This window comes from Aotus nancymaae, unplaced genomic scaffold (assembly GCF_030222135.1).
Source record: "Aotus nancymaae isolate 86718 unplaced genomic scaffold, 86718_ANA_hifiasm-v0.15.2.pri h1tg000043l, whole genome shotgun sequence".
Classification (NCBI taxonomy): Eukaryota; Metazoa; Chordata; class Mammalia; order Primates; family Aotidae; genus Aotus; species Aotus nancymaae.
The window spans coordinates 3017858-3089946 of record NW_026988457.1 but is presented as its reverse complement, the minus strand read 5'-3'; the positions used below and the strand labels follow the sequence as shown (position 1 = coordinate 3089946).

The 72089-nt window shown below is 41.4% G+C and overlaps 2 protein-coding genes across 5 annotated transcripts in view; both read right to left on the bottom strand.

The window, feature by feature from the left end:
• Positions 1 to 23361: 23361 nt before the first annotated feature.
• TEX26 (testis expressed 26) lies at positions 23362 to 61414 on the bottom strand. 4 transcript variants are annotated; one of them, XM_064361792.1, is made up of 7 exons: positions 61294 to 61414; positions 54666 to 54750; positions 43883 to 44048; positions 39821 to 39977; positions 32890 to 33066; positions 29949 to 30110; positions 23362 to 24015 (listed from the first exon to the last, which is right to left on the bottom strand). In XM_064361792.1, exons 1-7 carry the CDS (start codon positions 61352 to 61354, stop codon positions 23954 to 23956), a joined length of 870 nt encoding a protein of 289 aa, XP_064217862.1. In that variant the 5' UTR covers positions 61355 to 61414; the 3' UTR covers positions 23362 to 23953. The 4 variants fall into 4 exon arrangements, with proteins under 4 accessions (XP_064217862.1, XP_064217864.1, XP_064217863.1 ...); XM_064361794.1 differs by lacking the exon at positions 43883 to 44048; XM_064361793.1 differs by lacking the exon at positions 54666 to 54750.
• A 7002-nt stretch (positions 61415 to 68416) lies between these two features.
• Positions 68417 to 72089, bottom strand: part of MEDAG (mesenteric estrogen dependent adipogenesis) — a 25567-nt gene continuing 21894 nt past the window's right edge. Inside the window, exon 5 of the mRNA XM_012474144.3 lies at positions 68417 to 69712. Coding sequence (XP_012329567.1) covers positions 69588 to 69712 — 125 coding nt within the window. The 3' untranslated portion in view covers positions 68417 to 69587. The remainder of the gene's footprint in view (positions 69713 to 72089) is intronic.

Here is a 72089-nt window from a genome sequence, read left to right as displayed (position 1 = left end):
GAAAAAAAAAAGGAGAAAGCAGAGTTTCACTCCTGCCTCAGAGGGGGCTTCTGGGTGGAGGTGCTGCAGAATCTTGCGAACAGGATGAATGTGAGGACTAAAGTCCATACAATAAGGATAGAATGAATATTCCACTTAAATTACATGTTGAATTACCCAACTTTGGAGAATTCTCTACCACCTAGTTTATGTTGTAAGTAATTAATTTTGTAAATATGTAGGCATTATGGGTCTTCTATGACTTTCAGTCAAAAGCATCTTAAATGGTACTTGTGGTTTCAAGTCAACCTGTTAACTTGATGGTTAACCCATAACGTAATGGTTTCTTTTACCTTATTTGGGGAAACAGCAATTACCCAATCTGTTAAGTATATGGCTTGTCAATTTTAACATTAACTTAATAGTATGTTTATAATTTGTTTCTTTCAACAGTCAAAAAACAAATTATTCTGCCAAGCAAGGAGCATGTTTTAGCTTAGTCATCAAAGAAGAAACAGATCACTTTTTATTATGACATTTCATCAACACTTGGCAAGTAAGAAAGATGGGTTGAAAGACTGCATTGGAAATAGTCTAGAGTTATTTTCCTGCTCACATGGAAATAAAAAGATTCAATGTGAGAAGAAAAAATAGATTCCTAATGGTCAAGAGAACAAGAAATTAGATAGAAACTTAAATATAAAGTACCCAGAAGTCACAATGTTTGAAGTGACACTTAGCACCTTAATTAATCAGATTTTAAGATAACGACAGTAGAGTCTGTATCTTCAATGGTTTGGGATGCCCTCACAGCTCTTCGAATAGTGTTCTCTTTATTCAGTTAATGCTGCTGAAAGAGCTTTAATTTTACATTAATCAAAAGCCCTCGTGATATTCTCAGGATGTACTCAAATTCAAGAGTTTTTTTAAAGTGCAATTAAGTTATCAAGGCAGAGGCTCTGATTACAGGGACAAAAATTCCATAGCAACAGCCCATTCAACACACTGAGCCTGATGCATTGCTGTACACCCTTGTTAGTGCTAGGCTGTGGGGGAAGTGGTCAGGTTTCCCAGTGAATGGGACCGACCTCCCTCTACCTTCTTCCTGGGAAGCCAAAGACTGCTTCTTTGACAACATAAGCAGTTACCTTACACTACCCATTTTTACAGCAAACAACTCTCTGCCTGCAATCCAAGCTAATGGAATTCTAACGAATTCTATGAGGTTTTTAAAAAGCAAGAACTGAAAATAGCTTTTTCTTACCTGTTAACATGAGAGGTTTCTAACATTCCCAAAGCAGAACTTCTTCCTCCCCAGTTCATGGTATCAGACAGCAAGAATTCCCAAGTTCTTCTTTACTGATTAGAATTGTGTCCACTCAGTCCCGTGGAGCAATCGCTAACGATCAGAAAGATGTCTTGGGAAGAAAACTGTGCTGTTTTATGCTAGGAGCAGCTGATGCTGATGAGATCTACTCACGGTGGAGGTTCAGCTTCCACTGTCCCTGCCAGGGTTTGTTACTGGAGTATTAGGGTAGGTTCTTCTTTTCTCCACTCCTCCCAGGTATGCGAATCCTATCACATGTGAAGGTAATTGGTGCTCCTGTGAAGTTGAGGGTGGGGGAGGAAATGTCAGGGAGTGAACAAAGAGGAAAATAACTCTGGTATTAAACATGCTCTCTTATCATCTTACCCAGCCAGAGTGCAATCAATAATAATTCTAACCTACATTTGGGTGCCACCTGCCATCCAAGACTGAACCCTTGTTATCCAATCCCATCTCTCCCCAGCCTTCCTTATCTCAGTTGCTAACTCCGTTCTTCCAATTGCTTAGGGCAAAAGTTTGGAGTCATCTCCCTCCCCTTTCTCTCCCAAACACACAATGAGTCCACCAGCAAGTCTCTTCAGCTCTGCTTCCATAGTATATCCATCCAAACCACCACACCTTACTTTCTTTCCCAGTCCCTCCCAGCACACCCACCCATGACTCTCACCTGGGCTTTGCAGTAGCCTCCTAAGTGGTCCCGTCTTTCCATTTCCACCTCCCGACAATATATCCTAGGTAGGGACTGATCTTTTTAAAACAAAAGTTGGATAGCGTCAGTTTCCTACTCAAAAGCCTGCCATATTTCTTCTCTCATTCGAAGTAAAGTCCGAACTCAGAGGCACACCGCGGTCTGTTCTGCCACCTGTAGCCCTCACCTACCACCAGTCTCCCTCAGTTCTCTGGAGCCACACTGACCTGCTCTTGGGACATGCAGGGTTCCTGTGCTTGTTCCCTCTGCCTGGAAGGCTCTTCCCTAAATGGTCCCAAGACGCTCCCCTCCTCCCACACGCCCCTAGGAATGAGCTCAGTGTCATTTTATGGGGGAGGTCTTCTCCTACCGCCCTCCCTAAAATAGCAGCTTCTCAGTCCCCTTGAGCCCCTTAGCCTGCTATAGTTTTCTTTATACTTCTGAACTCAACACTGCGATATTTACATGGCAGAGTTATATTAAATACATGTTTGTATTACATTCATTTTATGTTTTTCCTCATACTTCCATACTTGTAGTTAGAGCATATATTTGTTTATTAATTTATCAATTTTCTCCCTTCAGCATATTGGCTGCATAAATGTACATTTATCCTTTTTCCTGAGGAATCCTTAGAGCCTAGAACTCTGCCTAACACAGATAAAGAATGAACCGGCACTTCCCAGTTTGCCAATGACCTCCAAATACTTCATCTACTTCATCCTTGTAATAACTGCGGCAGGGTTGTAATCCTTACCTACATAGGAAGAAAAAAGTTCAGATAAGACGTGATGCATGTGAGATTTCATAATCAGTAAGCAACACAGCCTTTTTCTGTTTGGAGATGGGCCAGTCCTCAAGTGCGGGGTCCTTTGAACTTCACAACAATGACCTCTCCCAGCCTTTTAAAAAAAAAGGGTAGTGATGCTCTAGTTTTCAATACTACCTGTGAGATATCATCCAGTCCAGAACTTTGATATCAATTCCTCCAGGTAAAGTTCCCTGCGGTGGACATCTGTGTAGTTTTGTTTGGGTTTGTTTATTTGTTCTGCCCCAGTAGCTTTATTACCCTTGTTCGGCTCACAGGAACTCTCTCCTATCAAAAGCCCCTTCCATTCAGTTAGGTGGAGCCGACTCCGCTCCGTCTCACTCCTTCCCCAACTTACACTATCACCACTGTTAATCGGTTAGTTTGCTGAAAATCTTCTCGGCTCTACCTTTACGTAAAGATGTTCAATTTTACATAAATGAGATCATACCATCTTGTAACCTGGCTTTTTCACTTAGCAAGATATCTAGACTGTGTTTCTGTATCAATAAAAACAGACCTAAATGTGCGCATGACATTTCCTTCTGAATTTCCTTAACAGTACCCTGTCCATGAGCGTAACGGTTGTTGACATTTTCCCAGGGTTTTATATAGTGCTTTGCGTAGGGCCCTAAAAAGTTAAAAGAAAAAAACTAAAGAACGGGCTTAGCTGGGGTAAAAAGGAACAAATATTCTGAGAAATGGGGTCAAGTGCAAAAGGGGCACCAGCACTCAGGCATCCTGCAACATGCACTCAGCTCACAGCCCACCTGTGCCCCAGCATCCTGTCCACAAGCACCAGCTTCCCACACAACTCCCTCCAGGCCCTGCCTCTTGGCAGACACCCTTCCTTCTGCTGTCTTGCCCTTTGTATCCTTGCAACATACCTCCCCTTTGTGTAATAAACCTGCCTTTCTAGGCTGGGAGCGGTGGCTCACGCCTGTAATCCCAGCACTTTGAGAGGCCGAGACGGGTGGATCATGAGGTCAAGAGATCGAGACCATCCTGACCAACATGGTGAAACCCTGTCTCTAACAAAAATACAAAAAATTAGCCGGGTGTGGTGGTGTGTGCCTGTAATCCCAGCTACTCGGGAGGCTGAGGCAGGAGAATTGCTTGAAACAGGAAAATGGAAGTTGCAGTGAGCAGGGACCACTGCACTCCAGCCTGGCGTTAAACAGAGACTCAGTCTCAAATAAATAAATAAATAAATAAACCTACCTTTCGAAACTCATTCCTGTCTTGATAAATTATTTTACTCCCATGCACCAGCCTCAGACAATCACTGACCATGACATGTTGATGAATAATCACAACAAAAACCAGTATGTAACTTTTCCCCTTTGTGCAAAGATGTCATTAGTGTTTATTTATGAAAATGGAACTCTGAAACATATCGCCAAACTGTCCCTTGGAAATATTGTACCCAATTTACACTTTGTTATGAGTTGAATTGTGTTCCTCAAAAAGATATGTTGTGTTTCCAACCTCCAAAACCTGTGAATGCCACTTTATTTGGGAATAGGGTCTTCGCAGATGTAATCAAGTTAAGAGAAAGTCGTGAGGGATTACAGTGGGTTATAATCCAATATGAGTGGAGTGCTTATAAGAAGAAGAGACTTTGGACACAGACAGACACAGAAGGAAGATGGAGAATGCCATGTATCAATGGAGACAGAGATTAGAGTGATAAATCTACATACCAAGCAATGCCAGCACTACCAGAAGCCGGAAGAAGCAGGGGAGGATCTTTCCTTACAAGCTTTAGAGGGGCATCCCTGCCAAACAGCTTGGTTTCTGACTTCTAGCCCCTAGTATAATGAGATAATACATTTATGTTATTTTAAGCTACCTAGTTTGTGGTGCTTTGATACAGCGACTCTGGGAGATTCATACACACCCCATGCATGCATGAGCATGCCCTTTCCCACCCTTGCTGACACTGGGTCATCTTTGCCGATGTGGCAAACCATTGTCCATTTTTCAATTGAGGCATTTGTTATTTTGTTATTGATTTACAAGTACTACTATTAATATTTGCATAGATAATACTACTATCGCTGCTTTTTTTATATGATGCAAATACCTTTTCAGTTATTTGTCTCCTAAACATTTTTACAGTTACAGTTTTTTTTGGTGGGGAGGGGGATGTCTTTTTAGTTTGTTTTAGCCACACTTTAATTTTAAGTAGACAAATTTATTAGTCTATTTAAGTTTCTGATTCTTACAGCATGCTTAGAAAAGGCTTTCCTTAGCCACAGATTTTCTTTAAAAAAATTATTCTTTATAGTAGAATGATTTATAATCTTTTGGGCATATACCCAGTAATGAGATTGCTGGATCAAATGATATTTCTGGTTCTAGATCCTTGAGGAATCACCACACTGTCTTCCACAATGGTTGAACACGTATGTTTATTACAGCACTATTTACAATAGCAAAGACTCGGGAACAGCCCAAATGTCCATCAGTGATAGACTGGATAAAGAAAATGTGGCACATATACACCGTGGAATAATATGCAGTCATAAAAAACAATGAGTTCAGGCTGGAAGCCATCATTCTCAGCAAACCAACACAGGAACAGAAAACCAAACACCTCATGTTCTCACTCGTAAGTGGGAGTTGAATAATGAGAACACATGGACACAGGGAGAGGAACATCAAGCCTGTTGAGGGGCCTGTTGCGGGGTGGGGGGCAAGGGAAGGGAAACCATTAGGACAAATACCTAATGTGTGGAGGACTTTAAACCTAGATGACTAGTTGATAGGTGGAGCAAACCACCGTGGCACACGTACACCTATGTAACAAATCTGCACGTTCTGCACATGTATCCCAGAACTTAAAGTAAAAAAATAAATTAAATAAAAAATTCTTCTAGTAGTTGGAAAATTTTATTTTATATTTTATAGATACATTTATTTATTTCTTCCATCTGAAATTTATTTTTGTTGAGTAGTGGTTTGAAGATGCATCTTTTTTTCTCTGAAGGATTTTTTAAAAATAACATGTATTCAATGAACCATTTTTTTTTCCACTGGCACCTTTATCACATACTAAGTTCCCATCTATATTTTAGCCTTTTTCTTGATCCTATTTTTGTCCGATTAATCTGTTCATCTTTCCTGGTACCTGTAACATAGTACAGTGTGGCAATTTTGCAATACATGTTAATATTTGTAAGGGAAGTTTTCTCCTAATATCTCATCTTCTTAAACATTTCCTGGTTATTCTTGATATTTGTTCTTTCCCAAACTAACTTTAGAATTTTTTGTCAGGTTACATGCACAAAAAATACTGTTGGAAATTCTACTGGTATTAACTTTATGTCAATTTCGGAAGGAGTGGCATTTTTACAATATTGAATCTTCTTTTATAAGACTGCACTGGCTCTTCATTTACCCAAGCCTTACTTTATGTCCTTCAGTGAGTTTCATGGCTTTCATCATATGAGTCCTATATAATTCCAATTACCTGTTATCCAAAGTATTTTATGGGGGTTTATAGTTACTATAAAAATTAGACTAATAAACCTAAAAAAGATTAGTTAATAGCTGATTACTGATTGACCAGTTATATCCATAAACTGATTATAAACAGTTAGCAAATAAGAAAAGACCTGTGATATAAGATTTACACCTTTAATTTGGCTAAACAGGTCTAGACAATCCCCTGAACCCCGAACTGGCACAAATGGGTATATAGCAGGACCCTGGGAGCAGAGATCACATAGGTATCCCATCCAAGATGTGTTTTGACTTGCATATTTAAAAAATTTGAATTTTAAATTTAAAAATGTAAACTGTTAAAAGTCTTTTAAACTGGTAAAAGACAGAAAACTTCAAATAAAAACCACATTTTGGTTTCTGCTCAGGCCTAAAAAGTCAGAAATGACCTATTTCCCACCCTAATGAGATAACAGCAATAGAAAATTGGACAACCTGCAAGTTCATAACTTTTCTTATGCACATCAGAGAGCTGATGACACAGGGCAACCAAAATTAAGGAGACACAGGTACCTGCAGGGAGAGATTGGACACTATAATTTGCTTACCTGAGACATAAGTGGCTGGACACCAGAAAGAAGAATTCAGTGAGAATACTTAATAATTTGATAAAGGCTGAGGATAGGCTGGCAAGAGAGTGTGGTGCTTGATGGGGCTGCAGATATAGGGGAGCGCACACCCTCTTGCAGCCTTTTCTCCATGTACCCCACCAAGGACTCACCAAAGAGACTGGTGAACCTTGGGAGAAAGCATCCTTCTTGGTGCAAGCCTTGAGGACAACAGCTACTGCAGGAGAAGCATGAAATCTTACTGAGACCTTTCGCTTATTTCCCCGATGGAACAAAGACTTCATCTGTAAGGGGACTGGGTGACACTCACTGCTGCTGGGGGAAAGGAACAGAAAACATCCTCTACTCATTGGGGAGGGACAGGAATAAGTGCTGGGGGAAAGGAAGGAGCCCTGAGAAGGCCATGCCCTGAGACCCAGGAACACAGTGCCTGCTTAAGAAAAAGGCTTAACCAAAACAACAGAGAACACTCCCACCGCAAGGCGAACAAGCATTGAGGAATCAGTAACGGTAGAACACAGAGTTCTGCTGTTCCACAGGGGAGGTAAGAGAGAGGTCTGGGCCAGGCGCGGTGGCTCATGCCTGTAATCCCAGCACGTTGGAGGCTGAGGTGGGCATATCATCTGAGGTCAGGAGTTTGAGACCAGTCTGGCCAATATGGTGAAACCTCACCTCTACTAAAAACACAAAAATTAGCCGGACATGGTGGCAGGCGACTGCAATCCCAGCTACTCGGAAGGCTGAAGCAGGAAAATTGCTTGGACCCAGGAGGTGGAGCCAAGATTGCACTGTTGCACTCCAGCCTGGGCAGCAAGAGCGAAACTCTGTCTCAAAAAAAAAAGAAAGAAAGAAAGAAAAGAAAAAAGAAATTCAATTGCCCAAGGTGTTGGTATTGAGATAGGGTAGGAATGGGGCTTGGCTTTAGCTCACCCCTGCTAGAGCATTCTTTCATGTAGTCCCACTGACCACAAAACCCACACCACTACCTCACTAAAGCCATATTGTTAACCACACCTTTTACTTAAAGAATTCCAGGAAATGGACTTAAGAAATCCAAATATCACACCAAGGTTGCAGAGTGTCCCACCTCGGAAAGAATGCTGAGCAATTTATTTTTTACGTCCTTGTTGCCACCAACCAAACCACCAGGTGGCCCATTACTCAAGATAACCAAAGCAATCACATGTGCTGACCTGCATCTCCCTGCATACTCAACCCTGATGTCAATTCCCATGCTCTGCCTAATAAAAAAATCCCTACTGCCTTTTTTAAGGAGAGTCAGCAGGAGGATCCTTACATTTCCACTGTCTTCCTTGCACTCGAGCACAAGCCCTGAAATGAAAGCCTTGTCTGGGAAATCTGCCTTGTCCCATGCTAATTTTCATTGCATAGAGAAGCCAAAGAGCCTGTGGTCTATAACAGTATTAGGAGGTAGGGCCTTTGGATGGTGACTAAGTCAAGCGGGTTCCGCCTTCGTGAATGGGATTACTGTCCTTATAAAATAGGCCCAAGGGAGTTTTTACACCTCTTCCATCTGCAATGATGCAGCAAGAAGGTGGCATCTATGCACCAGGAAATGGGCCTTTACCAGACATTGAATCAGCTGGTGCCTTGATCTTGGACTTATTAGCCTCTAGGAATCTACGCACCAGGAAATGGGTCTTTACCAGACATTGAATCAGCTAGTACCTTGATCTTGGACTTATTAGCCTCTAGAACCATAAGAAATAAATTTCTGCTGTTTCTAAGCTACTCAGTTTATGGTATTTTGTTATAGCAGTCTGAATAAACTAAGACACATTGCCACAATAAACTTAAATTCAGCTCACCTTCTAACACTAACCCCCACATTGAATATCTACTAGAAGAAAAAGCATGCCCATTCTCAGGGCATGCTTTTATCCCAGTCTCTATCATCCTATAAAACATTTCCAGCTTGCAACAAAAGTTATATGGGACATGAAAAGGCAATGTAAAAAATTACCAGAATGCCAAGAGACAAAACAATGAACAGAAACAGACTCAGATGTATCACAGATGTTGAAACTGTCTGATGAAGAATTCTAAATAACTGTGATTAATATGTTAAAGACTATAATAAAATATAGATAATATGCAGTATTAGATGGGTGATTTCAATACAGAGAGGAAAACCACAAGAAAGAATTCAATGAAAATGCTGGAAATGAAAAATATAGCAACAGAGATGAAGAACCCTTTTGATGGGCTAAACAGCAGACCTGCCACAGTCGAGAAAAGAATCTGTGAGGTTGATGACAGGTTAATAGATGTTAGCCAAATGAAAACAAAGAGAAAAAATGATGAGAGAAAAACAGAACAAAGCATCCAAGAACTGTGTGATAATATTAAATGATGTCACATATGGATTATTGGAATCACAAAAAGATATGAAGAAAGAAAAGGGTAGAAGAAATATTTGAAGAAATAATGGCTGATAATTTTCCAAAATTAATGACAGCCACCAAATCATAGAGTTAAGAAGCTCAGAGAGCACCAAGCAGAATAGTTATCCCAAAACCAACCAAACAAAAGATATATCATTTCATATTTAAACTTCTGATAACAAGAGCAGAGAGAAAACTTGGAAGGCAGTGAGGGGGAAAAACACTTTACAGCAGAGGAACAAAGAATGACAGCATATTGGATGTTAGAAATGGTATAAGCAACAAGGCAACAGAATGTCACATTTTAAGGACTAAAAGGTTTTTTAAAATTCTGTCAAACAAGAATTCTATAACTAGCAAAAATATCTTTCATAAATGAGGGGAAAATAGACTTCTGAGACAAATACCAGCTGAGAGAAATTAGAAGCCTTGGGGCATTGAGGGCAACCCCAGCAATAACTAACCTCAAATCCAGCCCAGTTCCCACCAAGATTAACATTAACCCTCACATTAAAGGTCTACCAGCAGGAAAAACTTTAGAAATGTTAAATAAAATTCTTTAAAAAAAGAAATATGACACCAGACAGAAACTCAAATCTACATGAAGGAATGAAGAGTACTGGAAATACAATAAATGAAGGTGATATAAAATTTATTTACTTTTTACTCTTTTAAAAGATAACTATCTAAAAATAATAGCGATGTATTACATTCTTGTGGAATACATCAAAATAAAACGTGTGATAAAATAGTACAAAGAAAAGGAGAGAAGAATTAGGTATATACACTTATAAGGTCTTTAACTACATTTGAAGTGGTAAAATATTATTTGGTTGTGGAACCTGATGAATTCAAGATGCATGTACGAAAAGCTAGGAGAATCACTAAAAACTTTTAAAAAACTTAAAAAAAAAGTCAATAGTGAGATAATGATAGAATAATAGAAAACACTGACTTAACCAAAGAGAAGATAAAGAGGGAAAAGAGATCATGTTATAAACGGAAAATCGATATCAAGGTGATAGATTTTAGCTCACCTGTATCAGTGATCATACTAAATGTGAATGGCCAAAGCATACTAATTGAAAGACAGAGATTGTCAGATTGGCTAAAAAAGCAAGTCCAAGTCATATCCTTGTAAAAAAAGTCATTTTAAATTTAAAAACATGGATGGGTGAAAATGTTGGAAAAAGATGTACCATACTGAAACTAACCAAAAGAAAGCTGGATAGCTACATTAATATCAGACAAAGTAGACATCAGAACAGGGAATATAAGGCTGGGTATGGTGGCTCATGCCTGTAATCCCATCACCTTGGGAGGCAGAGGTGGGTGGATCCCCTGAGGTCAGGAGTTTGAGACCAGCCTGACCAAAATGGTGAAACGCTGTCTCTATCAAAAATACAAAAATTAGCTGGGCATGGTGGTGGGCACCTGTAATCCCAGCTACTCAGGAACCTGAGGCAGGAGAAACACTTGAACTCGGGATGTGGAGGTTGCAGTGAGCCGAGATTGTACCATTGCACTCCAGCCTCTGTGACAGAGCGAGACTCTGTCTTAAAAAAAAAAAAAAAGAACAAGGAATATTATCAGAGATAAAGAGGGCATCATGAAAAAGGAATCAACTTACCCAGAAGACATAACAATGTGTTTGCACCTAACAGAACTTCAAAATATATTAGCCAAAATTGATAGTACTAAAAAAAAGATAAATCAATTATAGTTGGAAACTTGAACACTCTTCTCTCAGTAATTGATAAATACACAGAAAATCAGTAAAGATACAGAAGATTTGCACTACAACATCAACAAACTTGACATAATTGACATTAATAGAATACCGAGTTAGTTTCTTAATCCTGAGTTCTAATTTGATTGCACTGTGGTCTAAGAGACTGTTATGATTTCCATTCTTCTGCATATGCTGAGGAGTGATTTACTTCCAATTACGTGGTCAGTTTTAGACTAAGTGTGATGTGGTGCTGAGAAAAAAAAATGTGGCACATGTACACCATGGAATACTACAAAGTCATAAAAAACGATGAGTTCGTGTCCTTTGTAGGGACATGGATGAATCTGGAAACCATCATTCTCAGCAAACTGACACAAGAACAGAAAATCAAACACCGTGTGTTCTCACTCATAGGTGGGTGTTGAACAATAGAACACATGGAAACAAGGAGGGGAGCATCACACACTGGGGTCTGTTGGGGGGACTCAGGGAGGGACAGTGGAGGGTAGTGAGGCTGGGGAGGGATAACATGGGGAGAAATGCCAGATGTAGGTGACGGGGGGATGGAGGCAGCAAACCACATTGCCATGTATGCACCTATGTAACAATCCTGCATGATCTGTACAAGTACCTCAGAACCTAAAGTGCAATAAAATATACATGAAAAATAAAATAAAATAAAATATTAAAAAAAAGAATACTGAAAAGCACATACATATTTTTTGCAAGTGCACGTGGGCCATTCACCAAGGTAAAATATATTCTGGGCCATCAAACAAACCTTAATAAATTTAAATGAATAGAAATCATATACAAAGTATGTCTTCAGACCACAACAGAATTAAACTAGGCTTCAATAATAGAAATATGTCTGGGAGAATCCCAAATATTTGGAAATTTAATTTCTCAGTTGCCCATAGGTCAAAGAGTAAATCTCAAAGAAAATTTTTAAAACACATTAATTTGAATTAAAATAAAAATACAAATAAAGCAAAATTCATTGAATGTAGCTAAAGCAGTGCATATGGGGAAATATATTGCACTATAGCATTAAGTAGTAGGAAAAACAAAAATTCTCAAAGTCAGTCACCTAAGCTTTTAGATTAAGAAACCAGGAAAGTGAAAAAAAATCTAGACCCTAAGCAAGAAGAAATAAAGAAATAATAAAGATAAGTACAGAAGTTAAGAATACTGTTCATTGCAGCACAGTTTACAATAGCAAAGACTTGGAACCAACCTGAATGCCCATCAGTGATAGATTGGACAGGGAAAATGTGGCACATATACAGCATGGAATGCTAGGCAGCTATAAAAAAGGATGAGTTTGTGTCCTTTGTAGGGACATGGATGAACCTGGAAACCATCATTCTCAGCAAACTGACACAAGAACAGAAAATCAAACACTGCATGTTCTCACTTATAGGCGGGTGTTGAACAATGAGAACACATGGACACAGGGAGGGGAGCATCACACAGTGGGGGCTGTGGGGGGGAACTAGGGGAGGGACAGCAGGGGGTGGGGAGTTGGGGAGAGATAGCATGGGGAGAAATGCCAGATATAGGTAAAGGGGAGGAAGGCAGCAAACCACACTGCCGTGTGTGTACCTATGCAACAATCTTACATGTTCTTCACATGTACCCCAAAACCTAAAATGTAATAAAAAATACATACATATAAAGAAGTTAAGAATATTAAAAAACAATAGAAAAAATCTATAAAACCAAGAGTTGGTGCTTTGAAAAGACAAACAAAATTGATAAACCTCTAACTAGGCTGACCGAGAAAAAAAAGAGAGAAGACAAACATTACCTGTATTAGCAATCAAAGAGGCACCATGACTATAATACCCATGTACACTGAGAAGGGGATGCTGTGAACAATTTTATATTTATAAGTTTGATAATCTAGGTAAACTGGGCAAATTCCTTGGAAGAAACAAACTACCAAGCTCATTAAAGAAGAAATGGGTAACAAGAACATCGGAAAATATCTATGGAGAAATTGAGCTGGGCGTGATGACTCATGCCTGTAATCCCAGTGCTTTTGGCCTTAAGCAATTCTCCCACCAAAAGGATTTTTCCAAGAAATGCAAGGCTGGTTCAACATTTAAAAATCAACCAATGAACCCTCATATTAATGGACTAAAGAAGAAAAACCACATGATCATCTTAGGAGGTTCAAAAAAAGCATTTGACAGTATTCAACATCCATTCATGATTAAACAAAACTCAGCAAACTAGGAGGAGAAAGGAATATCCTTCACCTGATCCATCTTTGTGACACTGGCTCAACTTTTACTTGATGAAAGACACTGTTAAGATAATAAATAGAAAAGCCATAGATTTGGAGAAAATAATTACAAGTCATATTTCTGTCCAATAACTTGTATTCAAATATGTATTATATGATCCCCAAATTCAACAATAAGAATACAAACAATCCATGCTTTTTAATGGGCAAAAGATCTGAATAAACACTTCTCCTAAATATATATACAGCTGGTAAATAAGCACATGAAAAGTTTCTCAACATCATTTTCATTAGGGAAATGCCAAGTAAAACCATGATATGTAGAACAGAAATGTGAAAATAAGTAATTCAAAATTAAAGCTTTTGGAAGTTTATTTGGGGCCTTAAAGGAAGTGATTATGGGATGTGAGTTATATAACCGGCAGCTGTAGCTTAGACAGCCGTAACCTTTGTTTCTCTGATTATAGATTCTTTTCTTTACCTACATTGTTTTGTAAAATGTTGTAAAGACTAAAGGGCATCAGAGAAGAAGCTCTTCCCACTTAACCATTGATCTTTGTTAGAGACTAACTTTTCTTTTTCTTCTCTTACACAAATACATCACATTGTCTAAGATGGAATGTTAAATACACTCTTTGAGAAAGGAAAAGAAAACAAGCCATATCTAATCAAATTTCTGTAACACATAAAACAGACTTGTATGGAAAATGTTGTAATCCTGTTAAATTTCCTTGTTTTCTGCCTATATAGGTAAGACCTTAACTTTTCAGTTTCAGAGCACTGATCCCATTCCTTTGGAGTCTGTGTTTTCAAGATGGTCATTCTCAGCTTTGCACTTACATAAACACTCTTAAACTGGATTTTGATCCTATAGATTATTTCAGGTTGACAGAATATAAAAATTAACGGTTCCAATTGCTAATAACAGATGTGGAGCAACTGGACTCTCAAATGTTGCTGGTGAAATGCAAACTGATTCAGTCATTCTGAAAATGGTTTGGCAGTTTCTTATAAAGTTAAACATGCATATGACACAGCAGTCCTACTCCCAGGTATTTATTTGCTCTAGAGAAATGAAAAGTTGTATTCACATGAAAATGATGTTGAGAAACTTTTCATGTGCTTATTTACCAGCTGTATATATATTTAGGGGAAGTGTTTATTCAGATCTTTTGCTTGAGCCGGGTGTGGTGGCTCAAGCCTGTAATCTCAGCATTTCAGGAGACTGAGGCAGGTGGATCACCAGAGGTCAGGAGTTTTAGACCAGCCTCACCAACATGGTTAAACCTCGTCTCTCTTAAAAATACAAATAAATTAACTGGGCATGGTGGTGGGCGCCTGTAATCCCAGTTACTTGGGAGGTTGAGGCAGGAGAATCGCTTGAACCTGGGAGGTGGAGGTTGCATTGAGCCAAAATGGCACCATTGTACTCTAGCCTGGGTGACAGAGCAAGACTGTGTTTCAAGAAAAAAAAAAAAAGAAAGAAACACGAATGCTTATAGCAGCTTTATACACAATGGCCAAAACTTGGAGACAATCCAGATGTTCTTCAACCAGTGAACAGATAAATAAACTGAAACATCCATACCCAGCCATAAAAAGCAACAAATTATTACAGATTACTCAACAAAAAAATCAAATTCATTTTGCTAAATCAAAGAAGAGGCAGAAGCTTACATATTGTATTATGACATTCTAGAAAAAGCAAAATGATAGTGATGAAAACCAGACCTGTCATTGCCAGTGGCTAGAGAGGTGGGGCCGTGTACAGGGGAACAGCCAGAGGGATTTTAGAGGGGATTTTACTTTCCCGTATCACGACAGGGGTGGTAGATACAGTCCTCTATGCATTTGTCAGAATCTATAACACTATACACCAGAAAGAGTGACAATAAAAATTGTAAATACATTTAAAAAACATATTTTTTGCTTTTCCTGAAATTCTGTATGACTAATACATTCTAACGGCAACAATTAGCCAGAGATAATGCGACCAAACCCACGTCCAGCAGCTCGCCACTCAAACGCCAAACACAACGGACAAAAATTGATGGGAGGAAAAGCAGGCTTATTGGAGAGCCAGAAAACTGAGAAGATGCTGGACTATTGTCCTAAAGTACCATCTTAAGTCAGTACAAACTGTAAGTACTTTTCATGTTAAGGGGAGGGGAAAGAGGAGGGAACTGAGATCAAGAGGTAACCAGTAACCACAGACAACTGGGTGCCAGCAAGGGTCTGGGGAGGTTGGGAATGTCTTTGTCCTTGGTCAGGTCTCAATGCTCCTATAAATGTTCAACAAATCATGATTGTTTAAATATGTCTCCTTTAATCCCAAACTGTTTTTAAAACTACATTATTGTTGTTTTTGCGTATTAGTGCTCCAAAATTATCCCAGCCTATGAGCAGGAATGGGTAAAGGCTCCTTAAACAAAAATGGAGTAAAGGATTTTTTTTTTTTAAATTTAAATTTTAATTTTATTTACTTAATTATTTTTTTCTGTTACAATAACTCAGCAACCCTTCTAAACGGAGCAGGCATTCTTCATTTCGCCAGTCACTCTCCCTATGGTCTCATTTCTGGGCCTCTTCCCTCACTTAGGTTACCTGCCAGGCCTTCTATGATACTGTGGCTTACAATAAGAAATACCTGTGTATTTGGTCTTTGTCCAGTTTCCTGGCACACAACTCCAAGAATGCTTTAAAGTGATAAGTGATGTGTCTTTTTGTATGTGAGTGAGATGTCTGAGATGACTGCCAGGGAAGGAGGGGGGCCTCAGGATAGACTTCACATGCAGGCTGGTTGCCAGGGAAACCAATCCTGATGAGAGAGTTGAAACTTTCAGCCCCACCCCCCAATCAAGGAGAGGAACTGAAGTTTGAATTAATCACCACTGGCCAATGATGTAATCAATTACGCATATGTAATGAAGTTTTCATAAAACTCAAAAGGATCTACTTTGGAGAGCTTTCACGTTGCTGAACGTTGAAGATGCCTAGAGGGTGGTGGGCCTGAAGAAGGCATGGCGGCTCTTGCCCTTCCCACATACTGTGCCCTATGCAGTTCTTCAACTGGCTCTTCATTTGCATCCTTTGTAATGGCCTTTATAATAAACTGGCGTAGGTGAGTGAAGTGTTTCTCTGAGTTTTATGAGCTGTTCTAGCAAATGATCAAACTCAAGAAGGCAGTTTGTGGGAGCTTTCAATTTGTAGCCAAGCTGTTGTCTTGTGGGACTGAGTGGAATCACCCAGTGGGATCATTTTGCCCACTGCCTAGATAGACCCAACTTATCAAGACAAGGAAATTGCAATAGAGAAAGAGTTCAATTCTCATAGAACCAGCTAAACGGGAGACTAGAGGTTTATTATTACTCAAATTAGTCTATCCAAAAATTCTGAGACTAGGCTTTTTCAAGGATAGTTTGGTGGGTAAGGGGCCAGAAAGTGGGGAGTGCTAATTGGTTGGGTGAAAGATGAAATCATAGGGAACTGATGCTGTGTCCCCTTGTGATGAGTCACTTCCTGGGTGGGGGCCACAGGACCAGATGGTGAGTCTGGGTAGACGCATCAGTCATCAGAAATCCAAAAATCTGAAAAGGTATCTCAAATCTTAAGCTCTATGGTAGTGATATTATCTGCAGGAGCAACTGAGAAAGTTGCATTTCTTGTGGCGAATTTGTTAGCCCTACAAAGGCAGGCAACTCCCCAGGTAAGAAGGGGCTTGTTTTGAGAAAGTTAAACTATATATTAAGTTCCCCTCAAAGTTAACTCAGCCTATGCTCAGGAACGAACAAGGGCAGCTAGAAGGTTAGACACAAGAAGGAGTTGGTTAGGTCAGATAACTTTTACTGTTACAACTTTCTCACTGTTATATTTTTGCAAAGATGGTTTCATGAGTCCTCATCCTACCAGGTCTGCACTAACTCCAGTTACTGTCGCAATTGAATTGAACTGTGAGCTAGGAGGACTATTCAGTGGGGACCACTCCACCTGTGGTCACGGAAGTGTTCTGTGTTGTGTGAGAGTAGTAGGAGAGTATAGAAAGAGAAAAATATCTTGTTTTCTTACCTTTACACCCCTGTAGGCATTTCAATTTGAGACTCTTGTTTTTGAAAATAGCCTAATTACAGCGTCTGTACGTCCAATAAAAACCTGGGCCTTTACCTTGTTCCAGAAACCCCCTCCTGACCCTTTAGGCCAGGTTAGCCAAGCTCTTAGAAATCCCATAGCATTCTGCACATGGCTCTTTTAGAATGTTATGAGATTTCCTCTGTATTTGTTAGAATCCTGTTGATTTTAAGTGGCAGAAATCCAGCTCGATCCAGCTGCAGTCAAATCAAGAAATGAATTGTTCATGTGGCAGGGGTGGAGATGGTTTCAAGGATGGACACTCCAATCTCATCGGGATTCTTCCCTTCCTCATACATCCTCTCTCAGGTCTCCATTCTCTGGGGCTGGTTGCAGTTGTGGGGCTGGGAGGAGGACCACAGGCAGCTCTGGACTCATCTTCTTACAGCCTCACAGCAACCAAGGAAAGAATGCTCTGCCCAGTCCCCATGGAAGAAAATCCTGGGCCAAACCCCGACCATGGCCAGAGAGGAAAGGCACCAAACTCAGATGGTACCTGGCCCAGGCAGGGCACAGAGAGCCTTCAGCTGACATCAGAACCACATGGCTGGATTTGGGTGGGAGAGTATCCCCCAAAGGGAGGCAGGCTGCTCTGGCCTGGCAAAATTGTGAATTTCATTACATTTGCCACCTTGTCTGTATTTTTTGCTAGATTCTTAGATCTTTAAGAATAGAAGAATAGATTATTGTGTCTTTCATTTCTCTATCTAGTACAGCAGGGTGTCCGCTATGAAAGACTTTAAAAATATTTTCAAATAAATGTTAAATGAAGGATAAAATTTAAATTGTCATAGTCATATGCCTTGAATTTTCTGGAAGGTTCCCAATTTCATGATATGTCTATGATGTATCTTTTTTATTAAGACAATTCTTTAAACGAATAATTTCCCTATTTTGTAAAACTTTCAAAAAACTAATTCAAAAATTTATTCAATAGTCAGCTGTACCCTCTGCTTGCGGTCTTCATTCAGCAAGGCTGGCCAATTGTGTTGGTTATATCTTATTTGGCTTCCAAATTCCCTTTAACCACCTTTTCTGGCCTGGCTGGTGCCTCAGGAGGTTAACCCTTTGGACTGCATCTTGGTCGATATCTTGCTGGTAAGCATCCGTTGGGCTTGTCAGTAAGAGCCATCGCCCAGAGAACAGATTGTATGAGAGAGAAGGAGAAGCAAGGCTGGAGGATTTTTTCCCTGCTTGTTTCCTGTGTCATGTCCCTCAAAATGGCTCTGTCCCTTCCAGGGAACAGCAGCTTCCCGACAGCCCAGGCTCTCACAGGGAGAGGTGGTAACAGCTGCCTTCTCTCATGAGTCTCTGGGAGCCTTACCCCATGTTTATGACTTCAGTAAGTAGTCCCTTTATTTAAGCCCCATCATCTGAAAAAAATGGGGGTGGATTCTGCTTCCTGCTTAGATCTTGACTAAACTACCAACTTAACCTTCGCAAGTGCAATTTACCAATTAGATCCCCCCTCTAGTTCAGTGGTTCTCACTCTTTGCTGTGCATTGGTATCACCTGGGGAGCTTTAGCACCTATGATCTGTCCCCAGAAGTTCTGCTGTAATTGGTCTGGAAGGTGGCCTGGGCATCGGGATTTGAAAAATCTCTCCAGGTCATTCGATTGGGCAGCCAAGGCTGATAAACACTGCTCCAGCCTCATACACCGCCTGGCAGAACGGAGAATTCTAACACCTACTGAAAACAGCTTCCTATAACCTGTGTTCTATTTCTTACTTTCTTACAATGCTTTCTTATTGCAGTCTTCATTCTAAAGGGATGTTGTTTTTTACTTATCACAAAAGCATTTTTAAACAAAGTGGAACAATTTTAAACACATTTACATAACTGTAAATGTTCAAAACAAAGAACAGATATTTCTAGAAAGCATAGAAATCCACTATATATACTTTGATTTTGAATAGGGTGTGTGCAAGGGTGATGGCAGTGGCTGCTGCCATCATGCTGGCTGCAGCAGGGAAGCACAGCTGGGGCTGCACACTCCCTTTCTGAGTTGGGACAGGAGTTCCCCATGCCTCTACAACCACCCAAACCACAGCTGCAGACCCAGGCCTCCTGCTCTAGGGAGCAGGAAGGAGCCCCACTCTACTGAGTGAGGCTACAGCTGCCCAAACTGCAGCTGTGGATCTGAGCCTCCCTGTGCTCTTGGGAGAACCGGGAATGGGCAGGATCTGCCTTCCCAGGTGCAGCGACATCCGCCTCACTCCCGGAAGGGGAGCCGAGGACAAGTGGGAGCCCTGCCTCTTCTGAGTTAAGGGGGTGGGAGCTCCCGGCTGCAGCTGTGCCGCCCTCCCAAGTACAGGACCTAGGCATCTCTGCAGCCTACACCCTCGGGTGCCCCAGGAAGGACCCCTGTCCCTGCAGCCTCAGGGGTGTCTGCTCCCACTGCTTGGCTTCTCTCTGCTCCCAGCACCCGCTTCAATCTCCCAGAAGGGTTGGGGCCAAGTCCCTGCAGGAGGTGACAGAGTACTTGGCAGAAGGAAATGGGTCCCCAGTAAGGCCCCACCCTCAGGCCACAGAGAGCCTGAAGAATAGGGGCTGGGCTGCCAGTCCCATGGACTGGAGTGGGAACTCGTGTGCCTCTTCCAGGCCCACCCATGGCTGCTCATGGGCCAATTGGCATGCATTTCCTCCCTTCTGAGGTCCATAAAAGCCCTGGGCTCAGCCAGAGCAGGGCAGAGGACCGCCAGAGGACAAAGAGGGCATGGAGATCATGGGACCAGAAGACCAGCTGCAGAGGAGTAGCCTCTCCACTGAGAGCTGCAGAGATGACCTGCCAGCAGAGAGAAGCTACCTACTCCTCTGAGATGGTTCTAAATAATTAAACTCTTCTTCACCCTTCACTTGTGTACCTCATTATTCCTGGATGCGGGACAAGAATTCGGGCAAAGGTGCTGTGGCCACAGAGGTTTCTAGCCAGAAAAAAATCAACACTCCAGAGCTCCCCTAACAAGATAAGTTTTTCAGGAAGATAAAAAGAGAATTAAAGAACCATTGGGGATATCACAAGATAAAAAAAAAAATTGCGGGACTATTAACTGTTGAAAAACTACCATCTTACAAATATAATAATTGAAATTCTAGTGCCACATAATTAACTCATGCCAGGTCCATGACTGATCTGGGTTTGCCAGTCTTCTCTGAGAAGGAACCAGATTAAAGCACTCACAGCTTCCAGCACATTAAAATAAGTGGTGGCTACTGGCCTCATGAGAACCTTTAAAGTGTTTGATGTTTAAAACACCCTTGCCATTTGGCAGGTTTTAAGATACAAGAGAACCTCAACCACACTCTTATTTTAAAATGCAATTGCTTTTTAAACACTATTCGTTGATGGTGGTAGAATTTAATATTTTTGAGAAAGAACTGGTCCTACAAAGCCTTTTCTTATTTTGAGGGTCCCAGGGATGTTGCATCTAAATAAATGCTGTGCCTATACCAGTCAGCTATTGCTACATTAGTCTCTGGCATGCAGCAAAGAGCATTTATTTCTCACTCACAGTTTGTGAGTCACAAAGGCAGGTCAACTGGGGTGAATCATTTTTCTCCTGGGACCAGTGAGCAGCCCAGGTTTATTTCTTCTCACAACCCATTAGCCAAAGAAAGCCACGTGGCCATGCTCACATTCAAGGGTGGGGGAAATACATTGCATCTTTAGTGGGAAGGACTGCAAGGTTATATAGCCAAAGGTGTGGATACAGGGAGACATGAAGGATTGGGGCCAATGATTCTCCTTACCTCCGTCCCTAAAGCAAAAGTCTGTTGAAGATTACATCTCAATAGTGTATTTACAAGTAGAACGTCTTGCTCTAGAGTGATGTCATCGATAAGTTCTAGAACTCTGGAGGTAAGATGACTTTTTGTGTCCAGACAGATGGCAACACTCATCCATAGGCTGCCCCAGGGCAAGGTGGGTGATGCTGGCTTTTCTTGCCTGCCCTACCCCCAGAATACCAAAATGATCTCCAAAGAAGTAATCAGGGTTTGAGGGGAGGAGGAGAGAATTGAACAGGTGGTGCATGGAGAATTTTTTGGGCAGTGAAACTATCCCTTGTGATACTGTAATGGTGGATACATGGCACTATGCTTTTGTCATAACCCATAGAACTTTATAGCACAAAGAGTGAACCTCATTGTATGTGAATTTTAAAAAAATCATTTGGGAGATCAGGGATCCCATTGGGACTCCCAAGGTGTAGAGATAGGTCAAAAACTTAAGATGCATGCACAGACTGGTCTGCAGTAGCTAAAAACTTAAGTCTTACACAAAACTTTGCTACCAAAATTTGAAGAAGACGAATAGCAGAAAAACAATGTTCATGGGTGATCCACAACTTGAATCAATAGAATTGTATTGATTGTTGCGAAATAAAGTTACGTAGAATACAAGAGTCTACGCTATCAGAAATACAATGGCACTCACACGATGATCCAAGTCTTGCCTCCTTGATCTCTTTCTGTATGATTTTCCCTGTCCCCGGCCAACTCACTGTGTATGTGACAACCACTCCACCTTCTTCCACTTCCTAGAACACCAAAATTGTTCCTATCTTAGGGCCCTTGCCTTGTTGTTCTCTAAGCCTGGAAAGGTCTTGCCCCATCACTCCATGTGACTGGCTCCTTCTCCTCTTGAAGTTTCAGCTCAAATAGGAGCCTCTTGGTAGCTCCATTACTATCTTTCACTAGTGCATTATTCCCAACCCCTAAAGCCCTGCCTGGCACATAGTAGGTGCTCAATAAATATTTGTAGACCAAAGGGATACTCATGTATTAGTATTTGGCTCAGGGCCCTGATGGAGTATGGACCTCTGCTTTGGAATGAATGCTGTGCAGACAGTCAGGAAGTCCCACACAGCACACACTGAACCAAGAGAGAGTCCATCTAAAGTTCCTGGGTGGCCACTGCGATAGTTCCAAGCACTCTAAGAAAGGCATAAAGCAGCTCGATACTCAAGTATTGGCCCAGATCTGCAAAGGACATTGGAGTGGGGAGATGCTCAGCTGATAAGTCGAAAACTCCCCCTGTCTAAAGCAGGGATGGTTGGGATATGATTGCCTTGGTATAAAATGGAAGCAGAATATAGGACAGGTCCAAAGCAGGGCTCAAAAAAGAAAAAAACAAACCCCAGAGTAACAACAGCAACAAAATCTTGCTGCCATGGGAAACCTAGAGGGCGAGCTCCTTCTCCACATGAGCCCTGCTGGAGACTGTGTGTGTGTGTGTGTGTGTGTGTTTGCACGTGCACGCACATGCATGCACAAGCGCACAAGCAGAGGATGTAGTGAAAAGTACAATGTGGAATGAGGAAATAAAAGGTATCTTCTCAGTCAGCAGCCGTGGGAGGAACGGGGAAGTAAAAGGTCTTGGGAGCATAGAGATTATATTTTATATATTGGGGGAGAAACCCAAATGTTGTAATGACCATGTGTGATAAAAACTACTAGTATCGTGAAAAACAGTATATTTCCAAAAATAACATTAGAGGAGAAAATGAAGAAAATTAGGAAAAATAAAACTAGAAAGAAAAAACAGCAAATAGCAAGCAAAAATGATACAGAAAACAAAACCCAGTATGTGAAGCATCACAGTTGCTCTGTGCTGGCTAAATTCTCAGAAGTCAAACAGTGTCGTATTAGTCATAAAATAAAAGCCAGGCATAATTTATTTCTAGAAACATACTGAAACAAAGTTACAGAGACAGATTGGAAATGAAGACAAGGACATACTGAGTGAATGCAAGGTAAAACCAAAACCAAATCAGCACCAATAGCAACATTAATATCAATTAAAATGCAATTTAAAGACAAAAAGCATTAACTGCTGAAGATGAATGATATATAATGGGCAATGTTAATCAATGAAGAAGAAGCTCTGCATAAGTGATAAACCCTAATAGAATACAAAATATAGTAACCATATATATAAAGCAAAAAACCCCAGAAATACAAAGGGAAATTGATAGAAATATATTTATTGTGGGAGGTTGCAATATTCTTTCGGAATTGAACAGTCCAAGTCTACAATTAAAGATATAAGGGATTTCAAAAATACAATAAACTAACTTTTCTCTTATATTCATGTAACACACAAATTAATCATATACTTGATTAATGGCATTAAATAAAACTTTAATTTCCCGAAAGCAGATTTTTAAACTTTCCTTCATTCAAAGAAGAGATATGCAATAAAATGATTTTTAAAATCTCGAATTATTGGGAAATTTAAAGTTCTTTTCCACATAATTCCTAGTTCACAGGAGAAATCAAAATTGAAACCACAAATTAAGTATCCAAAAGGGAAAAGAAAAAGACATTATATCAAAACCTATTGGATACACAGTTAAAGCTATGTTCAGGGAAAATTTGTAGCCTTAAGTAATTTTATTATTCAAAAATAAAGCAAAGCAAATTACACAAACTCATGACTATCACAACACACTTGGAGCTATTTGCATCTTATTTTTTGTTGATAATTGAGAAAACGACTAGGAAGGTCCTCGTGCTTCCATTGATTTTCAGATTTTCTTCATTTGAACTATTTTCCCTTTTCATTTCTCCTTTTTGTTAGTGTCACAGTGAGTACAAATAAAGTGATCAAGAATTTGTCTATCTGAATAGTATGAAGAAAAACAGGATGAAAATTTCCATGTAAGTATTTAAATGCTAAATTGAGAAATTCTAGGAAGAAAATATTTGACAGTATTACTAAATACACAAATTTGATAAGAGACCAAAATAATCACAGGCTATTATATTTAATACCTAAGCAGGCACAGTTGTATAATTATTGATTAAGAATAGTAAACTTAATATTCAAGGGATTAGCAAACTTACCGGATAGACACGGATTTTAGAATGAAAGAGGTTTAAGTTTCAGTTGTGTGTTGGCAAGTGTTAGCAAATGATTTAGCCTCCCCACTTCCTCAGCTCCTCATCTTTGAATACAGACAGCAGTACTTACCTTGCACAGATGTTGGAATCAATTAGGGACACTGTGTGTGAAGCACCCAGACAGTGCCTGGCCCATCAAAAACAATAAATGGTCATCTTAGCCTTCTATTACGGGGTCCATAGTAATAAACAGTGATGATAAACAATAGAGATTATTGTTCCAGATTTCACAGAAGCCAGGGCTGTTTTTGTACCCACCGACATTGGTAAGTTTTGCTGTCCTTGAATGGTAAATGTTGACCTTGAGAAGGTCAAGACCTTGAGAAGGCCCTTCAGCTCCCCTCCCTGGCCTCCATTTCCTGATCTGTAACATGAAGGAGTCTTGTCTGGTTCTGAACATCTGTGATTCCCTATTCCTAGTCATATATATACATGCATATATATATATATGTACACACACACATAATATATATATAATACATATACATAATATATGTATGTATACATAACTATTATATATACATACACATATATACATACAAATATATTAAATATGTATGTGTATATATATATATATATTTTTTTTTTAGATGTTGTCTCACTTTGTTGCCCTGGCTGGAGTACAGTGGTGCTATCTCAACTCACTGCAACCTCTGCCTCCCAGATTCAAGCAATTCTGCCTCAGCCTCTTGAGTAGCTGGGATTATAGGCATGCACCATCATGCCTAACTAATTATTGTATTTTTAGTATGATCCCAGACTCCTGACCTCAAGTAATCTGCTTGCCTTGGCCTCCCAAAGTGCTGGGATTACAGGCAGGAGCCACTGCGCCCAGCCCCTAATCATACATATTTTTAATAGTACAGAGTGGAACTGTAAAACTTGTTCACTCCCAGCAGTTATCACCTGTGTAGCCAAATCCAAAAGGGAGTGAAAATACAAGTGATGCTATGCTCATATTCAATGTTCATGTTATCCTGCTCAACATCCCAAATGCCAGTGGAGGTCCATAGATCAGGGATGTCTGCATGTGCAAGTGTGTGTGTGTGTGCGTGTGTGTGTATGTGCATGTGTAAGTGTGTTTGTTCCTGTTTTCTCTTCAATTATGTCTTCATTTATTTGTTTTTGTGATTTCATGTTTAATTCTGAAGCATCCCTACCCTGTTCCATACCTTGTCTCCAGTATTTTTTTAGTTGGTTATACTTTTCATAAAGTGAAATTCACTAATATTTTGTGTACAGTTTGATTAAGAGACATATGCATTACTGTAACCTATGACCACAGGATGATATAGATCATTTCTCCCATCCCAGAAGACCCTTCATGCTCCTTCCCAATCAACACTCCCTACTCCAAGACAGCCACTGTTCTGGTTTCTTTCATCATAGATGAGTTTTTCCTGTTGTAGATCTTCAAATAAATGAAATCATACAGAAGGTATTCTTTTGTGTCTGGCTTCTTTCATTCAGCAGGTTTTTGAGGTTCATACATTTTGTTGTATATATCAATAACTCATTTCTTTTTATTGTTGAGTGGTATTTCATTATGTGAATATATCACAGTTTGTTTATCCATTTTCCTACTGATAGAGATTTGGGTTGCATCCAGTTTGAGGCTATTAAGAATAAAGTGATTATAAACATTCTTGTACATGTCCTTTTGTGGACATACGATTTCCTTTCTCTTGGGCAAATATCCAGAAGCGGAATTTCTGGGTCATGGAGTAGGTATATGTTTAACTTTAGGAGAAGCTGCCAGACCTGTTTCCAAAGCGATTATATTCTTTGATAGCCGGGCACAGTGGCGCATGCCTGTAATCCCAGAAGTTTGGATGGCCAAAGCAGGTAGATCAGTTGAGGTCAGGTGTTCAAGACCAGCCTGACCAACATGGCAAAACCTTATGTCTACTAAAAAAATAAAATAAAATAAAATTAGCTGGGCGTGGTGGTGCACACCTGTAATCCCAGCTGCTTGGGAAGCTGAGGCATGAGAATTGCTTGAACCCTCAAGGCAGAGGTTGCAGTGAGCTGAGATCATGCCACTGAACTCCAGCCTGGGCTACAGAGAGAGATTCTGTCACACACACACACACACACACACACACACACACACACAAAAAACAACAACAACAAAATAATTGTACTCTTCATTCTTTAATATTCCCACCAGTGCTGTGTGGGGTTCTGACTGCTTCCTGTCATTGATATTTGCTATTGTCAGTCTTTCTTATTTGAAGCATTGTCTCTATTACCAAAGAATTTATATTAAAATAAGAAAAAAATCCTTTCTTCTCATAACAGAGATATACAGACACTGTTAATCAAGATTTGCGTGAATTAGTAAAAAAGGATGAGAGTCTGTAAAATTTAATGTCAACTTAACTGTTCAAAAAGGCTATCAGTTGTAAGTCAAATGCTACCTGTCTTTATTAGGTATAAATGCAAATTCATTTCCTCAGGATTTTTGTATACGCTGTTGCTTCTGCCAGGAATGCTCCTGCTTCTCCTTGTCATGCAGATTCATCTTTAAGACTTAAAGGACCCCTCCTCCAGGCAGCCCCTCCTCATCTCCCGTCCACCCACAGGGTTGGGAGTACCCCTCACAGGCTTCTACGTACCCAAAGATTGCTTTGATTACAGAACTCGTGACATTTTAACTATGTGTCTATCTCCTATACCGATAATGAGAAGAAGGATTCCTTATTTATCTTTGTATCAACTGAGCATTAATTGAGTAAATAAATTGATTCTTAGTATTGAAACACAAGCTATGAAGAAATACTTTTTACATGATCATTTGTGGGAGTTTCAGTCGGAGGAAGAGATGGGGCGGGAGCCATAACTGAATAAATTCACAGAAAACTGGGATTCAGATCATTTTACCTTTCAACTGGGGAAAAGTGGACCGATGACTGTCTTTACAAATAGGAAACAGTTGCCCAATGAGTAAGCTTTTGCGTGGTCTGAGGCAGACTCAGAGATTAAAACAATTTTGAAAGTGGAATAGCCACTAAAGATAACTAGTTCAACCTCCTCAAGTTATAAATAAACTGAATACCAAATAGTGGTGACACACAGAGTTAGTGAAAACAAAAGGTTTGCCTTCAGCTCTCTCTCGTTTATGCTTTCACAGCTCTATTTTTTGTTGTATTGGAGTTTTCTCTTTACTGTGTTTCACCCCCCAGCACACACACTGACTCTCTCCCCCACCCCCGCCTCCCACCCAACTTGGTCCATAAGAACAAGCCTGGTCCCTTCTCTCTCTCTCTCTCTCTTTATCTCTCTCCACACCGCCGGTCTCTCCCTCTCTTCCTCTCTCCCTCTCTAAAATGTACCTGTTCTAGGCTCCTATTCCATCAGCTCCTATAACCTATGAGAGATAATCCAGTAAAATAATTTAAGCTGAATTGATAATAATTCTGCCTAACACATCTGCATATGTGGTCAGTCACAAAAGCTCTGTTGTGATGTTCACCAGCTGAAAAGCATCAGTGCCATCCCTGACACTAGAAGATGACAAGAGGTTTTGGGCACAAGAATTCAGGGAGAGCCTTCCATTTGTTTGTCAGCTTCTAACACGGCTGGCAGTGATGCGTGGTCCATTCTACAGCAGAGCTTGGAAAGGGGAGTAAAAACCCATGGGAAGCGGATCCCACATCAGCCCAAGGCAGCACCAAAGAGCAAAGGTCTGGGTCATGAGCCTTCAGGCACGGGCCCCTGGTGCAGCCCTGAGGGAACCAGGAAAGCAGAAGAGCTAAGAAGAAACAAAACCCTAGCTTATTCTAAGTTACTTTGTTGGCTAACAGGTCATGCCTCACCTGTCTAGGGAGGAAAGTCCTATCAGGTGGACAGAGTGTTTTACCTGGAAGATCAGCTTACCCCAGTATTTTGGGAGAATGTAGATCCAAGGCTGCCAGAGAACTTTGAGGAGTTCCTAGTTCACCTTAGGGGGCGCCACTAAGACTTGGATTGTGCCTGACACACAGTAAGAGACAGAGCTGCCTGCAACCACCATGGTTTCCATGGGGGCAGAGGAGTGACAGCTGCATCTGCATTGCAAGTCCCTGGGCAGATGGGAGCATCTGCTTAAGAAAGACAAAAATCCTCTTTCTACAGGGTCCAACAGATGCGGATCCTAAAGGTAAAAAGAGCTCCTTGTAAAATGCAGAGGATGCTTTTATATACAAAATTGAGAACGAGAACAGGCGGGCAGGCTTGAGCTTGCTGCAGAGCTTTGGCTGGGCCCTCTGGGGAGTCTGAGCCAGCGGACCCCCAGGAGCCTCTTGGCTTCCTTCTGAAGTGTCAGACTGGCCCAGAGCCATCTGTGGAGAGCAAGGAGGCATCATGCTCCCTCCCTGTTCCTTTCTCTCAACAGAAAATACGTACTCCTGCCTCAATAGGAGGCAAACACCTGCTTCTTGTACCTCCCTGAAACCCAGCATTCAAGGTCTTAGAAGGGTCTTTAGGTTCTCAGCCCTCAATGTGTAGAGTGGCAAATACTTCGTTTCTACACACACACACACACACACACACACACGCTACTCCCTGTCAGCCTTGCCAACAGTAGGGTTTTAGTTTTTCTTGGGGCAGGAGATCCCCAAAAAAAGAGGGTTTCAGCGAGGATTGCAGAGGTGCAAGCTCTTCTGATTGTGGCTGGGGACAGCACCTGGGGACCCAGGAGAGTCAGACAAGAGACAGAGAGCCCTCGGAGGGATCCCACATGGCTGATGGAAGTCCCAAGCTCATTACAGAGCACACAGTAAGTTAGCAGCCCCCAAATAGCCTAGAGCACAAAATGGGGTAAAGAAAATGATCACTTGGGTACAGAAATAAGCAGTAGACCCCTATTGCTATTTGATTTTTACTTCCTTCTATAACAGTTTGTATGCTCTATAATGTATGTGATACATTAGTTGGCATATGAATATATATTATATAAAGTTTTACATCTGCATTAGGTGATGTGCTCACAAATGAGGAGGAATGGGGGGGTGTGAGCCCTCACGTAGGATGCTGAGAGACAGCTGCAGGAAGAGCTCTGTTTCCTTTCCTCAAGCTCTCTTAGTCTCTGAGTTGACATTTTACACACTCTCGGTTAAACTGGCCAGTTGCCCCTAAGATGCTCCCAAATCAATTTCAGTCACTTGGCTACAAACTAGGATAAGTCTTTGTCATGTGGAGTGAAGCCACATCAATGGCATTTGCTCCCTTTGAGAGAGTGATATATAGAGATTCTCTTGTACCTTAAAAAGCCTGTCACAAAAATGTACCAGCAAACAGAAAATAAAGATTAGACAAAACACAGCAAAATAGTGCGATTATACAAACACCCAGAGGAGAAATCAATTAGCTCTAAGAAAAAGAAGAGTCATCCTGGAGCAATTCAACCACAGGCAAAATGAGATCAGGAATGAGTGAAAAGCTGTATGTCTCTTTTTTAATAAGTGGGGATATAGTCACTGGGGTCTCCTTAACGGAAAATATCTTTTCAGTGGATTGAGGTTTGCACAACACTGAGATGTTTTATCTCTGAGGCTGTGCTTTCCCTTTTTGTGGGCATTCGACTCCAGTGGCTACAAGTTGGAACAGTTTATATTTGGCAAAAGCAATGTATTATGATTTGTAAGCACATGAAATAAGACCTCATCTTACCTTTGTAGGAAACACTCTGAAGGTACTTTTTGACTTGAGAGGAAGTGAATGAGTTTAAAAGCATTAAGAAATCCAGGTAGGTTCTGTCGTCGTCGCTTTGGTATGTGGTCTGCTTCTTCATATGCTCTTGGTTCCTTAGGTAGCTGTGCAGCACAGAGGGCACTACAGAAACGCACAGGAGAGGAGAGGCTCAGGGGCTGGTACCCAAGCACGGCAGTCTTGCCCTTATTGTTTAAAAATGACCCTGAGGCCAGGTGCGGTGGCTCACGTCTGTAATCCCAACACTTTGGGAGGCCGAGGCAGGCATTTCACGAGGTCAGGAGTTTGAGACTAGCCTGGCCGATATGGTGAAACCCCATCTCTACTAAAAATACAAAAAAAAAAAAAATTAGCCAGGTGTAGTGGTGCGTGCCTTTAGTCCCAGCTACTCGGGAGGCTGAGGCAGAAGAATCACTTGAACCCGGGAGGCGGAGGTTGCAGTGAGCTAGGATCATGCCACTGCACTCCAGCCTGGGCGACAGAGTAAGACTCTGTCTAAAAAAAAAAAAAAAGTGAAGAAAGAAAATGACCCTGACAGCCCTGATCCCAGCTTTGAGCTCAGGCAGTGTCCTTCATGATGCTAGACACTAAGCCTCTGTATTAGATCAATTCTTCCAATGACTATAGCTACGAAGAGCTGCGGAGATTCCCGGCCTGTTGCTGCTGAAAGTGGCAGTGATGGGAGACGATGACCAGAAGAGTGACTTTGACCATCACTTTCAGAAGAGAAGTTTTCCCTGAACTTGACTCTTATGCAGGTCAGTGTGTTATGATGGTGAAGGAAACTGAAATATTTCACCCCAAAATACACTTCTCTGGTGTACTTTGAGATGGCTGTTGAAAAGTCCTGCCAACTGCATTAGCCCTGCGAAGTTGTCTTTGAGAATGGGGTGACCTGCATCCATAGGGAATCTGCACTGATGCAGCCCGGCTTTCTAAGGCCTTTCCTTGTCTGGATCTAAGAAACATTAACTAAGATTGGACTTTATAGGTCTAAAACCTTTACCATCATTCTCTCTGGGGGCTGCTACCATTGAACAAGACCACCTTGGCTAGTCAGGCCTCCTCTTCTCCCCTCCGCCCCATAACTTGTTTAGCCAGCTCTTTCTGTAACCTCAGGATGGTATAAAAGCATCAAACCTCCCGTCATTTCTTTGAGTTCTTATATTTTGCTTGACTCCCATGCATGTTAATAAATTTGTATGCCTTTCCTCCTTTTAATCTGACTTTTTTCAGTTGATTTTTCAGCAAACCTTCAGAGGGTAAAGAGGAAGTTTGCCTTTGGTGGCTACGATGGTGATGTTCACTGTCTGCTTAATAACCAAAGGTCCTCATGGAAGTTTCTTTTTCTTTCAGGACATCTCCTGTGCACATTTCAGACAGCACAGTAAGGGATCTCCTTCCAGGGACCTAGGCATCTTCAGATGAGCATTTTGGAATAATGATGGTGTTTATAGTCATCACTCATTGTCCATTTGGACTAATGGGGGTATGAGGTGCAGGCAATACCCAAATCACTTATATTTGATTATGAATATTGCTCATTTAACGTGAGTTCTGATATTCAAGAAATGATCATGAAAAACCTAATAAAATCATGATGCAAAAACGAAATTTTCACAACTTGCTCAATCTTTTTTTCTTTTTCCTTTTTTTGGGACACAGTCTCTCTCTGTCACCCAGGCTGGAGTGCAGTGGTGCAATTTCAGCTTACTGCAACCTCTGCCTCCCGGATTCAAGCAATTCTCCTGCCTCAGTCTCCCGAGTAGCTGGGACTGCATGCGCGTGCCACCACGCCCAACTAATTTTTTGTATTTTTAGTAGAGATGGGGTTTCAACATGTTAGCCAGGATGGTCTCGATCTCTTGACCTCGTGGTCTCGATCTTTTGACCTCATGATCCGCCTGTCCCTGCCTTCCACAGTGCTGGGATTACAGGTGTTAACCACTGCACCCAGCCCCAATTTTTAAACCTTAAGAACACCTTCCAGCTCCAGGTGTCCCCTTTAAAGCATTATTGGCCAAATAGAGGGACCAGACTGGTGAGAGGATTTGATGTTATACCCTTAGAAGAGTGTTTGTAGGGCCTGGAAATACTTTAACTGGAAAAGACTTCGAAGGCATATGATAAGGTTTTCACAGAATAACAGATTTATAATAACGAACATCCATGGGAAGAAACGGAACCAGTGGCTAGAAGTTCAGCAGGAATATTACAGCTGCTCCAGCTTCTAAACAGACCGCGAAGGGGACGAGGCTACGCTGAAGTGGATATGCAGGGGCAGTGTCACCCCTTGGCAAGGATGGAGTCAGGAAGATTCACACACAACATGAGGCTCTGGACGAGGTAATTTCTAGACTACCTTCTAACCCAAGGTGCTAAGTGTCAATTCTTTGATTATTGTCTCAAGTGCTACTTGTTCTCAACTCCATGCCAGGAATGAATCACGTCTCAGACTAACACCAAGTTTTCTGCTTAATTAGTAGCTCGGAGGTGGCTTGGTCATGGAATTTTAAGAAACTTTCGAGGGATGCACATGTGGATACACTTCCAGTAGGAGGCTGAGACGAAACTGGTTTCCTACCTCACCTCTTTCTGTCACTTTACAGCAACTGCATCCTTCCTCTCATTCTATAAGGAGGAAGTATCTCCTAATCCTCACCACTGCCTCTTCCCAGCAGGGATCACACTCAGTTCATGGCCTAAGCAGTCAGTCATCTTCTGAAATCTGCTGGCTCCCTGGGTTCCAGGTTGGGAGCTGCAGCGACCAGGTTCTGATTTTATGCCAGGATCCCCAGCTTTCTCTGTGACTATTACCAAATGGGCTACTAGTGCATTGAGAAGTCCTGGAGCCAGGGTTTGGGATCTATGAGGCTGTTTTAGAAGCTGCGGTTGTACTCACCTATACCCTGAGAAGCAACGGGCAAGCTTGCGTAGCATCCATATTTGAAACTGAAATCCTGAAGCTTGGGAATTTTAGCTGGAATTTGGTAATTCCTTCGGAATTCGATGTCTGGAGGTTGGGGAAGGAACTTTTTCCATTCCAGAGACAGGTGAGAACTTTTCGTAATCTTCTGAGCTGGGATCGGGTGGAAATGGAAGGCAATACTTACTCCTTGTGAGCAATTTCTAAGTAGCTCTGCATCCCACCTTGCCTCTGGCAGGAACTTCCAATTTATCACACTAAAAACCCACTCTTGTTGTATTTAGAGGTCCAGTCAATGTGCTCTGTATCAACACCTCAATGAAGAAATAATTTTATCAGTCACAGGAGGTATGTGCTCAAATGAATGAACACTTTGATGAAGAAATAATTTTCTTTATCAGTCACATGAATGAACACTTCGATGAAGAAATAATTTGCTTTATCAGTCACAGGAAGTATATGCTTAAATGATCAGAAGTAGTTTCTAGTGAATATATTTTTAAGTCACGAGTCTGCTCAGTGGGCACAGAAGACACTGATCACTCCACTAGGTCTGTCTAGTTCCTGGGGCAGAGGGGGGTATCAAAGACATTTTGGATAGGGCCAGGGTTGCCATTTTATAAAACATGAGATGCCCAGTGAAATTTGAATTTCAGATAAATAATGATTTTTTAGTGTAAATACTTTCTATCTACTGCATATCATTATTCAAATTTAACTGGGTGTCCCATAGTTTTATTTGCTTAATCTGGCAGCCCGAGATGAGGTGGTGTATATCATCCTCGTTACCTGGGAAAAATAAAAAAAATTTTTTTTAAATATAAAAACTGGAAACTTATCCCTTACTGATGGAGGGTTAGATAACACTGCTGGCATTAGTAGATAGTACCACTATAATTTCTTTGAAATATCTCTGCTAAAACATATTCATTAAATATCTATGAAGCACTGAAGCCAGTGTTACAAACATTATCAGATTTACAGAGGCAAGAATCACAATCCATCTCACTTAGAATGAGTTTATTCCTGATTCTTGCTACAAAGCCTTAGTTCAGAGGCATATCATATAACACCATCTTTATTCAGAAGGACAAAGATGTCAAAAACATAGGTTTCATGAGCAATGTCCGAACAGTGCAAATTACAATCGACACTGAACTCAATTCTCTTCCAGATTAGTTTTCCAATAAATCTTTTCAAAATAAATCCTAGTACACATTGTATATCAAACCATTTATAGTGGTACCTACTGATATAGATTTTATATCAAAGGATATATAATTGCATCTACTGGTATCTGAGAGCATTTTTATATCAATTTTAAAAAAATGATTTCTGTTTAGACCAACAGAGGAGGAGAAGGTTCTAGTACATGTTGCCTCTTACTTTAGAAAACTCAGGAAGAGAGGACATGGGTATCAGTAGCCCTCATAATGACCTCATAAACCGCAGACACAGAAGACAGGTTATAGAGGGGAGGAGTTTGTGGGGCTCAAAATCAGGACACCCCTTAAGATATTTTGGAAAACCATCTGGCACTGTTCCTGTAACTTCCGTCTATAACTTAGTGCTATGATTCAAATGTGTCCCTGCAAAAGCAAACTTAATCCCTATTGCAACAATGTTGGGAGGTGGGGCCTACTGGGAGGTGTTTGGGTCATGGGCACTCTGCCCTTATGAGTGGATTAATGCTGTTATTGAGGAGAGATACAAATGTGGAGGTCTTCAGGATAGTTGTTCTACAGAGGAATCAGAAACTCTAATTGTTAGAGCCAAACAGAAAAATGACCAAAGAGAAGGATCAAAGAAATAGGGGGAAAACAGGAGCGTATGACAACACAGAAGTGCAAGGAGAACAGTGGTTCAAGAGAGAGCAGAAACCACAGTTAACGATGCTCAAAGGTTGGGTAAGATGCAAATGGAAAAATCTCCACTGAAGGTCATTGCAGACCTTGAAAGGAGCAGTTCAGTGAATGGTGGGGGCAGACACAAGTTTGGAAGGGATTGAAAAGTAAAAGGGTTAGCAGTGCTTCCCATTAAATTCTTGATTGTATCCATGCATTTAGGATCCTCTATCCCCAAACTCCATCAGAATGATCATAGATTTGAAACGTTAATACATTTTTAGAAAATGGGAAGCAAATGTAGATGTGGCAACTGAATGAGCAAAGTAGAGGCAGCTGAAGCCTAGATGATGTGAGAGGGGAGCAGCAAAGAAGTGAACTATGTAACCCACAGTACAGAACACCTGCAGGCTCAAGCGTACAGGTACAGCGGAGGACAGGGAGAGAGGCTCAGGGCTGAACACAGACACTTGGCTGAAAACGTGGATACCAAGTGGCTCCCTGGATCACCTTCATAAGCCCGTGTAGTCATGTGACTATTTCTTCCAAACCAGAAGTTTATTCTCTGCAAAACTGAACCAAAGAAGCTCTGGACTGAGGGGCACCAGGCACAGTAAAAGGTGAGTGGAGTGAGATGCTTGACTGAAAAAAGAGGGGTCAGTGAAAGTCTGCACATCAGCCAGGAAGATCCCAACCCCTTGCTCCCCCAATCCTGCTTTCAGAATGCCAACAGTCAGTCAGAACTACCTCTCTGGAGAGACGGATCCACAAATAATGGCATTTAGGGATATCTCCCCACAAAAGATAGCTCACCCTCTAATCACCTAAGTCAAGTACCAGCTATCAAGCCACATCTCTGCACATAGTTTTTAATTATGTTTGAGTACCTCCTTTGTAGATTTTGTGAGCCCTGGAGTTCAATATTTTGTGTGTACCCACTTTAAGAAAAAGAAGAGTCTACAAGAGTGAAACGAGTTTTATTAGCTTTATAATAAATCTGCCTCTGCTGCCTTGCAAATATGGACAATCAAAGTTTCATTAGACCATTAAGACACTCAGAGAAAAATAAAAACAATGCAAGGAACAGATGAAAATGTGGAAAGTTAAGTATATCATAAATATCTTAAAATTCATGAGAATTACCACATCTATAAAATAAGAACAGAACGCTGTTTTAAAAAACTAATTGGAGAGAGGAAGAAAGAGAGCTTAGAAATTAAAAATATGAGACCTGTAATAAAATTTAATAGAAGAGCTAGATTAAAAATGAAGTTTTCAGCCAGGTGCGGTGGCTCATGTCTGTAATCCTAGCACTTTGGGAGGCTGAGGCAAGTGGATTGCCTAAGCTCAGGAGTTCAAGACCAGCCTGGACAACATGGTGAAACCCTGACTCTATTAAAAATACAGAAAAATTAGCCAGGCCTGGTGGTGCGTGCCTGTAGTCCCAGCTACTGGGGAAGCTAAGTCACGAGAATTGCTTGGATCCGGGAGGCAGAGGCTGCAATGAGCCAAGATCACACAACTGCACTCCAGCCTGGTGGAGACTCTGTCTCCATGAAAAACAAACAAACAAACAAACAAAGTAAAGATGTTTCCAAATAAACAGAACAAAAATGCAAAGAGAAAGAAGCTGGAGAAAAAAGGTAAGGTAATTCAAGTCTCAATCCAACTATCCAGTAGCTTCCTAAGAAAGGGTGTGTCGAAGGAACTTTTAAAAGTATATTCTTGTCAATCTGGAAATGTCTTTTTTTCTTAATTACATTTGCTTGATAGTTTGGCTGGATATAGAATTTTAGGTAGGAAATCACTTCCCTTCAATGCATTTTTCCAAATGTCTTCTAGCATCCAGGATTTCTATGTAGAAGACAGATGCCATTTTAATTTCTGATCCTTTTTTATGTTATCCCCTGGAAACTCTGAAGATCTCTTCATTCCTGACATGCTGAAATTCTACTCTTACATGCATTACTCATAGTCTTTTGCCATTCATTGTGTCAGGCATTCAGGGGCCCTTTCAATCTAGAAACTCTGAGAATTGTTTCCTGCATTAGTCCTTTAACATTTTTCTCTCCTCTCTGTTCTCTGTTCTATTCTGTCATTGTGTTTGGAAAAAATTTTGGTAAGTGTACAACAAAGTATGGAAAAAAATAGTGTCAGACATGTAGAAAACTGAGCACATGGAGAAAAACAATGATTAATTCTGGTAAAAATAAAAGAAAGCAACAAGCAAAGGAAATAATCATGAAATACAACTTGGTTCAGTGACCTGTGATTACATGATACTCATGTAATCACAGTATGTCATATCATAATACACACACTAGCAATTGAATTTAACAAGAAATCTGTAATATAATGATATTGACATGATGGATGGAGGACCAGTGAGACAGAGTTACAGGACAACCAAATCCTCAACTACCAAAACGGAAGTCAGTAATGTCTAAAATTCATGAGTGAAGGAATAGCAATAGAAGCATTTTTTTTTTTTTTTTTTTTGAGACGGAGTTTCGCTCATTACCCAGGCTGGAGTGCAATGGCGTGATCTCGGCTCACCGCAACCTCCGCCTCCTGGGTTCAGGCAATTCTCCTGCCTCAGCCTCCTGAGTAGCTGGGATTACAGGCACGCGCCACCATGCCCAGCTAATTTTTTGTATTAGTAGAGACGGGGTTTCACCATGTTGACCAGGATGGTCTTGATCTCTTGACCTCGTGATCCACCTGCCTCGGCCTCCCAAAGTGCTGGGATTACAGGCTTGAGCCACCGCGCCCGGCCAGAAGCATATTTTTAAAAAATCACATAAGAAGACATAGTTAACCAGACTGAAACTGATTACCACTGAGGGATATGAGTAGGGGTGAAGTGGAGTAGGTCAAAGAACTGCTGTTATTTCTTTATAAGTCCCTGAGTAATTGTTTGGGTGTATGCATACATGAGTTTAATAGAAGTACATTTTAATTTTTAAAAACTGTAAATAAGAAGTTAGGAATTCAGAACAGCAATGTATAAACTGACTCTTAAAGGAATGTTAGCTGGGAAGGAGCTGGTTCTAACAAGAGAAGCCAGATCGCCTGGGTCCAAATCCTAGACCCCACCAGACCCGAGCTGGGCAACCTGGCATGGTACTCAACCACACTGAGTTTTAGATCCTCCTTTTTGATTGGAGGTCATAACTTCAAAGGTTGTGAAGATTAAACGTGTTCATTTATGAAAAGCCAGGGGCTTAGTAAATGTTGGCAGTTTGTGAAGGGAAGTGGAGAAATAAACAGGAGCTAAAAGAAGAGATGGGGTGGAGGGGAGGCTCTGTTTTTGTTTTCATTTGGAACATGCTAGATGGGATATACTACAGTCAAGGTGCATGCCAGTGGGATGGGATTAATGCTTTAGAGATGGAGGAATGATGCTGGAGAACAGCCAGAGAACTGGAAAGGTAAACTCGTTCGGGGGCGGGAGACAGACGCACAGCTCACAGGGATTGATGGTTCTGTTGGGGCAGGAAGGGGCACGTAGAATGAGGGTGGAGACACACAGGCCTTGAGAGATGCCTAGGGCCCTCTGCACTCCCTGGTTTGTGTTCAGAGCCTACAGGGCAGCCAGCCTTCCTCAGCTGTCGTTGGGTGTCATTATTTTTTCACCAAAAGGCAGGAGAACACCAATGCTCCAACTGCCATTTTGTCACAGGGCTTGGAGTTGTGCACCAGAGTGCGTCGAGTGACTTAAAGAGAGGTTTCCTTCTTTGAGTTTAAAAGTATAATCAATTTTCATGAATTCTCAATGAAGTAAATTTCCTGCTGATAAGAAAGAACAAAATGGCATCCAATCACCAAATATGTCATTTCTGGAAAATGTGTTGGTATAGATGGAATTCATTTTTGATGCCCTGAGACATGGGAGCTATGATGTCATCTCTACCTATCCTACAGAAAACCAGTCAAAGGTATTCTCAGCCACAGAGCCCTAAGGGCAGAGTCAGGTGAAAAAGAGAGAATATAGATTCTCACAGGGGAATCTGCACAGCAGAGTTCCCATCCCAGGACACATGTGCTCTTCCAGGAAGCAGGACGAACAGCATGCTGGACTTCTCACCTCTGACAAGTGAGAGAATAAAACGGCCCTCACTTCACCCTCTCGTGGTTTTCTTCTTAACTACAGAAGACAGCAGCAACCCATCTGCACGGAACTCCAAGGCAGACTCGTTACTCCCTTATGCCTGACATCTGGCAGTCACTCTTCCCTATCATTCATTCCTTTGTTCAACCAATATTTATTTTCATCACCTGTGATAAGCCAGGCACTGGGATGGGTGCTGGTGGCACCATGTATGCCAAAGAGCCACAGACCCTGCCCTGGAAGTGGCTCATTTGCTGACTGAAGTGCCCGTGCTGCCACCTTGCAGATCCTGCCTCTGCCTGCACTGCCCCAGCCATGTGTCAAGCCACCTCACTCCTCTCTGTGCTGCTCTCACAGCCTCCTCCTCCCTGCTGCCTCCTGAAGGGCCATCTCCGTTCTTCACTCTGCAGCCAGTGTGAGGCTTCTAAAAGCCAACATCGGAATTGTGTCACTACCTTAATAAAACCTCTTAATTGCTTCTGGAATCAACTTCAAACTCTTTAGTATGCCCTGCAGGGCCCTTCCAGACTGGGTGCTCTCTGGCCACGCTGGTCTCCTCCCTTAACTCTCCCTTTGCCCTTTACTGCTTTATCTTGGTGAAGCTCTTCTGGTTCCTAAAATGTTCCTCCAGGCCTTCAATCCTGCGGCAGCACTCTCTACTACCTCTCCGCCTGGCTAATTCCTCTTCATCTTTTGGGCCAGGCAGGGAAGGCTTTCCTAATCCCCACCCCACACTAGGTTGGATGTCCTCCCATATGCCCACAGCTACCTGCATTTTCCACAAGGTGCACCTTTTTATACTTGATGGTTTTTATTTGCAAAGTTGCCTAGACTTTGAGTTCCTTGGGGGTGAAGAACAGACCCATGCTGCTAACCACCGCAACTTCAGTGCCTACCACATGACCCCAGGGAAAAAAAACAAACAAAAAACCCCACAAAAAACCATGTTTACCTTTCGCTCTGTCCACAAAGTCTCTCTTAGTAAGGGAAATAAACTGATTTGATAGTGCCTGGTTAACTTCTTTCATTGAAGCAGGGATTTTCCAAGGGAGGCAGTTCCTTAGTGTCCTCTTTTGTTGACAGTGAGGTAGTGTCCACAGGAAAATGTCCTATCAATGGAAACACAATTTTCAAGAAAATCCATATGGGTTCACCTAATGGGATCAATAATCTGAGTGTCTGTGTGCACATATTCTTCAGAATCCTTTACACCCAACTGCCACGGCAGGTACATGGATGCAGAGAGCCAGTCAACAGGAGCCGTTCGTTGACCTAGCTGAAACAGAGGTTCCGTGCATTTCTTTGACTTTTCACACTGAAAATGAGAGAATGAGATTGAAAACTTCCACAAGTTGTGCTTCCAACCAGAAGTCTCCTACAGATAAGACCAGGGGAAGAGAAACCCCATGTCAATTCTAGTTCTGGCCAGACATTCCCAAGGAGTGCAGGCAGTGGCTGCTTTCCCCTTGGGAGCCCCTGAGGAAAACCCCCTCATGTGCAGAGGACCCAGCAACTTTCTGAAGGACAGCAAGGGGCGGGCACTCTCTTCTCATCTCCAGAGAGATTTCAAGATGATAAAACTTGAAGCCTCCACCTTCTCTTGCCAACGTCCCTCTTTCCCATGATCTTGCTTCCTATTTCCCTGAGAAAACTGAAGCCACCAGAAAAGAACCTCCACAGCCCAGCAACCATGTCCCAGCCACCACACCTGCACTGGCACATGCTGTGATGGGAGGGGAGCCGGCAGGTGCTCCCAGCAAGGCCCAGCCCCACCTGCAGCACTAGATCCCTCTCTACTGAGTCCACTCCAGCAAATCGTCCAACAATCCTCGCTTCACTCTTGCAACTTGAATCTCTCCCGCTCTGCTAGGTCATTGCTATCAATGTCTAAGCATGTGTTTATTTCTCCTATCTTAAAAAGAAAACGCTCTCTTCACTCCACTTTCCCTTCTAGTTACTAAGCTATTCCTCCATTTCCCTTTGCACCAAAATTCTTCAAAATAGGTATACTCACTGTCCCAAATGTGTCTTTTAAATCCCTTTTAGTTTTCAAGTTCCCTCTTGATTCCCTTCTTTCCCTCATAATTTATCAACTGGAAAAACCAATAGATAAGAGTATGATTTATCTACTGAAGAAGCCATTTGATGTGCAGAGGTGAGGTCCCCGCAGTCTGGATTTTGTTGATTGCATACTCGTTTATTGTTTAACAAGTTCCTCTGTCCCCTGTATTTCCTGCAAATTGGCGGGTGGATCCAGAAACTCAAACTCACTACACTAGAAGTCAAGCTTGTCCAACCCAAGGCCCCAGCCAGGATGGCTTTGAATGTGGCCCAACACAAATTCATAAACTTTCTTAAAACATTATCAGATTTTTTTTTTGCAAATTTCTTTTTTTTAAAGCTCGTCAGCTATCATTAGTGTTAGTGTATTTTATGTGTGGCCCAAACCAATTCTTATTCTTCCATTTAGCCCAGAGAAGCCAAAAGATTAGACACCCCTGAATAAATGATGTTTCACAAGGCTGTAGGAAGCAGATAATATATGGTTGTTTTTCTTGTGTAATGTTAGCAGCTGCTGATATTCAATGCCTGGGTTAATTGAGGCTGCCGTCTGGTATGTGAACACTTATTGGCTGAGAACACACAGGACAGTCTGCCACACTAGCTGTCATTGGTTGTGAACAAGACAGTTGGCCACACTAGCTCTCATTGGTTGAGAGCCTTCGCGAGCACTCAGAGGAAGGGAAAATTATATGGTCATGTGTTTGTGGATGTACACATACAGTATAATATTATATACATACAGTATAATATTGTAATCAACTCTTTTACATTAATTTAAAAATGTTAAGGATGACCAAGCCCAGTGTCTCATGGCTGTAATCCCAGAGCTTGGGAAGGCTAAGGTGGAAAGAATGCTTGAAACCAGGAGTTTGAGACCAGCCTGGGGAACAGACTTAGGCCCCAGCTCTACAAAAAATAAAAAATTAGCTGGGTGTGAGAGCATGCACATGTACTTCCAGCTACTCTGGAGGCTGAGGTGGGAGGATCACTTGAGTTCAAGAGTTCGAGGCTGTAGTGGACTCTGATTGTGCCACTGCACTTCACCCTGTGCAACAAAGCAAGATCTTGTCTCTAATATATACAATTATATGTAATAATACATATGTTAGAGACATGTATTAAATATAAATGATTTATTAAGTAGATAATTTATATATATATATTTTTTAAGAGACGGGAGTTTTATGTGTATATCTCCAGGAGACATATACATATGTGTGTGTGTGTGTGTGTGTGTGTATGTATAAATCTATCTATCTATCTATATACATATATTTCAGGGTTGAATAGGTTATAATGAATGAGTGGCACAAGGAATCAAATGGAATTGGCTATATGTGTACATTCTAATGACTCCCAAGTCCATATGTCCAGCTCATCTTTCCCCCATGAGCTCCAGACCTGTCTGTTCAACTGCCTGTTGGACATCAACCAACATGTCTTCAACTAAAACTACATTGTTCCCTCAATACCCTTCTCCACCAAACCTAGTCCTCCACCACGTTTCAGCTCAGTAAACAACATCTGCACACACCAGGCTGTCCAAGTCAGAAGCTGAACATTCTACTTTCCTCTTCCTTATCCTTCACATCCTTTTAGTCATCAAATCCTGTCCATTCTACCACCTTATCATCTATTGAATGCATCAAGGTGGCTCCATCCCAAGTGATCCCATCCCAGGTGGCAGTCAAGTAAATGAAACCCTTCACTACAACTGAACATTGCCTTTTGTGATGGGAGAAGGGCATAGAAAGCCAAGAAAACACATAGGGAGAATCAGTTATTTCCATCTAGGGGAGAAGGGACTTAGAGGTAGCTTTCTTTAATCTGAACCTTGAAGAAATACGGGGGTTCCCTCAGTGCACGGGATAGGGGCATTCTAGGTAGAGGCAACAGAATGATTTAAAAAATAGAGGTTTGAGAGTGCACAAAACTCAAGGCTAAGCACAAGTACTTGTACCTGGCTGTTCACAGCAGCACAATTCACAATAGTCAAAAGGTGGAAACAAGCCAAAGATGCATTGATGGATGCACGGACAGACAAACTGGTATGTCCACGGGAGAGAACACTAGTCAACTGTGACAAAGAATTGCAGGTACTGGTATTTGCTACATGGATGCTACATGGGTGGTGTTCATAACAGTGCTTTTCCTGTCACCTTTCTAGTCAGATAATTTCTTAGATGATGAACCTTGAAAACATTATGCTAAGTGAAAAGAAGCCAAACACCAAAGGTCACCTGTTGTTGATTCTGCATATAAAATATCCACAAAAGGTAATCCACAGAGGTAGAAAGCAGACGGCGGGGAGTAATTGCTAATGGGTATAAGGTTTCCTTCTAGGATGATGAAAATGTTTTGAAACAAAAAGAGAGGTGATGGCTGCACAACACTATATATGTACTAAATGCCACTGAATTGTTCACTTTAAAAGTTAATTTTATATTATGTAAATTTCACCTGAATTTTTTTTTTTTGAGACAGAGTCTTGCTCTGTGGCCCAGGCTGAAGTGCAGAGGCACAATCTCGGCTCACTGCAACCTCCACCTCCCAGGTTTAAGCAATTCTCCTGCCTCAGCTTCCTGAGTAGCTGGGATTACAGGTGCGTGCCACCACACCCGGCTAATTTTTGCATGTTTAGTAGAGAAGGGGTTTCACCACATTGTCCAGGCTGGTCGCTAACTCCTGACCTCAGATGATCCACCCACCTCTGCCTCCCAAAGTGCTGAGATTACAGGGGTGAGCCAATTTTTTACAAGTCTTTAAAAAAAAAAAAAAAACTCTTAGGGGATAGAACATAAGTGATTAGAATGTGAGAAGATAGATAGGAAATAGTCTAAAAAGAACCATATATCCTGTGACTGTAGAAGCTGAAAGATCTTTGTGACATAAACTCTCACGGGTTGTTGATACAGCATTAAATTCAACACATATGTAGATATTATCTTACTTCGTTGAGATGAGTTTTTTGGCTCTTGATTCCTCTTGAAGTCTCAGTTTTGATCAAATCTTCTTTAGAGTATGATTTCCAAGTGTACTCATCATTATATTGTGTCTGATTGAGAATAGGATCGCTAAGTGAATATGTATATCCTAATCTTCTGATACTGTTTTTGCTACCAAAAAAACCCAGCAGAAATTAGAGTTAGATGTTAAATGACAAATCTCACAAAAGTTCACATGTCAAATCATTTTCTTTTTACATTTTAAAAAAAATTGATTGGCATAAGAGTTGATGCCAGAAATAATTTAATTTCAGGTTTTCCTTGAAGGAAAACAATCTTGTATATTAGGATGGCTTTTAACAAAAGTACAGAGGCCTAAAATAAAATGTAAAAACATAACAATCTGAAATGTATCAATTTTTTTAAAGAGCTGAACACTCTTCAGTACAAATGGCACTTCAGTATAACCAAATAGTTGGGGAAGAAAAGCTTCTCTCTTACAGAAATCTTCCATTTGATTTCCCTTAGTCAGAAGGGAAGAACTATAAGAATTAAAATAACACTAGTTTCAAACCACTAATGAAATCACGAATCTAGGCAATGACCAGTGGTGTCCACTCACAGCCCCAAAAGAGGACCACCAGATACCAGGAGCTTCTGAATGAATACCTGCGTCACCACTTATTAAATATCTTTGCCAAAATGCAAAACTTGAATCAGATGAAGTCTTTAGACCGTTGGATTATAGGAAATACATGAAAAGAGAAATTATTTAAATGGCTACATGAAGATTAAAAAAAAAATCCCAGAACAATGATTCTGTTTCTTCAACAAAGAATTTGTTAGGAAAAAAAAAAGAAGAAGAAAATTCTCTCTCTCTCTTTTTTAAGATTAAATGAGGTAAGAGACAAATAACCAAATGAAATGTGTGGACCTTTTTTGGATTCAATTTCAAACCACTGCCTTTTTAAAAAAAATTATGAGACAATTGAAGAGACTTGATTGCTGATTGACTATTTTATATTAAGGAATTGGTTTTCTTAAAGGTGAGATAATAGTATTATTTTTAAAACATCCTTATCTTTTAGAGATACATACAAAATCTTTAGGATTGAAATGATACAATGCCTGGGATTTGCTTCGGTGGGAAGGATGAATGGAGACTACAGACAACAGTATCTAACCGGTGATGATCGCTGTTGCTGGGTCGTAGTGGGGGATATGTTATGTGTTCCTTTGTGTATGTTTAAAATATTTAATTTTTACTTTTTTTAAAAAGAAGGATGGGAATATTCAGATCATCTCTGTAAGAAACAAATATCTGGGAAGTTGGAAACAAACATCTAGATGATCATTCCATTGTCATTCAGATATAAACTGGAGATTTTCCATAGCGAGGGGACACCGCACAGATAGCTTCTTTTTTGTTTTTCTTTTTGAGACAGAGTCTTGCTCTGTTGCCTGTTACCTATGCTGCAGTGCAATGGTACCATCATAGCTCACTGCAGCTTCAAACTGCTGGACTCAATCTATCCTCCCACCTCAGCCTCCCAAGTAGCTAGGACTTGCAGGCCTGTACCACCATGTCCAGCTGACTTATTCTTTATTTTTATTTTTTGAGATAGGGTCTCACTATGTTGCCCAGGCTAGTCTTGAACTTGTAGCCTCAAGCATTCCTCCCACCTCAACCTCCCAAACAGCTGGGACTACAGGCACATGCTACAGACTGGGATTACAGCTGTGAGTCACCACACTTAGCCACAAAAAGCTGTAAAAGAATCAATTTTCAGATCTCAATTTCTCAATATGCTCTTTCCTAGAACATATCCGCCTGAGAACAAACCTGCATAAGCATGTGGGTTTTTTCTTCCTACACTGCTTGCCTGATTCTGCTTTCCCCATTTCACCACAGGCTTTTTCTATGGTGCATTGCTGTGGGGGATAAGCCTCCAACCACGGCAGGGGCCCCAGTGAAGGAATACATGGTCAGAGTGATTTCAGGGATACCTCCTTGTAATCCAGGTTTCACTGGGAACCACTTGCCTGGGGGTGTGATCTCATTGTCATGTGTATTTCTATAGAGTGAAGACTGTGCTATGCCCAGAGTACTAGGTCTGTGTGGGGAGGGTCTGAATTTCGGTATGTCATAGAGCGTGGCTGAGTGTAACATCTGGTTTTCTATCTCCTAACAATGACAAAATGTTCATCTCTTTTTAGGGAGAGGCCTCTGAGAAAAGAACAGAGAATGTAGAATGCTCAAAGTTACTCCTTTCCTCCCACATTTAAAGACAGGCATTTATCAGCTTATCTCTAGGACATGTAATTAGCTGGAAAGAAAAGCAGCTCTGAGGTGGTGAAGCAGCAGGGGTTGGTCATGCTGATTACTTTAATAACCAGAATCTTTCCTTTTTTTTTTTTTTTTTTTTTTTTTTGTGAGATAGAGTCTCCCTCTGTCACCCAGGCTGGAGCAACCTCCACTTCCTGGTTCAAGCGATTCTCCTGTCTGAGCCTCCCGAGTAGCTGGGACAATGGGCACATGCCACCACACCAGGCTAATTTTTGTATTTCTAGTAGAGACTGGGTTTCACTATATTGGGGTCAGGCTAGTCTTGAACTCCTGACTTTAGGTGATCAACCCGCTGCAGCCTCCCAAAGTGCTGGGATTACAGGCATGAGCCACCACGCTGAGCCCAGAATTTTTTCTGAGACACTTAAATTTTTAAAGATTCATTGGATAAAACTAACGAATAGGAATCTTGTGGTTTTTTTTTTCAGATTTTGTATTAATCATTCAATAAAGTATTTAAACTTTATTCTGAATCCAATCATGTTACAAAATATTTATTCGAATACAGCCAATTTTCATGTTATTTTATGTTGTAAAATATTTAACAATAAATGAAAGTATAGGCTAACCTGCCAGACCAATTTTAATTTTCACTATATGTAACTTTCTCTCATTGAATAATAGTAAATATTTGATTTGAGGTCTGATGAAATTAATGAAAATTGTTTCTGTTTTTATACATGATTATTATTTAATTATTCCCAAAGGAAAGCAGCAGAATTCTATATACATGAGCATATATTTAAGAAACATCATGCTTTTATTATACTTTTCACAAATAATGTATGCATTTAGCTACACATTTTATTGTATTATTTTTGGATATAATGCAATAAAATGTGTAGCTAAATGTATAAGTTACTTGGATATAATACTATACTATACTAAAACTCCTTTTTTTCGCATCGACTAATGTATATATATATATATGAACAAGGTTTCTTAACATTAGAATCTATAAATTGAAAAAAGAGAGAAGCAGAAAAAGATTGATGCCGAGTACAGTTTCAGTCTAAAAATAACAACACTCAAAACTAGATATATGAACTAATTGAAAACAAAACAGCCACATTTATCTCATTAAGATGCAGTTGCAAAAAATTTACTTTTTGTATTTCATAATTATGAATATTTATAATGTATTTATTGCTTTGAGCAATTGTATCCTAAAGTAATTGTGATAACTCAATACTTAGGGTCATATAACACGTTTAAAAATTAATTTCAATTAATATACTAAAATAATTGCAAAGAAGCATAATAGAGTGATCAATAAATTGCTTTCAAACATAAAATATATTCAAGCAGGGAAAAATTCTATGGAGGAAGTGGAGTGGGAATGAGAGTTCAAGAAGAAAAATAAATGAAATAAATTATCAAAGAAGAGCTTATTTGTGTATTTATTTAAAGATCATGGCAGGCATTAATTTGCTAAAGCATTCAGAGTATTCACTGGTTTTATAGAAAAGTTTTATTTTAAAATGTCAATATACAGGATGGGGAGGAAGTTTAATCTTTTGCAGCTATTTAAATTTATGTTGTCATTTGACAAAGCCATCATACAAAGACTCTCTATAACCAAGGAACTTATACAGATTCTTCACCCCTGAAGGCACCAAGAGCCACATTAGGCTATAATAAACTGTAAACATTAAAGTCACATCCTTAAGGGAAAAAAAAGAAATTAAAAAAAATCAAACCAAAAATAAATTCAAGAAAAATTAGAATAAATAGTCCAACCAAATGAGAAGGAACCAGAAAAATAATACTGGCAATATGACAAAACAAGGTTCTATAACATCCCCAAAAGATCACACTAGCTCTCCAGCAATGGATCTAAACTCAAATGAAATCTTTGAAGTAGCAGATAAAGAATTCAAAAATTTGATTATTAAGCTACTCAAGAAGATACCAGAGAAAGGGGAAAACCAACATAAAGAAATTTAAAAACTCAGGATATGAATAAAAAATTTTCTAAAGAAAATATTTTTTTAAAAATCAGAACTTCTGGAAATGAAAGTCACATTTAGGGAATGACAAAATGCAGTGGAAAGTTCTAACAGACTAGAACAAGCAGAAGAAAAAAAGTTAGAGCTAGAAGACAAGGCTTTTGAATTAACCTAGACAAAAAAAAAAAAGAAAAAAGAAAAAGAAAAAAAGAAATGAGCAAAATCTCCAAGAAACAGGGAATTATGTAGAATGGCCAAATCTAAGAGTAATTGGTGTTCTGAGAGAGAAGAGTAAGTGAAAAGTTTGGAAAAATCATTTGAGGGAATAATTGAGGAAAACTTCCCTGAGCTTGCTAGAGATTTAGATATCCAAATACAAGAAGCTCAAAGAACTCCTGGGAGATTCATCACAAAAAAGACTTCACCAACACCTACAGTCAGCAGGCTATCCTAAAGTCAATGTGAAGGAAATAATTCTGAGAGCACTGAGACAAAAACATCAGGTAAACTATTAAAAAACAACAACAATAACAACAAAAACTTATCAGAGTAACAGCAGACTTTTCTGCAGAAATCTTACAAACCAGAAGGGATTAGGGTCCTATCTTTAGCCTCCTTAAAGAGAGTAACTGTCAGTCAAGAATTTTTTTATCCAGAAAAACTAAGTTTTATAAATGAAGGAGAAATAAATTCATTTTCAGACAAACAAATGCTGAGGGTATTTGTCAGTACCAGGCCAGCCCTACAAGAAATGCTACAAGGAGTTCTAAATTCTGAAACAAAAGATCAATATGCACCAGAACAGAACCTTTTGAAAGGGCCTATAAAACAATAGCACAATGAAGAAAACAAAGTATCTAAGTAACAATTAACATGATGACTGGAACAGTATCTCACATCTCAATATGAACATTGAACATAAATGGCCTAAATACTCCACTTAAAAGGTAGATTGGCAGAATGGATTTAAAAAAAAAATCACAAAACACAAAATATCTGCTGTCTTCAAGAGACTCACCTAAAACATAAGGATTCATATAAAACCATGGAAAAGGGGTGGAAAAAGATATTCCATGCAAATGAAAACCAAAAGCAAGCTGGAGTAGCTATTCTTACATCAGATAAAACAGACTTTAAAGCAACAGTAGTAAAAACAGACAAAGAAGGTCATTACATAATGATGAAAGGATCAATCCAACAAGAAGATATTACAATCCTACGTTTGTATGCTTCTAACACTGGAGCTCCCAGATTCATAAAATGTTTACTACTGGATCCAAGACATGAGATAAACAGCAACACAATAATAGTGGGGGATTCCAACACTCCATTGACAGCAGTAGACAGATCATTGAGACAGAAAGTCAACAAAGAAATAATGGACTTAAACTACACCCTAGAACAAATGGACCTAACAAATATTTACAAAAGATTCCACTTAAGAATTGCAGAATGTATATTTTTCTCATCAGCACCTGGAACAGTCTCCAATATAGACCATACAATAGGGCATAAAACAAGTCTCAATAAATTTTAAACAATCAAAGTCATGTCAAGTATCTTCTCAGATCACAGTGGAATAAAACTAAAAATCAACTCCAAAAGGAACCCTCAAAACTATACAAATACATGGAAATTAAACAATCTGGTCTTGCATGATATTCGGGTTAACAACAAAATCAAAATGGAAATTTAAAAATTCTTTGAAATAAATGATAATAGTGACACAAGTTATCAAAACTTCTGGGATACAGTAAAAGCAGTGCTAAGAGGAAAGTTTATAGCACTAAATGCCTACAGCAAAAAGTCTGAAAGATCACAAATTGACTACCTAATTTCATACTTCAAGGAACTGTAGAAACAAACAAACAACAACAACAACAACAACAAAAAACTAAACCCAAAGCTAGTACAGGAAAAGAAATAAGATCAGAGCAGAACAAAATAAAATTAAAACAATAACAACAAAAAATAAATATCAATGAAACAAAAAGCTGGCTGTTTGAAAAGGTAAAATTGATAGACCATAAACTAGATTAACCAAGAAAAGAAGAGAGAATATTCAAATAACCTCTATTAGAAATGGAACTGAAGACGTTTCAATTGACACCACAGAATTGTGAAAGATCATTCAAGACTACTATGAGCACCTCAGTGCACTCAAACTAGAAAATCCAGAAAAAATGAATAAATTCTTGGAAACATACAAGCCTTCTAGATTAAATCAGGAAGAAATAGAAACCTTGAACAGACCAATAACACGCAGTGAGATTGAATCAGTAAGAAAAAAATTGTTGACTTCAAAAAAAGCCCAGGGCCAGATGGATTCACAGCTGAATTCTGCCAGACATTCAAAGAAAAATTGGTGCCAATCCTACTGAAACTATTCCAAAAGATTGAGAAGGAGGGAATCCTCTCCGACTCATTTTATGAAGCCAGTATCACTCTGATACCAAAATCAGAAATATTGGTCTATAGAAGACTGTAGACCAATATCATGATGCAAAAATCCTCAACAAAATACTAACTAATGGAATTCAATAGCAACATCAAAAATAATATGCAATAATCAAGTTGGTTTTATCCCAGTGATGCAGGCATGCTTTAATATATGCAAGTCAATAAAGGTGATATATCATATAAACAGAATCAAAAACCAAAAATCATATGATCATTTCAATAGATGTTAAAAAAAAAGCATTCAGTATAATCCAGCATCCTTTTATTATAAAAAACCCTCAACAAACTAGGCATCAAAGGAATATACCTCAAAATAGTAACAGCCATCTATGACAAAACCACAGCTTCTATTTCACCAAATGTAGGAAGTTGAAAGCATTGCCTCTGAGGCCTGCAACAAGAAAAGGATGCCCACTTCCACCATTTCTATTCAACATGGTACTGGAAGTCCTAGTCAGACCAATCAAGCAAGAGAAAGAAATAAAGCGTATTCATGTTCAAAAAGAGAAAGTCAAATTATTGTTGTCTGCTGATAATATGATCATATACCTAGAGTTTGGATAAATTAATTCAGTAAAGTCTAAAGTTACAAAATCAATGTACGTACATCAGTAGCACTGCTGTATGTGACAATGACCAAGCTGAGAATCAAATCAATAGCTCAATCCCTGTACAACAGCTGCATAAAATAAAACAAAATACCTAGGAATATACCCAGCCAAGGGGGTGAAAGATCTCTGCAAGGGAACTACAAAACACTACTGAAAGAAATCATAGGTGACACAAGCAAATGAAAACACATCCCACGAATGCATTTCATGGATTGCAAGAATCAATATCATGAAAATAACTATACTGCCCAAAGCAATCTACAGAGTCAATGCAATTCTTACCAAAATACCAACATCATTTTTCACCGAATTAGAAAAAACAATCCTAAAATTCCTATGGAACCAAAAAAGAACCCAAATAGTCAAAGCAATTGTAAGTAAAAAGAATAAATCAGAAGGTATCATATTACTGAACTTCAAATTATTCTACAAGGCTGTAGTTACCAAAAGAGCATGGTACTGGTAAAAACAAAACAAAACAAAACAAACGAACGAACAAACAAAAAACCGCATTGACCACTTGACCAATGGAACAGAATAGAGAACACATAAATAAAGCCAAACACTTAACAAACAAATGATCCCTGACAAAGCACACAAAAACATAAATTTGGGAAAGGACATCATATTTAATAAACGGTGCTGGGGAAATTGGTTAGCATCCCTCACAAAAATCAACTCAAGATGGATCCAACGCTTAAAAACCTGAAACCATAAAAATTCTAGAAGATAACAGGGGAGAAACTCTTCTGGACATTGGCTTAGGCAAATAATCCATGACTAAGACCCCAAAAGCAAATGAAACAAAATAAATAAATAAATAAATGAGACCTGATTTAACTAAAATGCTGCTGTACAGCAAAAGGAATAATCAGAGTAAACAGAAAACCCACAGAATGGGAGAAAAATATTTGCAAACTATGCATCTAACAAAGGACTAACATCCAAAATCTACATGGATCTCAAAGAAATCATCAAGAAAAAAAATCCCATCAAAATGTGGGTAAATGACATGAACAGACACATCTCAAAAGAAGGTATACAAATGGCCAACAAACATATGAAAAAAATGCTCAACATCACTAATCATCCGGGAAATACAAATGAAAACTGCAATGAATTACCACCCTACTCCTGCAAAAAGTATTATTAAGCTTAATTATTAAAAAGTCAAAACACAATAGATGCTGGCATTGATGTGGTGAAAAAGGAACACTTATACACTGATGGTGGGAGCATAAATTAGCACAAACTCTATGGAAAACAGTATGAAGATTTCTTAAAGAACTAATGGTAGATCTACCATTTGATCCAGCAATCCCACTACTGGGTATCTACCCAAAGGAAAATAAGTCATTTTATTAAAGAGACAACTATATGTATGCTTATCTTAGTACAATTCACAATTTTAAAGATAATAGAACCAACCTAAGTGCCCATTGATGAGTGAGTGGATTAAAAAAATGTGGTATGTATACACCGTGGGATACTACATAGCCATAAAGAAGAATAAAATAATGTCTTCTGCAGGAATTTGGATGGAGCTGGAGGCCATTATTCTAAGTGAAGTAACTCAGGAATGGAAAACCAAATACTATATGTTCTCACTTATAAGTGGGAGCTAAGGTATGGGTACCCAAAGGCATACAGGGTGACATAATGGACTATGGAGACTCAGAAGTGGGGAGGGAGGTGGAAGGGGTGAGGAATATAAAACTACATATGAAATACAATGTACACTACTTGGGTGATGGGTACCCTAATATCTCAGACTTCACCATTATACAATTCATCCATGTCACCAAAAACCGTGTGTGCCCCAAAAGCTATTGAAATAAAAAAAGTTAAAATTTTTATACTGAAAACGTCTATGAGAACTTTATAAACATGCAAATTCAAACACCACTAACCTAGACTCCCTAAGTTACCTATTTGTTTTTGGCTTTCATCTCCAATGTTTCTTCTTCAGGCAACTGTTACAGTCATATACCTTGCACATTCATTAATCAGATGATAAAATGTCCCAGTTACGGGACTCACTGGGATAGCTAGTAACTCAGAAATCTGGAATCTTGTAGCCTTGTACTTTTTGGAAATCTATCATATACTATGGTGGAAAAAATAAATGAAAATGACTAATTTCTTTGTGTTAGTCACTGTCCTAGTGGTTTGTGTCCTCAGAACAGCCTCTTTAGGCAGGTATCATTGTCCCCATTTCACCAATGACAAAACTGAGCCCCAGATGGCTTGTTACTTGCCTAAGGTAGCAGAGATAATACAGCAGGGGGCTGTGGCTAGAAGCCATTTTTTCTAACACCACAGCCATGGTCTTACCAATACTCCATTCCACTTCTCAATAACTTGAACTATTAAGGTGAAAAGAGTCTCATTCTGTCGCCCAGGCTGGAGTGCAGTGGCGCAATCTTGGCTCACTGCAATCTCTGCCTCCCAGGTTTAAGCAATTCTCCTGCCTCAGCCTCCTGAGTAGATGGGATTACAGGTGCCCACCACCACCCCTGGCTAACTTTTGTATTTTAGGTAGAGACAGGGTTTCACCATGTTGGCCAGGCTTAAAGTAAAAAGATTCTTACTGGAAACAATTCACAGAATGAACATGATAATTGAAGGCTCTGTATGCTGATTTCATACCTACTAGTGACACGGTGAAAGATGATGGGGCTCCCCTAATGCCACTCTCACTCACCAACTGATGAGTTTAGAAGCTTAGAAAGGCAGCTGATGTTTAGAAACTCCCACTACCCTCAGCTCAGGTTGAATTGGAGAAGCTGAAGCCAATATTGCAGTATCTGGAGGAGTGGAGATAAGAATAGGGGGAGAGTGGCCTTCTCCAGCTTCCACAGATAGACTTGGTGATGCTGTGATAACAAGTATTTATTCATTCATTTATCTATTCACTCAATTGCTATTGCCTGCCTACTATACATTAGGGAAAGGATTCAAGTCACATGAATGTTTAGGTAGCACAATCTTTTTTTTTTTTTTTAAAATAGAGATGGGGTTTCACCATGTTGGCCAAGCTGGTCTCAAACTCCTGGCCTCAAGTGATCCACCCACCTCGGCCTCCCAAAGTGCTAGGATTACAGGCGTGAGCCACCGTGCCCGACCTAGGTAGCACAATCTTATTAACAGATATATTGAGTCTGCTGTAAACCACAATACACAATAACTTTATGAAAAATCAGTGGCCATTTTCTTGGTTTTCCTATAGGAAGTTTGGATACTGTTTGAGGGTGGAGGTATCACTGATACTTGGAAGAGAGCTGTGTACACAGTAACTCCTACCCAAGTGCATTTTTATGAGGCTTCTCTAATTACTGTCTATGTATTTGTATTCTGAGTCATAAAAGACAAGTTAACAAATTAAAACATGTATATCAATCCAACTCAAATAATGATCTACCGAATTAAAGCAGGCACCACTCCTGCTTTAGGCACGAATGCAGTCCTCATAGTGGTAGCATAGGAATCCCAATGGAGGTCACCTGCTAAAAGTAAAATAAAGCATTTTTAAATGTGGCAGACCAGAATATTTTGATGAAACGTTGTTTTAACAATTAAGATAATTTTGCAAGAGAAAAAAACATTCTGGATAATAATTTACCTTTAGAGTCTAAGGAATAAAGATCAACATACAGCCTCTAATAGGAATAACCTCGAGTTATGTGTGCTTCACCCCAAAATAAAAGATAGTTCTACTGTTTGTCCTGAGCATTCATGTGTGCTATTTTAAAGAATTAAAGACAGACATAAAAATATAAAGAGGAAAGTAGTTCATTTGAAATTCTATCATCTTAAGAGACCCACTATTGTGTTTTACTCACCAACTTTACATGCATCATATTAGATGTACATATAGACACATGAAATGATTTTACACACAGGAGATTATATCACACACATCAGGTTTTATAATGGACACCTCCTTACTTTTTCCTTTCCCTACCATTGCCATACTCCTTCCTATCCCTTCTTCCAGGCAGCACATGTTAACAATTGTGCCTGTTTCTTTGCATACATGTGGAGGTAATCACATGCAGGTTTATACATAGACATATTGGGTTTCAGCTCTCAATCTTTTGTTTCACAAAAGTGGGCGCATATAACACAAAGTGTCTTTGTCTTCTATCTGTCACTAACATTGTCTGATGGAAAACACTTCCAACTCATCTGGCATAGTTTTAATTCATGTCTTGTAATGGTTGTGCAAAATTCTGCGATGTAGATGCTATTTGAAGCTATGAGAGTAGGGAGGTCAATGAAGGAGAGCGTAGACTTGGAGCAGAAGTTCCAAGGCTGAGACCTGGAACACTCCAGTGTCAAGAATTTGGAGAAAAAAAGGAGGAGCCAATGAAGGGATTGAAAAGAACTGTCAGCAAGGTGAGAAAGAAACCAGGAGCCAGTGGCATCCTGACAGTCAAAGAAAGTGTCCCAGAGAAGGGAGTCAATTACTGCTGATAGTTCCAGGAGGATGCCAGCTGAGAATTTACCATTAGGTAGTGCTATTGTTTGAATGTGTCCCCCAAATTTTATATATTGGAAACTTAATCCCCAAATGTGTATGTTGATAGCATTTGGAGGTGGGGCCTTTGGTAGGTAATTAAGATTAGATAAGATAATCAGAGAGTGGTCCCCATGATGGAACTGGTAGCTTTATAAAAAGAGGATGAGAGACCTGGGCTACCACACTCTCGCCCTCTCACTGTGCAATGCCCTCCACCATGTTACGATGCAGCTAATAGGCGCTCACTAGATGCCATAGCGTGCTCTTGGACTTTCCAGCCTCTAGAACCATTAGCTAAATAGTATTCTTTTCCTTATAAATTACCCAGCATGTAGTATTCTGTTATAGCAACAGAAAGTGGACTAAGACAGGTAGACACCAGCAACAACACTATTTGCCCCAATCTCCCATTGTTAACAAAGTACCACCAAATTTCTTAGGAATATATATGTTAAATTTAAAATCTAGTCATTCTCTCATTCTTCACATCTGGGTAGTTACCTGCTGCTTTTTATATGTCATGAGAACCTGGGTTGAACATCTCTACTTTTTGGATACATGATACGTTCTCTAGGATCTATCACTGCCTCCCTAGAATACTGTAGCCACCCCATTGCCTGTATTTGTTCTCCTTCATGTGTCCTACTACAGTTGCTACTAAGCATCTTTCTTCAATTTCCCAATTTTTTTTTTTTTTGAGATGGAGTTTCGCTCTCGTTACCCAGGCTGGAGTGCAATGGTGCGATCTCAGCTCACCGAAACCTCCACCTCCTGAGTTCAGGCAATTCTCCTGCCTCAGCCTCCTGAGTAGCTGGGATTACAGGCATGCGCCACCATGCCCAGCTAATTTTTTGTATTTTTAGTAGAGACGGGGTTTCACCATGTTGACCAGGATGGTCTCGATCTCTTGACCTTGTGATCCACCCGCCTCGGCCTCCCAAAGTGCTGGGATTACAGGTGTAAGCCACTGCGCCAGGCCAATTTCCCAATTTTTAAAAAAGCTATATGCTACTGCTTGGCATAGGGAGCACTGGCCAAATATTTATGGTTCCTGTTACCTGTGAACCTCTTAATGTTCATCTCCTCATCTATCCCAATCAAGCCTTGTTTATAATTTAACAGACCCTCATTTCCAATCAGGATCTGATCATCTACAACTATTACCTGTGCCCTTAACCCTGGCTGAAGTCCACCTCCACTTAGAAGCCCCTAAGTCAGAGAACGGAAACCTTAGCCCCCGTATTCCCCACTCTGTACCTGTGTTTCTAATCCTGCTCTCTAATCCTGCTCTACGATAAATGATATCATTCTCCAATTTTCCTGCTTTAGTGGGAAGCACTTTATGCTTGAAAGCACTTTATCCCAATAGCAAAATTGAATGTTCTTTGTTAAAAGAATTGCAAGTGTGGACAAGTAAAAGGGAAGAAATTGTGAGTCATGCCACTTGTAGAAGAAGCCTTCTCTAACCTGGTTCGAACTTCTGCATTGGACTTGTCGAAGGATCAGGAAGGCTATTCTGCACAAAACCACATATGACTTCTCCCTCTTTTATTCTAAGTTAAACAACTCTAACAGTCCAGATCACATTTCTATTAGGCTCAGATATGCCTCAAAAAGCCTGGCAGAACTAACAGCACCCCAGGCAGCACCTCCCAATCAATCATGTGGGCAAGCATGACACGCCTCTCTGAGTTCCTGTCTAGGGTCCTATCCCTTCTGAAGATAGACTGGCAACTGGGGTCACCAATTGCTAGGTGCCAGTCTCAGGAGTCTGATGGACAAGAGCAGCACACTTCACTGCTTCCAGGAACCAAGGCCACGCGAGCCTCTCACTTCCTGTGTTACTTTTGTATAGATCAGCAACTTCGTCCACTCCCTAATCCTAACCTGCTTCGATACACACTTGATCTTCAATACATCTTCCTTTAATTTCATGTTAATGATTTCCCTTACTACAACCCTTTTTGCCAGGGCAATATTTCCATGCTTTTTACCTCCATTGACAAAGCTTCTGAAAATACAGTATGCTATTGGAATTAATCTTCATTAACACAAATGTTCATTGAGAAATCTGTAATCACAGTATTCTGAAAATCTATTTCTAGTATATTCTATGCACGTCACTACTTTCTTCTGGGTGTCTCAGTGTCTTTTTCTGTAGCTCATATCTATCTTTCCTGTGATTCTGTCTTCCTGTTTCTTTCTTCTCTTATTTTCTGTTCCTCCTGCAAACCAATCCCCAAGCCGTCCCACGGACCAAGCCCTGTGCTGGCACTGGGACATAGAGTCTTGACCTGGCCTTGGAGAACTCACAGGCCAAGAGATGAGCTATGTATCCTACGAGCACAACATTAATGTAGCACTGATGTCCTATGTGTTACAGGGACCATGAAGAAGGTGCAATTCTTTTTTGCTTGGATGAGAAAATGGGGAAGCAGGGGCAGGCCCAGGGGTCATAATAGCATAGGTGGCATCTGAGCTGGGATTTAATTTGGTAGATGTTTGAAAGGTAAACATGGGACATGAAGTAAAGCAATTTATAGAGGAAGTAGTGGGAGGTATGAGAGTCTGAGACAAGATACAACAAATGGCCCCAGGTGAATGAAGCAAAGGGAAAGGTGGCTGATGACAGGTTGGCAAAGCATCCGAAAGCCTCATTCTGCTAACCTTGACAACCCACTGGATGAACATGTTTACCGTTAGGAAAATATAAAGCTTTGAAAATATTGTAAAATAGTAACTAATATGTATATTCGATTATATTTTACAAAATGTTTTCATATATATTGTTTTATTCTCTCATTTTTGTTTTGAGGATTTAAGGTACTGATAAATATAAGTTGTTTGTAGCATGCTGCATGGTGGCACTACACAAAGATAGGTCTGTGTCCTCATGCCCAAAACCTGTGAATCTGACCTTATTGGGAAAAGGAGTCTTTGCTCATGCAATTAAAGATCTCGAGATCAGGAAATCATCCTGGATTATCCTCGTGGACCCTAAATGCAATGACAAGTGTCCTCAGAAGACAGAGGCAGAGACCTGGAGTAATGAGGCCGCAAGCTAGTGTTACAGGATGTCTGGGGTGTTGATTTTTCTGGCTGGAAACATCTGTGGCTGCAATGCCTTTGCCAGCCTTTGCCAGAGTTCTTGTCCTGCGTTGAGGTACACAGACAAGTGAAGAGTGAAGAAGAGTGTTAGGGTTAGAACAGCTCAGAGGAGCGGGCAGCTCCTCTCTGTAGGCACATTGTCCAGTCGTCGAGTGCTCAGCTCTCAGCAGAGAGGAGGCCCTGGACGGTTGGCTCCTCTCCATAGGCAAGTCATTCGGAGGTCTCTGCAGATCTCTGAAGCTCTCAGCAGAGAGGGTAACTGCTCTCTGTCAGCAGGTCGTCTCTGCAGCTCTCAGTGGAGAGGGTACTCCTTCCTCTCTGCAGCTAGTTACCCCATCATCTCCAGCTATCAGCAGAGAGCATATTCCTCTACAGCTGGTGTTTCTCTTGTCTCTCCCTGCCCTCTTCATCCTCTGGTGGTCCTCTGCCCTCTTCTGGCTGAGCCCAGGGCTTTTATAGACTTCACAGGAAGGGAAGTGAATGCCAATTGGTCCACGGGCGGCCATGGGCAGGCCAGAGGAGGCATCATGAGTCCCTACTCCGGTTCCTGGTTCCCAACTGGCAGCCTGGTCCCCAGGCTTCAGGTCCTTCCTGGTCTGAGGGTGGGGTCTTACTGGGGACCCCACCCCCTTCCACCCACGACTCTGTCTGCCTCCTGCTGCCATTCATAGCCATGGTGCTTGGACTCAACCTCGCTCTGAGATTGAAGCCAGTGGAGAGAGGCCAGGCAGTGGAGCAGATACCGCTAAGCCTGCAGGGATAGATGAGTGAGGGGTGTCCTTCCTGGGGCATCCAAGGGTGCAGACTGCAGAGATGCCCAGGTCCTGTGCCTTGGAGGGTAGCCACAGGGGCACCAGGGAGCTCCAGCCCCACCAACTCGGAAGAGGTAGGGCTCCCGCTTGTCCCCGGCTCCTGGCTGCTTCATGGAGTGGGAGGCCCAGGTCTGCAGCTGTGGGTTCCACAGGGAGGCTCAGAGGCACAGGGAGGCTCAGACCCACTGTCGCAATTTGGGTGGCTGTAATCTCTTCCAGGAGAGTGGGGCTCCTGCCTGCTCCATAGAGCAGGAGGCCTGGGTCTGCAGCTGCGGTTTGGGCAGCTGTAGTGGCACAGGGAGCTCCCATCCCAACTCGGAAAGGGCAGGGCTCCCACTGACTCCATGGAGCGTGCAGCCCCAGCTGTGCTTCCCTGCTGCAGCCGGCATGATGGCAGCAGCCACTGCCATCACTAGCAGCGCCGATGGCCACCTGAAGCTGGAAGAGGCAAGAATCGCTTTTCCCATAGGGCCTATAGAGGGAGTACAGGCTTGTCCAGACCTTGATTTCAGACTCTTGACCTTCAGAGCTGTGAGCAAATACATTTTTGTTGTTTGAATCCACCAATCTGTGGGAACATACAGCAGCCACAGGAAACTAACCCAGCACCTGAGAGCGCTGTGTATAGTAATTGCTCAATAGCAGTAAGTCATCACAGTCACCATCAACCTCATCCTATTTTGGACCAAAGCTGGGCGGTGGTGACATATCAAGCCCACCTTTTGGAGGGTGGCTCTCCCAGCAGTGGGAGAGGAGGTGGCACAGAGTGGCCATTAGAGGCCCGAGCCTGGAGGTAAAGGGGGCAAAAGAGCTTTGGAGGCAGAATCGAGACCTGGTGATCAAAATGCAGTCTCAAGGAAGCTGACTTCCCTTCTAAGTTGAGCAGCTGGGACCCTCTTAACTGAACTCTCAATATCTGGAAGGTTTGAGGAGGACAAGGAGTGTGACTTTGCACATGTCGAGCTGGAGACCCTGCTCTGACACCCACATGGAACTGGCTGGTTTTAGGAGGCAAGTCCAAGTCAGAGATAAAGATTAGAGAGTTGTTGGCACTTTTATGTAGCACCTGAAGCCCCGCGGCAGGATGGGGTCATGAAGAGAACATAAGCCCAGAAGAGTCAATCTTGGAGGACTCCAACAGTGCCCAGACAAGGAGGAGACAGGGAGACAGTGGGAAAACAAGGTGGTTAGAAAGGAAAGAGGAAGGCTGGGCACGATGGCTCATGCCTGTAATCCCAGCACTTTGGGAGGCCGTGGTGGGCAGATCATGAGGTCAGGAGATCGAGACCATCCTGGCTAACACAGTGGAACCCTGTCTCTATTAAAAATACAAAAAATTAGCCAGGCACGGTGGCACACGCCTGTAGCCCCAGCTATTCTGGAGGCTGAGGCAGGAGAATCACTTGAACCCAGGAGGCAGCGATTGCAGTGAGCTGAGATTGTGCCACTGCACTCCAGCCTGGGCGACAGAGCAAGACTCCATCTCAAAAAAAAGAAAAAGAGCGAGGCCACACCCTTAAAGACCTAATCTCCCTTTTTCTCAACAGGACCCTTTCCCCAGGAAAGACCCCCGCCCCTTCTCAGGCCAGCAGACTCCGCCGTCTTACTTGGCTGGAGGTTGTGGTGGTAGAGAGAGGGATCCGGAGCCCTGGGCCCAGGTTGCTCCATTCTGCCTGAGGAGGCGGCCGCGGGGCCCTGGCTGCAGCCAGACTCTGCGCTACAGGAGCCGCAGGCCGCTTTGTGACGCGTTGCCATGGAGACAAGGGTCGGGTTCCACCGAGCTCTTCCCCGGCCAACGGGTGCTGGCCACGCAGGAGGCTTAACCTGGCCGGCGCGCGAATGGGGTGCAGAGAGCCAAGAAATGTGGCTTTGATCCTATGGATGCCTCACTTTTACATTATTTGTGTAGTTCTTGCGGTGAGCTTTCCTGACGACTGTCTTGCATGTTTCGTAAGAAAAGCAAAAAGGGAAAAGATTGAAGAGAAAGTAGTAGTGTCAGATTTTCAACTGCAAACTTTCATCCATTAGCTTTCAGCTTAAGCAAATGTGTGCAAAGTTGTCATGGGTCTTTGTAGTAAATAAGAACCAAGCAAGAAGACTGAATCTCAAGTCATCTGGTATAAATGGAAGCAGTTTCTGTGATGGTTCCACGCGGTCAGAAGGGGCATCCTGGCTTAGGGGAGGGACAGAAAGGGAAATGCATGCATGGAAACACGAGTGGGCAGGGAGGATGTGACACTCTCCTCCTCACCAGGCCATGTTCCTGGCACCAACCATAGTGATTGTGAGTGTCATTTAATTGTTCTTCTGCTCTCATAGAGGAAGCTGTGTCTTTCATCCGCATGTAAGAGTTTTCACGGATGAAGGGGGTCTTTTATCTTCCTATCTTGGGAACTACTGAAAGTGTTTCAAAGAGTCGAAGGCACTAACAACTAAAAACTCTTGTTTGCAGGATGGCAAATAAGAAAAGAAACAACTTGCCTAAACTCCCTCTGCTTATAACAAAACTGGCTGAAACCAGCTGGAACCAATATGGCCAAATGGAGTTTGTGCACAGCAAGCTTGTCGATGTCACAGCCTGAATTTCTACCACATGTTTCATACTAACTCCCTCCAAATTTGCACATGGGACCTATGAGGAAGCATGAAGAGAGAACCGTGCATGCCTGAAGGCTTCCCAGATGGCCCCTTTGCTTCCTCCACTTACCTGCTAACCCCAGAATCCACCCCTAAACCTTTTGTAAAATTACTGCCTCAAAGCCAGTACAAGAAGACAGATTTGAACTGGACTCCCGTCTCCTCAGAGGCTGACTGGCAATATAAAGCTTTTCTTTTCTCAAAGACTTGGTGTCATAGTGTTGGCTTCTAGTGCGGTGAGCCCCTTTTGCTGGCTAACACTGCCAGGTAATTTGACATACTAGGTGGTTAGTGACTACTGAATGCCTCCAGGTTACAACACAGTTATTACCCACTTGAGTGGAAAGAGAAGACAGGAAATACATACTGGAGTCGGCTGGCAACCTGTTTACAAAGCAATTTACGACAGTTCCTTATTCTTAAAGGGTTATTCTAATATAAGATCTCAGAGAAACAGTGCAGTGTGACAAAGGAGGAATTTATCAAAGGAGACAGGAAAAGCATCAAGGTAAGGATCCCAATATATATACAAAGAATTTCTTTCAAATGGAGAGCTAAACTAGAATGTTCTGAAGGTAGAGTTCTATCCATATAACACATTTTAAACTCTCATATTTGGAAGCAGTGAAGGGTGGAACACATTAGAAGGCATAGACGTTATTAAAAGGAATGAGTCTAAATTAGGATTTAGTAGTGGCATCTAAATTTAAAAAGTAGCACCCAATAACAGATTACTGTCTGGAAATGGTAGAGCTAATTAGCATAGCATAATTTAAGAGAAATGTATTTTTAAAATAGAGCAGCGAGTATATAGAATTTTGAAAGTGAATTCTTATTAATATCTTACAATTGGTCTCATTTTAGGCAAGCTGCGAAATGCTGGAATAGGCACCTAATAGAGAGCCAGAAGATCTGTCACTGCAGGCCCTTAGGGTAAGCAGGTCTTTCCCGAGCCCCAGTCTTCTTATCTGTAAGTGAGAATACCAGCACCCACTTCTCTGTGCTCTAAACCTGAAGAGTTCCAACAGTAATTTATAAATTGTAAAATCTCACGAATCTAAGGTATTGCTCTTGTTGCTATTCTGATCTTCATTCCTTTTATAGTCTTTCATTTCTGCTTCAAAGTGTATTTTTGCGTGGGTCCATTTTATGGCCAGCAGTATAGTGCTATTCCTGCCTTTGAATTCTGGTTGCCTGAGGCAACCCCTCTAAATGATTAAGTAGAGATTCCCCCCCCCCACTCCCCCCCCCCCCCCCGATTTCTTCTATCCATCAACAACTACTGACCATGAAGAGCTGATGATGGCATCGGGGCAACCCTCTGGTTACCACAGTGAACAACTTCAGAGAAGAGGAGGTGCCTGAGCTGGGTCCTCAAGGATACTTGGAGTCACCCAGGTGAACAGGGGGAGATGACACAAAGTAGGGCAAGGGCTCAGAGGCACAGAACAGTGCGTGCAGTCCTGAGACCTTTAGTAGTTTAATACTGCCATATTGTAAAGTGTGTCGGGAGAAACTGAGAGCTGGCTGGCGAGGAAGGCCTGCAGGCCATGCTGAGAAGCTTGACTTCACCTGTGCATGTGTGGGTCAAACAGTGCAGTGAAGGGGCCAGGCTGGGAGTTTAAGTAAATCCTGGCCTCATTCCAGAAGGAGGAGAGGCAAAATTCCACATCGTCCTGCCAGAGTAAGTTTCAGAAATTAAAGCATCTAGGTTACTAATTTACGTTACTGATACGCTTTTAGCAGAGTTTCCAATTGATCCAAAACAATTGAGAATAGTTGTATTGAATGGGTTAAATGGTAATTGGTTGCTTTCAGTTGAAATGATTACAGCTGGGCAAAGTGGCTCATGCTTGTAATTCCAATACTTTGGGAGGCTGAGGCAGGAGGATCCTCTGAGCCTAGTAGTTCAAGACCAGCCTGGACAACATAGGGAGACCCCCATCTCTACGAAAAATGAAAAAATTAGCCAGACGTGGTGACACATACGCTTAGTCCCAGCTACTTGGGAGGCTGAGGTGGGAGGATCGGTTGAGCCCAGGAGTTTGAGGCTGCAGTGTGCTGTGGTGGTGCCACTGCACTCCAGCCTGGATGACAAACTCCATCTCCAAAAACAAAAAATGTGTTACTATGAGTTTCTTACTGCACGTACACACACACACAAACACACACACAGAGAACATGATATGAAGTAGTAAAGACTGGGATGGGAGGTAAGGGTGGAAAGACAGCAAATATGGAACACTCAAGTTTTAACTATAAAGGAGAAGAAAACCTCTAGCCATGGGAAGAGGAGGGGCTCAAGTAGAGAGTTATTACTTAAAACAGGGGAGGAGTAACCAAATTCCTAGGCCCAGGATCAGGAGCAGAAAGAGAGCTTGAAGCTATAGGAGAGAGCAGATGGGGCCTAGGCCTGGAGAAGATCATTGTGCTGGAGAGCCGCTCCCCAATCTGAGTGGGCATACGTGCCCCTGGGTGTCTGTGAGCACATGAATTCAGATTCAGGAAGTCAGGCAGAGCCTGAGCTGCTGTATTTCTAACAATATCCCAGGTTATTCATAGAGGTTGAGATGGACAGATGTAGAGCCTTGCTGTGCTCCAGTAACCTCAGCAGCACCTTGTTAGAAATGTAGACGTTCAGGCCCCGCCCAGAGCTGCTGAATCAGGATCTGCACTCTATCCAGATCTCTGGAGGATTCCTAGGAACATTCCAGTTTGAGAAGCACGGCTCCAGGTCATACGAGGGGCAAGGTCATCTCCCGAATGAGAGGGAGAGAGGAAAGAGTTGAAGGCAAAAATTCAAAGAGCAAGCTAATGAAGAATGGGTAAAAGAATTGACAGGTGGCTGCTGCCAAAAGCCCAGAAGAGGTCACAGTCAGTCTGCAGCCTTGCCAGCTACTTTGAATACAAAGATACGACATGAAGCTTCTCTGCCTTTGCTCTTATATTTGGACAAGAGGCTTTCTATTACTATGCAGTATGCAATGCTTTGATTCGAGTGTCCTTATTTTAAAAATAAAATAGAGATTTCTTTTAAGGAACTGTCTCACACAATTGTGACGAGTCCAAAGTCTGTGCGGTAGCCCAGCAGGCCGGAGACGCAGGGAAGAGTCGATGTTGCAGCTCGTGTCTGAAGGCTGCCTGCTGGCAGAATTCACCCTTGCCGGGGGGAAGCCAATGCATTGTTCTAGTTCATCCTTCCACTGATTAGATGAGCCCCACCTACATCAGAGAGGCAATCTCCTTTATTCAAAGTCCATGATGTAAATGTTAATCCCATCCGAAAACACCCTCACAGAAATATCCAGAAGGATGGTTGACCAACGACCTGGGCACTGTGGCCCTGTCAAGTTGACGCATAAAATTAGCTGTCATAGACTCAGATCTTGTTGAGCCATCGAGGTCATAGTTGCCACTAATGGGGATTGTGGGTAAGTAGTCCGAGAATGATTTTGGTCCTCTCATTGAAAATTCCAGAAAAAAAAAATCTATAGTTACTTTCTATTTTATTAGGATAGTCTAATTTAATGGGGTAAATTCTAAGCTCTGCTTCTAACTTGCTACTTACCAAATTTACTTATATTTCATCTAAATAAAGCCATAACGGCAAGTAGAGACTACTGATTCTATCAAAACCTCATCAATTGCCTTTAAATGTGAACTCCCTCCCTGGCCAGGCCTCCTTTTCCTGATTCTTATCTGAACTCTGTTTTTTTTTTTTTTGGGGAGAGATGGGGTTTCACCATTTTGCTCAGGCTGGTCTCAAACTCCTGGGCTCAAGCAATCCACCCACCTCATTCTACCAAAGTGTTGAGATTACAGTTGTGAGCCACTGCACCTGGCCTCTTCTCTGAACACTTAAGAAACACACAGGCCACGGCGGCCATTAGGTAATTATCAATGCCTTTCATTGTTAGTTATCCTCTCAGGTTTATGCAAGTAGCAAACAGCAAAAGTGAACAGTCATTTTGAATCTGCTATACCAGCATTTATCCATCTAAATGAATGTTCTCTTTCAGAATGTTCTCTTTCATGTTCTCAGAGTAATCATTTATTTGAGTGCTGCTTATATTAGTTTGTTCTCACACTGCTATGAAGAACTACCCCAGACTGGGTAATCTATCAAGAAAAGAGGTTTAATTGACTCACAGTTCTACATGGCTGGGGAAGCCTCAGGAAACTCACAATCATGGCAAAAGACACCTCTTCCACAGGGCAGCAAGAGGGAGAATCAATGCCCAGTGAAGGGGGAAGCCCCTTATAAAATCATCTGATCTCGTGAGAACTAACTCACAATCATGAGAACAGATGAGGGAACCACCCTCATGATTCTGTTATCTCCACTTGGTCCCTCCCATGATATGTGGGGATTCTGGGAACTACAAGGTGAGATTTGGGTGGGGACACAGCCAAACCATATTACTGCTGCTATCACGAAGCATTTTTGAAATTCTTTAGAAACTCCCTTCGAAAACTGACACACACATTCTTTTGGATTTCTTCAATGGAGGCATAACTTTGCTCTTTGAGGATAGATTGGATATTTGAAACAGTAAAATGACATTCAAGCTGATAATTAAGGTAGGCGATCAAGTTGAGCAATGTTATCTTTTAGCCAAAAATCAAGCTGGTATCATCAGGCAATAAGAAAAAAATTCCCTCATTCTGTAAATCATTTCTGTACCTGCATTCTTGTTGGGATAAGTGATGGCCCCCAAGGTCACTGAGAGCTTTGGTAAATCAATCACTTGGATCAATCAATTCTTAAATATTTGTTTTTAAACTAAATTTTGCCAGGCACGGTGGCTCATGCCTGTAATCCCAGCACTTTGGGAGACCAAGGCAGGGGGATCACCTGAGGTCAGGAGTTTGAGACCAGCCTGGCCAACATGGTGAAACCCTGTCTCTACTAAAAATACAAAAATTAGCCAGGCACAATGGTACACACCTGTAATCCCAGCCACTCGAGAGGCTGAGACAGGAGAATTGCCTGAATCCAGGAGGCAGAATTTGCAGTGAGCCGAGATCATGCTCCTGCACTCCAGCCTGGGCAACAAGAGTGAAACTCTGTCTCAAAAATAAAATAAAATAAAATAAAAACTAAATTCTACAGTACGTGTCATTGGTTTTTATCTCCAAAACTGGATTACAAGCATCTTAGGTGTTTTTCTTTTTGAATTTCTCTCAGAGCACTTGTTTTATTAGTCTTATTAGCTTATATACGAGTCATCTTTTACAAGACTGAAGTTCTTTGAAGGCAAAAGCCATGTTTATGCACCTTTCTATGCTAGCATCTATCTGATGTGCACCTACAGCACCTAGTAGACACTCAAACATGTTTGTTGAATAAATGCAAATGAACTGAATGAATGAATGACTTGCTTAGGTCATTGCTGTCCTACAGATTGCATTGATCTGAAACTGTTAAAATATCAGCATTAGGCCACACTTATACTCAGTGTGAGGCCTCTTTTACCCAGGAAGATCTGTTCCTAGACTTTTCATCAGTTTTAAAGATGGCCCAATATAACTTCTTTGTGATATTTGCTAATAAAATATACTAGCACAGTGTATATTTCTTAGAGGTAATCAATAAAACTTTGCTGAGTGAATATTGAATGTGTGAATGCATTTGGTTCAGTTGACTGAAAAGAAGTTTTTAGTAGTAAAAGAAACCTTCCAGATTTTTAGTCCATTCCTGGAGTGATACTGATGGGTTTTCTCAATTCTGCTACTTTAAAAAAAAAAAAAAAAAAAAAAAAACTCCTTTGTCAATTTTGTGAATAGAGTTTTTGTTTCCTCCGGGAAGCATTTCATATTTGATATCCACCTAAGGTTTGTTTGCACTAGTGTAAAACTTCGTTTACTGTTAATACTCTTCATTTTTTACTGAGTGCAATAATACATGTTTAACCTCTTCTGTTATTAAGTACCATTCCTCTTCTCTTTTCTGAAAAATCAGTATCAAACTTTATTTCTTTTCTTCAAAAGGCTCTTCTTGAGAAAGCGGCTATGAAAACCCACAATTCTTACTGTAATTCAGTAAGTTACAAGGCAAATACACAGCCCACAAACCACAAAGGAAAGCTCATGTGAAGCCTCGGTCATAAATTTAATCAATTCTAGGTTGAATGCTAAGAAAAGTTTTAATTGTGCAAATGTAGTACATAACATTTCAAATATAAATGGAAAGATCATCAGTAGTGTTATAAAAATGTATAATACAGAAACTCTTTTTAAGAAAGGATAAAAAAATTACACTCAGGACCCATAACTCTTCCTGATTATAAGCATATGTAGTGATTCATTCATGTAGGTTTTTATATGTAGATAGAATGATTTTTTTTCCTTTTCAAGAATTCCATTGTAGCCATGAGATGAAAAACGTATTATGGTAATGATATAGCTTTCCTCTATTTTGCTTTTAGTGATAGGATTGCTAAAAGCTTATTTAAAATTCCCAACGGACACAATGTGCTTTTTATAAGGAGGACACTGCCGTGTCCAATACCCTTCCCGTGTCATTGTTTGGTACCACATCACCTAGCTTCATTCTACATGGGTCACTCAGTTAAGAGGGAGGTCAAGGGAGTTCTAATTTCAGGCAGTGCATGGCAGGACTACTGTCCTAGCAACCTGGCTGGTTCTGCAGTGAACCTCACCTTGAACGTTTCTCATAGGTATCATATGGCAGGATGAAAAACATATTTGCCTTCCAATGAAAGATGGCACAGGCTTTTGCCCAGCCAGGTTTGCAAGAGAACAGAACTGCTAACCCTTGCTTGACAGGTTTGAGTTCAAGGGGTTGGATGCCCTAAGCAGAGGGCCAAACCGTTATTTATGAAGCATGCTGGGTCAACACCCAGTCAGACCACTCCCACGAAGGCTGCCGGGAAGACTCCCAGGGTACGGAGAAAAATGTTCAGGGTGGCAGAACTCTGTGGCCCCTTCTGCCTCTTTGGAGAAGTGTTCAAAGTAGAGGCTATCCCCTGGCCCCAGATCCCCCAATGCCATGGGCCCAAGGCCTCTGTATCCTAGTAACCATAACCTTTAGGGGAATAGCTGCCCTGGGCCTGCCAGGGTATCACATCCACAGAAACAGAAGAGAGGAGCCCTCCATAGAAGCCATGGGGGAGCTGGAGATTGACACGCAGGTGGAAGTACCCGCCTCCCACCTCCCACCTCCCACCTCCTACCCTCCACCCAGCCCATAGTCTGGCACAGGCCTGGGGTGTAGGAGCAACTGCTAGAATGTTCAGTCCAATCAGATAAATTGGTTGGGTGTCTCTTCAGATTCCAGAACACTTGGAAATGGTAACTCTGCCAAAAGAGGCTCTGTCAGAGATGATCTGGGTGACAGATTGCAGTTAAAAACGTCATCTATTGAACCTAAAAAACAGTAAACAAGGCATGCATTATTACCATCACTGAAAGAAAAAAGAAATCCCAACGGTGCCTTTCAAATTCATGCAACATAACTATTTCAGTAATTAATAGAGAATCGTGGCTTCCTCAGAAAAATTCAAAAGGCTAAACAGAAATATGTTGCTTTTTCTTTATCAGTGGGACAAGATTCTCACTTGCTTTTTATGGGCTGGAGTAAACTTGCAATGAGCTGAATACACTCTTTCACACTTGAGGGCAAAAGGTTCACATTTGGGGAGTAGATACTGAGGACAGAGGCCAGTTTTTGCAGGGGATGGAGTCAGGTGAGCGCCCTGGTGCCCCTGTGCTCTGACTGTCGTGGGTGCCAGGTTTGGACTGAGTGACAGGCAGGAGGTGTGTCTTGGCTGTGCTGTCTGCAGTGCATGATGACAGCTTCCAGGAAGGACCCTGCCACACTGCTCTGAAATTGAAGTGGCCCCAGGGCTGGCTTAGAGTAAACTTTCAGGGAAGCACTGTGTAACTTCAAATGTTCCTCAGTGTTCTGAAGATGGGATGGACACCTTGGGCAGCCCAGAGGACAGAGGCTGAGCCATGGTGAAACCGGAAAATGCTGCCCAGGCTGCTGGGGCTGATGGGTGAGGCTGAGGGGTGTCAGAGGAAGGCCCAGGCATGTATAGCACTGCTGCAAAAAGGACAGTTAATCATCCCCCTGAAGAGAATCACAGCATAATCCTCCACATGACTGCAATGGAGCAGAGCACAAAGGCATCTTTGTGAGGAAATCCCAAGCAGAGAAAGCTGAAACAACATGGGAGGAGATGAACAGAAAGACAGAGAGTGAGAGGGGAAAGAGAGAGACAGAAAGAAATGGAGACAGAAGAGATGGAGACTGAAATGAAGACAGAGATGGAGAAAGAGCAGGAGAAAAAAACACTGAGAAAGAGAAAGAGACAGAGAGAGGCAGTAGCAGGGAAGGAAAGAGGAAGGGAGAAAGACACCACTTCTAGGGTAAGAAATTGCTAGTAGCAAGCATTTTTGTTATAAACATTTGATAATAGAAACACAGGCTGTGGCCAGGCATGGTGGCTCACATCTGTAATCCCAGCACTTTGGGAGGCTGAGGAGTTGAATCACTTCAGGTCAGGAGTATAAGACCAGCCTGGCAAACATGGCGAAACCCTGTCTCTACTAAAAATATAAAAATTGGTGGGGGGAGATGCAAAATGGCCTAATAGGAACACCTCCAGAGTGCAGTTCCCAGCAAGAACAGCACAGAGGGTGAGTGCTCACTGCATTTCCAAACAAGTTTTCACTGCCCACAGACCAGGAGATTTCCGGGCCGAAAAGTGCCATGAGTTTTCAGTGCCAAGGTTTCAGCTGGTGCCACGTCGGCTCACAGAAACTCACACAAGTCTGGGTGGCCTTTTCGACTGGTGCCTGGAACGCCTGGGAGACAGAGCTGCCCATTCAACTGAAAGGGAGGGGGCAGAGACAGGGAGCCAGGTGATCTAGCTCGGCAGGTACCACCCCCACAAAACAAGCAATCTGAAATGCTCTGGATTGAGAGTTTTGCAGCAAGTGCAGCTGGACCCGGGACTGTCCAGCTCAGTGAGGGGAAGGGTGTCCCTGACTACCGAGGAGGTCCGCCACTACTGAGGCAGTTCACACAGCAGCTGGGCAGAACCTGTGGCAGCTCAGCAACACCTCTGTTGGCAGACTGTGACTAGACTACTCCATGTGGGGCAGGGCATCTATGAAAAAAGGCAGCAGCACAACAGGAACTTATAAACAAAGCCAACCTTCCTAGGACAGAGCACCTGGGAAAAGAGGTGGTTGTGAGTTCAGCTGCAGCAGACTTGAAGGTACCTGCCCAGCGGCTCTGCACAGGACAGTGGAGCTCCAAGCACAGCACTTGAGTTCCTATAAGGGACAGACTCTCTCCTCAAGCAACTCCCCGACCCCTGTACACCCAAAGAGACACCTCAGAAAGGAGAGCTCAGGCTGACATCTGATGGGTACCCTTCTGGGGCGAGGATAGCAGAGGAAGAAATCGGCGGCAACCGCTGCTGTTCTGCAGCCCCCGCAGGTGATCCCCAGGTGAGCAGGGTCTGGAGTGGACCTCCAGCAGTCCTGCAGCAAAGGGGCCTGACTGTTAGAAGAAAACTAAGAAGCAGAAAGAAATAGCTTCAACATCAACAAAAAGACGATGTCCACTCAGAGACCCCATCCGAAAGTCACCAAATACAAAGACCACAGGTAGATAAAGCCATTAAGATGGGAAGAAACCAGCACAGAAAGGGTGAAAACACCAAAAACCAGAACACCCCTCCTCCTCCAAGGGATCACAACTCCTCACCAGCTAGGGATCAAAGATGGATGG

Bases quoted from the DNA above. Each gene is read 5' to 3' on its own strand.
- TEX26 (XM_064361792.1), bottom strand. From the start codon at position 61,354: ATGGAGCAACCTGGGCCCAGGGCTCCGGATCCCTCTCTCTACCACCAC. The intron at 54,751-61,293 runs GTAAGACGGCGG...TTTTACTTTTAG, and splicing joins CCACCACAACCTCCAGCCAA to CAGGTGACCTCCATTGGGAT. The intron at 24,016-29,948 runs GTAAGATGAGGT...CATACTATTCAG, and splicing joins TCAGAGTGTTTCCTACAAAG to ATAGACAAATTCTTGATCAC.